Here is a 72,089-nt window from a genome sequence, read left to right as displayed (position 1 = left end):
CGTAGGCGCCGGCCTACAATCTTCTCTTCTTCAAGTACCACGTTTCATCAATTTTCATACTGGATACACTGAAGCACAACCCATAAACTGAAAGGCCACATTTCATCCAATTTTCATACTGGACCCAACAACAACAATGAAGCTCAAACAACCTTCTGAAACACCCAATCAACTGAAGTAACCAGATCAACAATAATAGGATCAAACCCAAAACACAACAATGATAAACAAAGATTTTAAGAGAAGGAAGCACCCTGCTCAACTGCCAGCCTGAGTCCGGACTCACCCTGTTCAACTGCTAGCCTGAGTCCCTGGACTCACCCTGCTCAACTGCTGACCTGAGTCCCTGGACGCACCCTGCTCAACTGCTAGCCTGCGTCCCGGACACACCCTACTCAACTGCTAGCCTGCGTCCCTCGCACTGAGTCTACTGAACTGCCTGCGTCCCGGCGCACCTGAACCCTTCTGCGCCTGCATCCGGCGCACCTGAACCGGTTCGCTCCTGCGTCCCGGACGCACCTGAACCCTTACTGCACTTGCGTCTCTTTAGATATGAAAGATATAAAGACTTCAAGACTAACCCAAACAGTCAGATCTATAGATCTGATCGTGCGCCATAGCGATCATAGTCCATTAGAAGATTCGCCTTCATAGATCTGGACTAGATCTCACCAAAAGATATTCAACAAAGATGGTGATTAATCCAAATGAACTCCTTTGCTTTATATAGGCAAGCTTCTCCCCAAAACATGGAACAATACCACGAGCCGACACCATAGAAACACAAAACCGTCGGCTAGATACCACACAAGAAACCCCCACGTTCTTTTCTCTTCCTTGAAATGTGTGCACTGGGTGGACGCATCCCCTGAACGGCTGGCCTGCGTCCCTGGACGCGGGTTCTGCATGGTATACCTGCGGGGACGCACTTTCTGAACTGGCTTCCTGCGTCCTTCAATAAAAAAGAGAGCTGATCATCAACTTCTGCTGCTGACTTGAAGAATAGTGAACTACCACCTGAATGGGTTGCCATCAAGGACAACACTTTAGCCATAATGCCAACAATCTCCCCCTTTGGACTTGATGGCAAAGCTTACTAAGAACTTGCCATTTGATTTCTTTGAGCTGTCATCTATGTATTATGTTACATCTGATATCTCTTCTGAATGTATATAAGTGAGATGGTCTTCTATGAGGGGGGTTGCCATCAAGTACAACACATGCATCATAATGCCAACAATCTCCCCCTTTGGACTTGATGGCAACAACACCAGATCATTCTCCCCCTTTGACATCAAGGGCAAAGGGGTATGCTCCCCCTAAGAACATGCTCCCTTTGACTATGAACCAGATCTGCTGAAGCCTCTGAATGAGCTCCCCCTTTGTATATGTCATGGTGCTCCAATCTGATAATGGTCTTTCTGAGAACCAACTGAGATGTCTGCTCTGCTGTATGGTCAAGCTCCCCCTGACTGTAAGCAAGGTCTGCAAAAAGATGTTCTACAAGAAGAACATGACTCTATATATATCATAAATGACCTTCCTATCACCAAAAGACTCAATACATACATCCATCACCTATCACAATAAGGATCATCCATCCAACCAAGTGGGAATACATCAGAAAAATGAGAACCAGATACATTACATCTTCATCCCATGCATAGTGGGGGGACATAGGCCGTTACATGACCTGAAGAGATGACTATAATAGATAGACCATTACAACATGAGTCTTGCTACGACCTTCCAAAAGATCATGACAAACAACAGCACTGAATAATCTGCTCCATAGTATCTGTCAACATCACCTCATAACCATCCAGATCTACATGAATCAAGAGCCATCAAATGAGAGCATCAGCATCAATCAACATATGTATGAATAATCATCCCTGTATCCAGCCAACAATCCTCATCCATTTGTGCCAAGAAAGAATTCATGCATCATGCTCATGTCAACATCATCATGAAATAGGTATGAGTAACTCATCATCATCATGTCTCCAACAATGCGACTTTGAGTAATCATCCACGAAATCAGCCAACCTCATCCATATATGTGCCAAGGATAATAAAAACTTCATGCAAGCATCATTAGAGAATCAACCATACATCTGATCATGTGACCAACTCATAATAGCAAGATGAATCATAAGCATTGTCACCAAGGACCATAATGCCAACAATGCATTTAGGACAAATGCTCCCTCTGAACCAGTGCCATCTGCTAAATCTGATCATGCATATCAAGAAGAATCAGCCAATAAATGCTTTGAGACAGGTACGCACTTCATCTTCTGCTGCGCTGCGTCCTGTTGCTGCAGGGACGCACCCAAAAACACTATCGCGCCGCGTACTTTTACTCAGGGACGCACCCAAAATTACTATCGCGCCGCGTCCTTTTGCTTCAGGGACGCACCTGATCCTCCGTCGCTCTGCGTCCCCACGCAGATCTTCAGTTACTGAACTGCGTCCTGGACGCACCTGGACTTGGTCTGGCCTGCGTCCGCACGCAGGTCTCCTGTTACTGCACTGCGTCCTGTACTTTCAGCTTCCTCTGATTCTGGTATGTCTGTACATTGTACTGTGCCATCCTTTTCTGACTGTACTTCCTTTTTCCTCCATATCTTCAAGCGTGATGATGACATTTTCTCTTTTTGATATGGTGCCCAAACTTTGTTCCTGCATTCCTTAGCTATATGTCCAAGTTTGTTACATGCATAACATCTTACATGTTTCATATTCCTCCTGTAACAATCAGTAGCTTTGTGACCAAACATATTGCAAGCAAAGCAATATCCATAAAAGTACCTTGATTGAGATGACTTTTCTGCATAATGGTCTTGAACTCTTCTTCTTCTACATCTAGCTGCAACATGTCCAAGATTATGACATACATAACATTCAACATTATTCATAGGAGGAGTAAAGGATTTTCTTTGAGGAATCTCTTTCCTTGGTTGATGATGAGATTGATCTTTCACTTCTTCGTTGATCACTTTAGATTTCCTTTTAGAGTTTCTTGCCTCACCTTGTGAACTAGATTCACCTTCAACAGATTCATGGAAACCAAGACCAGTCTTTATAGCAGGGGACCTTTGACTACTAAGAATATCATCCAATACTTTAGAGCTATCTTGAAATCGTAAAAGCTTATCCTTTTCTTCTAGTTTACCTTTCAAGATATTTACCTCAACCTGAAGCTGTTCTTCCTTTTCAAGAGATTTCTTTTTCAAAACTTCTTCAGCTTTCCTTCCTTCTTCCATTTGTTCCCTTAGTTTGAGAATTTCTTTTTCTTGTTCTTCATACAGATCCTGCTGCATTTGACGAACTCGAAAGGCACATTCCAGTTGAGATTTTAAGATGGTGACTTCGTTTTCTTGTTTTGCAACAGCTTGGAGTAGATCTGTATTCTGCTTCTTTGATTCTTCAAGATCTCCTTTTAGTGAGAGGATTGTAGCTTCAAGATTTTCATAGTAGCTGGATCTATCTTTGAGTTTCTTGATGGTTGTGCTTCTTTCGTTGACTTCTTTTCTTAATGATGTCACTTCATGCTGCAATTTTTGACATTGGTCTTCCTTGTCCTTGAGTAGCTTTCTTACCTTGTTTCCTTCTTCTAGTTGTGCCCTTAGTTTGGTAGCTTCTTCTTTGAAATCACATTCCTTTTTGTTTAATAGATCTTGTTGATCTCTAATTTTGTCTGTCAGCCTTTTAAATTCTGCCTCTATTTGATATCTTTCTTGTTCACCCATAAGAGCAAATTCAATAGTTTCGCTATCACTTTCATCTCTTTCACAAGGAAATATAGCTGGAACATCAAAGGATAACACATTCATACCTGATAATGATTCTGAATCTGATTCTGAATCTGAAGAGCTTCTTATGCCTAATCCCCAATCAATTCTTCCACTGTCATAGTTCTTTTGAGATGACTTCTTTTTCTTATTAGCTTTCTTCTTAAGCTTCTTTCCCATTGTTCCACGGATCTCCTTCAAGCGATCAAGCTTCTATCAAAGGACCTGCTCTGATACCAATTGTTGGACATAATACTGAGAGGGGGGGGGTGAATCAGTATTATCACATTAATACAACTTTTTCAATTCCATAATCAGTTTCATATATGCTACTTCCACAACTTCTTGAGATTAAGTTAATCGATCTTCAATGAGTGCATTAGGACATTATCAACCATATTATCAGTTAACAGATGCAGTAACATAAAGTAGATCATCACACATAAGGCACACATATGAACACAATGATATAAGGTGGAAACCCAATGCGGGAGAAAACCACCTGCTGCAAGTCATCTCAATATTCTTCTTAATAAGAAAATTCTTTTACAATATTTGTACTGGTGCAGCCTTATACCAGTACGGGAGCTACAACCCCCTTTGCTCTTGTACTAGCCGATCCATTTACTAGTACGCAGGCTACTACCTGCTACAATGCTCCAAAGATTTCCTTTAGCTCTTGTACTAGCTTAGATACTAGTACGTAGGCGCCGGCCTACAATCTTCTCTTCTTCAAGTACCACGTTTCATCAATTTTCATACTGGATACACTGAAGCACAACCCATAAACTGAAAGGCCACATTTCATCCAATTTTCATACTGGACCCAACAACAACAATGAAGCTCAAACAACCTTCTGAAACACCCAATCAACTGAAGTAACCAGATCAACAATAATAGGATCAAACCCAAAACACAACAATGATAAACAAAGATTTTAAGAGAAGGAAGCACCCTGCTCAACTGCCAGCCTGAGTCCGGACTCACCCTGTTCAACTGCTAGCCTGAGTCCCTGGACTCACCCTGCTCAACTGCTGACCTGAGTCCCTGGACGCACCCTGCTCAACTGCTAGCCTGCGTCCCGGATGCACCCTACTCAACTGCTAGCCTGCGTCCCTCGCACTGAGTCTACTGAACTGCCTGCGTCTCGGCGCACCTGAACCCTTCTGCGCCTGCGTCCGGTGCACCTGAACCGGTTCGCTCCTGCGTCCCGGACGCACCTGAACCCTTACTGCACTTGCGTCTCTTTAGATATGAAAGATATAAAGACTTCAAGACTAACCCAAACAGTCAGATCTATAGATCTGATCGTGCGCCATAGCGATCATAGTCCATTAGAAGATTCGCCTTCATAGATCTGGACTAGATCTCACCAAAAGATATTCAACAAAGATGGTGATTAATCCAAATGAACTCCTTTGCTTTATATAGGCAAGCTTCTCCCCAAAACATGGAACAATACCACGAGCCGACACCATAGAAACACAAAACCGGCGGCTAGATACCACACAAGAAACCCCCACGTGCTTTTCTCTTCCTTGAAATGTGTGCACTGGGTGGACGCATCCCCTGAACGGCTGGCCTGCGTCCCTGGACGCGGGTTCTGCATGGTATACCTGCGGGGACGCACTTTCTGAACTGGCTTCCTGCGTCCTTCAATAAAAAAGAGAGCTGATCATCAACTTCTGCTGCTGACTTGAAGAATAGTGAACTACCACCTGAATGGGTTGCCATCAAGGACAACACTTTAGCCATAATGCCAACAATCTCCCCCTTTGGACTTGATGGCAAAGCTTACTAAGAACTTGCCATTTGATTTCTTTGAGCTGTCATCTATGTATTATGTTACATCTGATATCTCTTCTGAATGTATATAAGTGAGATGGTCTTCTATGAGGGGGGTTGCCATCAAGTACAACACATGCATCATAATGCCAACACTATTGTTTGGCCTTTTAGGTAAAGATGTCGAGTTTATATGGTTGGAAAACTGTCAAGAAGCCCTAGATACCTTGAAGAGAAAACTCGTGACTGCCCTAATTTTGAGAGGCCCAAACTGGGCCCTACCTTGCCCTAATTTTGAGAGGCCCAAACTGGGCCCTACCTTTCCACATTCACACAAATGCCTCGAATAAAGCAATAAGAGCAGCCTTGGGACAAATTGATGGAAAGTTGCCTTATGCCATATACTTTGTAAGCAAAAGATTGTCAAAGGCGGAGTTAAACTATACAGTGACCGAGAGGGAGCTCCTAGCTGTCGTGCATTCCTTAAACAAATTTAGACATTATATCACAGACTATCAAACCTTTGTGCACACTGATCATAATCCAATTAGATATTTAATGAACAAACTGGATGTAAATGCTCGCATTATTAGATGGTTTCTTTTACTACAACAGTTTGATTTGACCATTGTTGATAAGCCTAGTAAAGAAAATATTGTTGCTGACTTTTTGTCTAGAGTAAATTTTCCTGCAGGTGAAGAGGGAATGGTGGATGATCAAATGCTAGATGAACACCTGTTTTCTATCTCAATACTCTCTCCATGGTTTGTTGATATAGTAAACTACTTGGTTTCAGCATAGTTCCCACCACACCTGTCCTCAAAAGAGAAGAGCAAGATAGTAAGGAAAGGCACCCCTTTCACCTGGATTGGGGGCAATCTTTTCAAACTTGGCCTAGATCAGAGCTTGAGAAGATGTGTCAGGGAGGAGGAGGTCTTCGACATCCTCCTGACCTGTCATGACGGGCCTTGTGGAGATCATTTTGCAGCAAAAAGAACTGCCTTCAAGATACTGCAAGCAGGCTACTATTGGCCCATTCTTCATCAAGATGTGAGGAGATATACCAGCCAGTGTGATTAGTGTCAAAGGATGGGGAAACCTACTCCAAAGGATGAAATTCCCATGCAACCTCAAGTGACCTTTGAGCCATTTGAGAAGTGGGGAATGGACTTTCTGGGGCCTATCAGCCCTCCTTCAAAGCAGAAGCAATACATCATTGTGTGCACCGATTACCTGACAAAGCGGGCAGAGGCAAAAGCAATCAAAGTAGCGATAGAGGAAAAAGTAGCTAAATTTTTTAGAGAGAACATATTCTACAAGTTTGGGTATCCAAGAGAGTTCGTCACAGATCAAGGCAGCTAGTTCACTTCCAATTTGATTGAATACCTACTCGCACATCATAGAGTCAAGCATAGGACTTCCACCCCTTATCATCCACAAGACAATGGGTGGGTGGAGGTAACTAACCAAGCATTGGAAGGGATCCTGACAAAGGTATTGAGCAGTAGCAGGAAAGACTAGGTGGACAGATTAGTTGAGGCCACTTGGGCCTACAATACAACATGGAAGACCACTACAAGGTTCACATCCTATGAGCTAGTCTATGGGAAGAAGGCTTTGTTGTCAATAGAATTTGAATTCAATACCCTGAGGATGGCAGCTCTGCTGGACCTAGACCTCAGCCATGCACAGAAAGAAAGATTAATCTAGCTCAATGAATTGGATGAACACAGAATGCAGGCCCTTCTCCACACAGAGGTAGTTCAGCTTCAGAGAAAGATATGGCATGACAAAAACATCAAGGAGAAGCAATTCCAAGAGGGAGATTGGGCACTACTCTATGATTCAAGATACAAAGATTTCAACGGCAAGCTAAGGACAAGATGGTTGGGACCCTACACTATGGATAAATGCAATGACAATGGTTCAGTTCTGATTAGAACCATTGATGATGAAGCCATCCCCATGCTTGTCAATGGACACCAATTGAAAGTCTACAAGAAACCCCTCTCCAAGAGAGATTTCATTGAAGATTTGAATAAGACAGTGATGGTAGTGGAGCATGTCTTAGCCTCCACTTCACCCACTCATTGAAGAAAAAAGAAAAAACAATAAAAAAATAAGGACTCAAGTGAAAACCTCCATGAGGCGCTTGAGTCCCATCATTAGGTTGAAAACCTCTTCTGAGGCAGCCCAGTGATGTCAAAAAAGAGAAGAGATAAAATAAGATCCCTAGGTGAAAACCTCCCTTGGAGGCACCCAGGGCAGGAAATTAGGGTGAAAACCTCCCTGAGGCGCCCTGGTTGTTTTCAAAAAAAAAAAATTGAATTTCCAATTGCGTTGCAGGTTTGTAGGAGGACTAAAGGAAGTAGCAGAAGGTGCCAAGGGAGCATTGAAACCAATACCAGCTCCTATACTACCTTCCCACACCTTTCTCCATCATTCTTGGCATTCTTTTCACCTCATTGTGCTTCTTTTTCAAAAACTATGTTTTCTACAGGAAGCTTTGTGTTTTCTACAAGAGGCTCCTGTTGGAATTACAGAGAGCCAGAAATGGATATAAAAGGAAGTTTGAGGGACAAGGAAGCTTCATAAAAAGATCTATAAATCCTCCTGTATTCTTCAAACCTCCTTTCCATCATTTCCAAGCCTGCATCACATCCCAAGCATCATTCTTCTTCCTGCCCAAGAAAAACACAGAAAAAATATCTTTTTAGGAAAAAGGAAAAAAACAAAAAATAAGAAAGGAAACAGCACCATCCACCTCACCTGAAGCCTACCTATTACCTCTCCATCTCTATCTACATCTCTGGCATCATCCTCACAACTCCAAGAACAAAAAGAAGCTGAAGTTTCAAAGGGAGAAGCAGCTACAGCAGCTCCTATAGGAATTCTTGTAGCAGCTGATCCCATTAAAATCTAGCATCAGCAGTAAGAGGGTGCAAATATGAAGGTTGAAGAAGACACTTGAAGATCAGATCTAGCCAGAGAGGAACCTGCACAAAGCACAGCCACACATCAGCAAGCAGATAGCATGCAGCAAAAGAAACAAAGGCATGAAGCAGAGAGAGAAAGCCACAGCACCTCACAACAATTGCATTCAGATCTCAGGTAAGTAAGTAACCCGCTCCTCTGTTTGCATTTCTGTAATTAGAAGGCATGCAACAGCAACGAGATGGTTGAGGTTGAACAAGGGAAAGGTGGTCAGTTAACTTGGCCACCTTCATCTAGTTGACTCCACTCATTCGAAGATGTCACCCACACGTGTGCACAGTCAACTCCAGAAATATGTCAAGGACAGGTAGTGGAGGAAGTGTGAACTTCGATGCAATCATGATGGATGATTACGAGGAGAGGGCCATGATGACAAGGTAGGTGGAGACCAACGGTCCGAATATGGCCAATGTACACTTGACCAGCTCACCCTCCATCATTGGAAATATCCATAAATAGCAATAAGTACTCCTCCTCGAGCACTCTCACCACCTTTTCCTTCATTCTCTCCTCGAAACTCCACTCCTGCAATCTCCTCGTGCCCCCACAGCCTCGTAACCATCATTCTCCATTGATCGCTCCCATATTCCTTCTCTCGGTGTTTTCTACAGGAGCACTTACAGGTTCTACAGAAGAACCTACAGGAATTCTACAGGAGGGACAACAGTCTTCAACAGAAGGGCTAGTGAGTTGTTTTGAAGGGAGAAAACACAGTTTTTAGCACAATTCTTGGGTTGAAGAGGTAGGTTCTATGCATACCCCATTAAATATCAAAATATGCAAGCAGTGGTTTACTTTTGAGGAGGAAATAAAACCTTTAGGTGGAGGAAATACATAAAAGAATTTCTGCTTATTTCTTAAAAAAGAAAAGTCTCTCTGTTTCTCTGTTTTTCTTCAAAAAAAATTGTCTCCATCTCCACATTTGGTTTCACAAAGAAGAATAAACAAAATGATAGGAGGTTTTATGAGGAAGGAGCCCACCAACTCCTCCAGGCTCCATGCACATCCCCAAGTAGTGGACATATTCACAAGAGCAAATTGGATGAACTTTTTTGAGAAATTTTGAGGGTTTGATGAGGAAATTGCTCAAGAATTTTCCCACTCTTTGGTCCCTCACACTAGAACACATGCCACTATCACCTTTAGAGGCCTTTCCATGGAGATAACCCCTGAATTTATCAGTAGGGTCACTACCCTTCCTCTTGGGTTGCCTTGGAGTAAGGATGAAAAACCAATTGGCCAGGCTGCCAAGAAAAACTTCTTCCAAAACAATGAAACCCCTGTAGAAGATAAAAATGGCATAAGAAGGGCTAGCATACCATATCCTTGGGATGAGGTTAGCTACCAAATAATCAAGTATATATCCTGTGAGGGGAGGTGCAGCATTGTCTATGGTTACCACTTTAGAATCCTTCATGAATTAAGGTATGGCATGGACACTCCAGCCCCTCATAAGCTCAACATCCCCTACTTCCTCCTACAATCCCTCATTGACTCTAGTACTAAAGTAAAAGTTGGAAATCTAGAGTAGCTAGTTCACCATGGGTTAATCAAAATTTTAGTGGAAGAAGCCCTCCATACATTTACACTCCCTATAGCATGGGAAATCTTTCGAAACATGACAGCTGAAGATGACATAAAGACCCTGACCTATGATATTAGTCCTACTGGCAGTGAGGAGGAAGAGCAGCAAGGGGGAGAAGGTGAAGCAACTAGTGATTTAGAAGAACAAGAAGGGAAGAAGGAAGAAACCAAGATAGAGGAGGAGAAAGTTGAAGAAACAAAGCAGGGAGAAACAGAGCAAACAGAGACAGAGAAAGAGACAGAAGGAGGAGAAAAAGGGGCAGAAAAGACAGAAGTGTCCCCTGAGACTCTAGAAAGAGAGGCAGTAGCTGCTCTCACTACCCTTAGCACACCAATTAAGCCAAAATAGAAGAGGAAGAGGCAGACCTTAATGTATTTCAGGGCTAGGAAGAGCACAAGAATCAAAACAGGGAAACCCCAACCTTCTTCAAAAGTGCCAATTATTATTGAAGATTCACCCTCTGCCCAAGGAAAAGAATCCCCTTCCAAGGCACCTATCACATATGAAAGGGGGACTCCTAGATCCCCCACATGGAAAGAAAAGGTAGAACTACAGGACCCAAAAACAGTCCTACAGGAGGCACAGACAATTCTACAGGAGACCCTGTCAAAACTACAGGAGACCCAAAAGCTTGAGAAAAGGGTAGAAGGATAGCCACAGGGAAATGAGGAAGAAACAGAGCTACAAGAAACTGATCCCCAGCCCATTCTTGGCTCCTACTACAATCTTCCTGAGGGGGGAAGAATAATTCCACAAAAAATTGCAATTCCACTATTATTTGAATTAGAGAAAGAAAGAATAAGGACCCATAGGTGGATGCAAATAGCCAAATCCAAAGGAGTTGAGAATATTGGCCACACAGAGAACAAAATTAGAGAAATGGGTAGAGAGTTAAGTGATGTCAGACACAGAGAAGCAATCATAAGAAGCCACCTTGAAACTGAAAATGAATTGCTAAGAAGATAGCTGGAAGATAAAGAGACCCAGCTGGCATGCATGGCTAGCTGGTCCATGGAGGCATTGCAATGTAGGACACCAGAAAAATCCTATGGCCTGTATCTCAAGGACCAATGGTTGCAATTTCAGATAAAGACTCTGGCACAAAGAGGCACAATGCCTTTCCAAGATTATAGGCAGTTTATGGACCTGTGTGACCAAAGCACATCAAAAGATAAGGTAAAGATGGTAGAGTTCTACCTGCATAACATGGCCCTCACAGACATGAATGTGTGGGACCCCAATGCTAGGCTAGGGGACCTGCAACTAATGGCCATGGCCTCATGGATGAACCATGACAAGTTAAGGGCAGTAGAAATAAGAAGGTTGATGATAAAGGAGTAGAATGAGCCATTAATGATCAGAGCTGAGCCATCAAACCCCATGGCACTCATCAGCACACATAACTTGCTTTCCAATAATCCTCAGGTTGCTCCTATATATATAAGTGATCAAGCACATGCCATTGCACATTTTGAGGATATGGAAAGGTTACTTGGGGATGACTGTGTGCATGCATGTATGAGGAGATGGAACACCTTACCACATAGTCTGCAGATCAGGGAATATCATTCCCCAATGAGGATGAAGGAGGCATTAAGGAGAGTGCCAATTTACAAGTGCTCCATGCAGAGGCTGAAGGTCAATTGGATTGGCCTCAAATTGAGTCCCCCACTATTGATAGGCATGCTGGAAGGCAAAAGAGAAGAAGAAGAGAAGGTGCAGCGGGAAGAGATAGACAGGAAGGAAGGATTCTATGACAGGGAAGAGGAGACCACATCAGAAGCATGGGATGCTAGGGAGGCCACCAGGGCCATAAAAGATGAGGAGATGGATTAAGTTGCTCAGAGGATGAACAACACTTTCAGTAGGGGGTGATGATGAGCCTCATAAATGGGTAATTATATGGGATCATTTTACCTCCTAACCTAGTAAATCAACATTCTCTTATCTTATTGTATGATTTTCTAATTATATTTATGCTTATAGAGTGAGTTGAGTTAGTTATGATGCCATGTGGTCTAATATGTGTTTAATGCAAATTATTGATGAATTTTGTGGTCAAAGTCAAGGATCCAGTGGACAAATGGCAGCAATAACTCGAAGTGGACAAAGGAGAAGACTTATAGGAGGGAATCCCCCTCATTTATTACTCCTCACTTCGAATTCCCCTTCATTCAGCTTGGAGTACAAGAAGCCAAGTCATGCACTAGAAGGCAACCGAACAAGTGAAGGATGACTGACGATTATCTCGAGTTTTTGGAGCCAAGCCTCCCTGATTTTAAGGAAGATGTTGATATCTTCATTTGTGTAAGTAGAGAGGCCTAGGGCCTCACTAGGGTCGGATTTTTATTGGATTTTTGTTGTAGTTTTGCTTATGTAAACTCTGCTCAACTTCGAGCTTATTATCTTGACAGTTCATGTAATCTTGTTACTGTTTTGAGAATAAAGATGGAATCCGTTTTGAGTTAGCATTGTGTTACCTCAGAGGGCTGAAGCTCTTGGGTTAGGGCCCAATCCAAGTAGCCTAGATCCTCTTTACTTATATTTGTATGTTTCATTTTAGTTTGTATCTTAGGTTGCTGTTAGATGCATTTCTTTTATGGTTAAGAATAGGTTGCTTTTGATGATTCAATAGGTTGCTTCCATTTGTGTTTTCTATAGCAGGTTAAGCAGTGATAAAGAAAATATCCAAAAGGCTAGCAACAGTGCCTTGGCCTCTCTTCCTCCCTTTGGGACAATGATTTGAGGCAAAGACCCTCTTGCTGCCCCAAAAACACAGATTTTCCTCATTCATAGGACTTCTAGTGTTTGCAGCTTTTTAGTTGGTTAATAGTCTAGTTTTTCTTTGCTTCAAAACTTCTTCATCATGCTCACTTATTTATTTACAATAGTCCTCTTTCATGCTTTCCTTTCCTGTAGCAGTTATCAACATTTCCTTTCATAGATCATAGTTTATTTTGATGCAAAAACTCTGTTTTTCTAGATGCAATTATTTCACTGTTTGCTTAATCTCATTGGTTGACTGTCAGTTGTTTATGCAGCAGATATCTTCTAGCAATAGGCTAGCCTATCAGCCATCCCATCCTCCATCTGATCCATGCCCTACAGGTCGCCCAAGTCTCCCCTCAATTTTGCCTTAGTTTCCTGCATTTTCCATAGAATTTCTTCCTCTCTCCTTGAGCAAATCCAATCATCTTTCTCTCTCCTAATGATTCTTGGTAGACCCTAGGTGCCCTAAAACTTCATTCCAACCTTCATCCACCTTTTCCACCCACTCTCACACCTTCAAAACAGTGAAAACTGCTCTCAACCTCCTCCTGTAGGCCTCCTGTAGAACATTGTTTTTCCTCCTGTAGATTTCCTGTGTCCTCCTGTAGATTTTCCTGTAGGATTTCTTTTGAAGGCCGAGTTTGGGAAAAGCCTCCAGAAGGCCACCTGAGACCTCCTAGGATCCATCCACACCATCCTACATCCGCTCAAGTCCCAAAACCGCCTTCCATCACTACCTATTCGCTGCCACATTCACAAACAAATAAATTACATGCATGACAAATTCACATAAAAATACACAAGAATCCAAAAAGATGTTTCTTGCTCATTTACTTCTATAAATAGCTTAGCTAGATGTTGTTTACTCCCTTGAGTAGGTAATGGCATTCTTTTCATGGTTTTCATAGTGCTTTCTGCAAAAGTAGGATTAGTTGGTTAATTAGGATTTCCTTGGTTTGCTTTACATTTCAGTCTTCCTTTCTGCAAGTAGAATAGCATCTGTAGAGTAATCTCTCTTTTTCCTTTCATCACATATAGAGCTTCTTCTGGAATCCATAGAAGTTGGCTTGAGCTCCTAGTGATCTTGCACCAGCTGACCAAGTGGCAACCTACAGTAAGAACTAGTACTTGTGCATACAGCATCATCACTTCCAAGTTTGTTACGAACTACCGGGTTGATAAGAGTAAAGTAGGCAGCCCAGAAGTTGCAGCATTATTGCTACAATACTGGTGCTCACCACTAGGTAAATATGACTTGTTGAAACATCTTTTCCTTTATCACTATTTCATGCATACACTTTATCATATCCTAGCATTTACCAAATGAAAGATAAGAGGTAAGCCATGGGATCAATCCTTCCATCAAGTTCACAGGGATACTACACAAGAACTACCACATTAGTGCAATTTATTCTTCAATTGAAGATTTTTGTATAAGAAGTGGAATTTTTTTTTCCTTTTCTTTCAACATATGTTTATAAAGAGCTTTATAAATGGCCTTCATGCAACAAATAAGTTCCCAACACAATTTCATAGAACAATGGTCATTGTCCTTCAAGGTTGAATTTAACAACTCAAACACCTGATCAAACATGTCACTCTCTCATTTATGCTCCAAAGAATATGTGTGAGCCACATTCTTTACATGCATATAAAGCACTGAAAGATGACCTTTCACATATTGACTAGATTTGAATGAGAATCATTATGTACTCTTGTTATTGTTATAAATCTCTAGGCTCCATGGTCAAACAAAGAAAACTTATTCTCATGACAATGGTTTACTCATGGACTACATTCGGTGATGATTAAGACATTTTAAAGAGTGTGTCTAAGAAATGCACATGAATGACCATGAAAACATTTTTAAAAAGAAAGGGGGACCCAAAAATTTTAAATGTATGGGGTAAAATTTGGTGAGGTTGTTGTAAGGGCTACAACACATGGTCTTGCATAATCAAACTATGGTCAACCATAGTGAAACAATGGTCAATCATGGTAAAAAAAATTTGATTCCATGGTTAACCATGATCAACATGTTCAACCATGTTCAAGATGGCTAGCCACAATAAATCATGGTCAACCATAGTCTACCATGGTTAAGATGTCCAACTAGAGAAAACCATGGGTAGCCATGGTCCAAAATTTTTAACCATGCTTAACATGGTCTAGCATGGTCAACCACATTCAATCATAAAAAACATCTTCAACCATGGACAACCATAGTCAATGATACTATATCATAGACAACTTGAGTTTAATGTGGACATTATGGTCTACATCGTCAACATTTTTAACATGATTAATCATGGTCACCCATATTGAAGATGGGCATGATAGACAATCATGGATGACCACATTCTTTTAGATATAAATGCTAACAACCCTACCTCCACGCTCAATCAACCATATGTTTTCCATAGTGAAGCATGGTCTAACAATCTCAACCCCGATCAAACATGGTGAACATGTTTTAGCATAGCAAGCCTTGCTCAATTTCATCGAACATGGTCACCCGTATTCAACCATGGTCAACCATGTTCAACCACAATCACCTTAAGTCAACCAAAGATAGCCATAGTCAACCATATCCATCCATATTCATCCTTCATTGTAATGGTTGACTATGGAAAACCATGGTCAACCATTGTCAACATGGCTACCTAAAGTTTACCATGGAAACCTTGCTCAACCACATTCATTGATAAGGAACACGGTCAAGAATGGTTAACTATGCTTAAACATGGTTGAACATGTTAATGAACAATAAATGTCGTCATAATGTGATTCATAAGAAACAACATCACAATGTGATGAACATCAAATGCCATTGCAATTAGACAAGAAAATGATATCGCAATTTGACAAAACAAAACCATTGAAACCCATGGTTAATTTTGTTTATAAACTATGCCAATGATGATGTTCTCCTGGTTCATTGAGGTTAAAAATGGTCAACCATGGTCTTATGTGGTTGAGTAAAGTCAATCATAAAAATCAAGGCTAACCATGGTCAACATGGTCAAGACGACCAATCATGTTTGATGAAGGTAAAATGTGACCAAAGAATAGTCAACAATGGTATGCATGGTCAACATAGTTTACAATGGTTAATCATGGTTAAGAAGGACAACCATGGTCAACATGGGAATCATGGTCAACCATGGTCGATCATAGTCATATATAAGTGAATGTTGACAACCTGGTCTACAATGTTTAGCCATAGTCAATCATATGTTGATTGTAGTAAACCATGGTCGAATCAACTCAATCATGATCAAACATAGTCAATCACACTCAACCATGGTCAAAGCATGGGGGATTCACCTTGTTGACCAATATCTTACCACATCCATTTATAAAGGGGATTTTTGAATTGTAAAAACTAGAGTCAATATATTATAGGTATTAGGGGAGGGATGTGGAGTAGAGGGAAATTATAGGTATTTGAGGGTATGCAAAGGGATATTTAGTGAAAATAGAGGATATATATTAAAAATAGGGGTTACTTTTATTAGAAATTTGTATTAGGACATTCAATAAAAATATTTTGAGAGGTTTTTATCAATATCTAATGATACTATGGTATTCTCTAATTTCCCATGAACATAAGCACTATAGTATAGGTTGACTAGGTGGAGATCTTGTGAGTAAAAAATGGTCATGAAGTTTGACCATATTCAATGCTATTCAAGTATGGTTAACCATGTTCATCCATGCAGAACTATATTCAACCATAGTTAGCAATGAAAAACTTGGTCAACCATGATCATATCTATAACATTCATGGTCGACATGGACAACATAGATTACCATTTTCATGGCCAACCATAACTTTACCATAGTCAACCATGTTTAAACATGGTAGAGCAAGCTTAATTATGCTAAAACATGGTCACAAATTTTAGATTGTTACATTAATGGTCAACCATGGTCAATCATGGTCAACCTTGTCAACCCTCTTCAACCATTAATGTAGAAATAATGTGAACAATAATGTAACATTAACACTAATGTAATATCAACCATGCCCAACCATGGTTGAGAAACACTAATGTAACAATGCTCATCATTAATGTAACATAAATACATTGTTATATTAATGGCCAACCAAGGTCAACCTTGATCAACCATGGTCAACCTTCCTCAACAATGGTCAACCTTATCAATGAAGGTCAACTATGGTTGACCTTCTCAAACCTCTTCAACCAGAGTTAACTGTCATTGACCATCAACAACCCTTGGCAACCATGGTTAACTATTGTCAACCATGGTGAACCCTCATCAATAATTTTTAACCATAGTTAGACAATGTGAACCATAGTCTATTAATATGTGCCATGGATGTTGGTTATTAACTAGTACAACCACATCAATAACGTAGTTGATATACGTGGACATGCATCATTTTCCACCTTTCATACGCCAATGGATGCCCTTATGAGTGGAAAATGATACATCAACATATATCCACTTTATTGATGTGGTTGTGCTAGTGTAAAATAGATTAAAAAATGTTAAGAAATATATAATCATAAGTTAGTTGTCAACTAGTAATAATGAAAACTATCATTCTGTTGATGCCTCGAAAATCGCTGCAACAACATTGGGGGACAACCACTCGGTCCGGACCTTAGTACAACTCCTTTTCCATTTGGAATGGTGGCTCCGACTGGGGATAATGGGACCAGTTTCCCAGCAATGAATAAACGGGATGAATGGATAATTTATTGACTAATCTAATGATGGAAGAATAACTAAATCTATCAGCAAAATAAAAGAACTATGACTTATCCCGGGAACTATTGTACTTTGAAGTGTAGCGCTTGATGATCTATGTCTATGGACAGGCATATAGATGACTCCATCTAATAGACATGGACATTAATTCATTCAAGGATTACTTTGCTTAAATAGTTAAACAAAGCGATTAAAGCAATATTACTACACTTATCATTTATATCATCGACACATATATGATTAAAAGAAAAGCATACCATAAACATCCAATAGTGGAAGGAATACAGAACTGTTGTTAAAACACATACATATATTCGATAATAGCAAAGGAAATCAAATAACAATTCATATGAAAAGAATGGATTCAGACATAGATAATAGTACCATATGAGCTGATAAACACTCCCAATATCAATCGCTATATGTGATTCTTCCTTCAACGCAGAAATGCTTTTAAACACAGACAATAGTGCACATTTGCATAAAAGCTGCCTTGTTGAAATTAGAATAACTGGTCCAGTTTTATAAAAGAATATGGCTGAAGCACAATAGTGCAACTTCAGTCTTTCGGTCAAGTACAAAACTTTACGACCCTTTCCAAAACAATGAAAGGGTCTATAAATACTTAATTAATCTAACTATTTAAGAAACTGAAATCCTACTTAATTGGTATCAATTGATTTTGATCCTATTTTCTTCAGCAATCTGGCAGTCAGCGGCATGAATCATCAAGTAGGTTGTTTGCCTTTAAATCTGAGCTGACTTATCGCAAGCATCGGCTCCACTTCGAGTGGTTTGTTGAGGCGAGAGCTGAGCTGGGCGGCATAGGTGGCATCCTGAATATCGGGGATAATATACCCGATTGCATCCGTAAGGCACTTGAGGTCGGCTCTCTGTGTGTGTGGTTTTACCAAGAAGAACCAATAGGTGTCCCAGGTTAAACTATTAATCCCAGCAATTAATCTCCCTTTTTCCTCTAGATCTGGATAACATGATTGCTCCAATGTTTTCATCGTTGTCAATTTTCCTGGTGTGCATTGGGAAATCATGTTTGATAAGTAGAGAGTGTTATTGACTAATTCAACTAAATTGCTTGAAGTTGATTTGCATCTTGAAACTGCCCTCTCTGCTTTCATTAACTGGGACTGCCATTCTGTAAAGAGTATATCTTTATGTGACTCTAAGATTCTTGGTAAATTCACCACTTGTCCTTGATCAGTATCTTGCCAGTCGAGAAATGCAGCTATCGTTTCTTCAGCTTGATCCAATTCAGTCCTAGCCTTGTCAACTTTATTACTTATGGATGCCGTTAATTCGCATAGTGGCTCTGCCTGGGCGATTTGTTGACATAGAAGCTTAATTTGGGCTATCAATGCAGTATTTATCTGTAGTGCTTCTACTCTAAATTCAGCTACTTGTGGAACTCCCTTTTGTCTTTTCAATCTGTGCTGATAGTTGAGCGATTTTCTCATCTTTTGATTTCAGCATTTTCTCATTCGCTGCCTTCAATTGCGCCAAGGCCTCTGACAATTCTTTCTGCTTTTGGATTGCGCTATGGTCAATCCTTTGTTTTTCTGCCTGCAATTGTTGAGTTAGTTGACTGTTTAATTGTTGTTGTGTCAACAATTGCTGCTCTGCCTGCTCCGCTTTCTGCTTTGCTTCAGTCAACTGTGCCTGTAACAAGAACATTTCCTGATCCTTTGTTTTCAGTAAAAGACACACCTCCGATGCCTTATCTATTGTTGCTACCTAATAGGCTCCAGCATATTGTGACAGTTTTGTCAGGTCATCAGAGGGGTCAAATTCCTCCTTCCAAACCACATTGCCCGTGACCGTCTGTTCTGGGAAAAGGGAAGGTTGATCGGTCCTTCTTCTCTTCCTCTGTCGTTTTACTACAGGCTTATGTCTTGGGCTGTAGAAGACATCCAAGGGAGGAATCTCTTCTACCTGCAAAATGATTTGATCGGAGGGATCCTTTGGTATTACTTCTACTTCTTTTGAAATTGGTGGGCCGCTGGTTCCACTTTGAACCTGTTGTGAAGTGGTTTCCTGTGTATCTGCTGTTTTTGAAGTTTCAGTGTTCTTGGAACACTCCAGACCACTAATAATAGAATCAAATTGCCGCCATTCCTGGAGCAATTTAGGATTGATATGAGTATCCACATTTATTTCAATGTTGGTCTGTTTTTTCTCTTCAGTCTGGGTCTCCTCCCGCACTTTCTCCTGCTCTTTCTTCTGCTCTTTCTCCTGCTCTTTCTTCTGATTTTCCTCCTGTGGCTTCTCTTGTTCTTTTATTGTAACCGGAGGTTCCTTTGACTGTTGCCGTTCAGGCTCGCTTGACGATGTTGTTGGGGTTGTTGCTAATAGATCTAGAGGCAGAGCTTGCAACCTCTGTTCTCTAAGTCTGTTAAACTCAATCAACCCTTCATCTTGATATTTCATTCTGGCAAATGCTTTAACCTGCATTATTGACTCAGCTGAAGAGAACAGGTCGTCAAACATATCTTCTTTATGATCAAATTTTGACAATTTGGCCTGTTCTAGTGCATTATAGGCAACTTTGCTTGGATCAAATTGCCTATTAGGGAGAGTTGCTAGAGTTAATGATTTAATCTTTGTAGCTTCCTTTTCTGCATGTTTGAGATCATGCAAGGTATAGACACCGCATCTCAAAGGAAAAGAGGGCCAGCCCTGCTTCTTATTTTTCTTGCGAGTCTGTGTAACACTCTCAGCAATGATCTGGTAAGCGATTTCCCTTGCCAGCAGTTTATCAGGTATGTATAAAGGGAGGACATGAGGTTCGGCTTGGCTACCGAAAACTCTTATATAAGTGAACTTCTCCTCCCCAAACCATCTCCCTACTGCTGTTAAATCAATCCCAGCTTGGTAGGAAATCTTGGGAACAGGTTTATCAAAAATAGAATAATAAATAGGCAACATAAAGCCATTGCAGACTTGGTACAAATGGTGCTTATAAGAGGATTTCCATAATTTCTGATGGTATATGTGAATAGGCATGGGGTCTTGTGGCGTCCACCTCCAGCCGAGCACGGGAAATTCAGAATTAAAACACAAGGTATCTAAAATATAGGCACTGTAATAGAATGGGGGAATTAACCTTTCAGTAATGCGGGTCTTATTCCTAAACTCAAGAACAGCTATGGCTAGTTTATCTGAGAGAATAGTGGCCCAATCCATTATTATACTGTTGCATGCCGCTTCCATTAAGGGAACCATTTCTATAGTGAAATTAGAAGAGTCGTGCAATCCCCACAATCTACACATCATTATTCTAGCGTAGCAATAAGGAGAAGCCAGGGAATCAACCGAGTACTTACCGGAAGATTCATGTTTGTGCTTTGCCGGATTTTGTCTCCAATCCCGGATGGGTTCGGATTCAACTTCGTTCTCCTTTCGGAATTTCTCCAGGAACGCCTTATTGTATTTCTTCTCTAGCTCAGGCAAATGATACATTTGCCTTAAATCATCAGCCTTGAATGACCCGAAAATTCTCCTGTCTCTGGTGCTGAAGGTTTTATCCATGATTGGGATTTCCTCAATTGCCCACCGCATTACATCTGTATATGGGAGAATTTGTTCCCTAGCTGCTATCCGATGAAGGAAGGAGTCAGCTAAGTCCTTTAGAGTACCATCAGATTTCCGAGTTGAATCTGCAGTAGCTTGTACTGTTGTCACTTCAGGTTCTTCGGCTTCAATCAAGTTGTAGGTACTTTGCCAAGTAGTTTTGCCGAGACCAGAACATGTAGTATCCGAAATCAATCCTTTCTTTTTGTTTGAGGGATCAGCGACAGCTTGTCCTGTGGCTGGCGCAACAGAAGCGACTGTGGTTTTCTTATATTTCATCCCCATTTTTCTTGAGTTTTCTTCTTTGGATGAATTCTGCACAGAAGTGAAAATAAACGTAACACAGAGAATTGGCAATGAAAACTCCAATATGGTGAGATATATTGATCAATGCGTGGTGAGAGATTAACTTTTAAAATGGCCGCGGATACAATCCATGGGAAGATTTTAGGACTTACAATTACATTAAATGGCCGTTTAAAACCTGCCAATCCTTAAATGCCCATTATATCATTAATCGGCCGAATGATTCGTTTAAGCGTGTTATAGATGTTTTGGCGGTTGAGCGCAGGTGAATCATTGTTCGACAGATCAAGCTTTTAATATGAATTGATCGTAATATCCCTTCATTTTAACGGCTTTTTTGAAATCTGCGCTTTATCGCAATCGGCCATCGGGGAAAGCTTAACCTCTTATATTGACACCTTTTGAAACCCCGATCACCGATAGCGATATCGCATCGCATCGGGAGTATTGACATTATATGAGACATGGATAGTATATCGTCGATTGCCGATAGCGATATCGCATCGCATCGGGGTGAATGGCCTGGGGGCGCTTTAAGAATGTGCATGGAACATTGCCGATAGCCGATAGCGATATCGCATCGGTGGAAACCAATGTGCCATTTACTTATGTTCCTTATGTCATTGCGATATGCGATCTTGTGATCGCTTTATCGCAATGATAAAAGATTGATTTATTTGCATAAATATGATCAAAATGGGTTTTTCAAAAGGTTTTTTATAATGTTTTCATTTGATTTTCGGACCTTTTTAAATAATACAATATTGATACCAATCAAAATCTAAAGGGACCCATTTCATATGATAGTTTTGTGAATAAAATTGATATGAAATGGGGGGTTGTTGTAGAGCACAACAATTGGCGATTCGCTGGAAGAAACAGTTATCTCTGAAAAGTATAGAAATACTTAAACTTTTTCAAAATAGAGTTCTAATCAAAGGGGAAAATTCTAATATAACTAGGTATATATACGCATTCCGAGCAAAATGAAACTATTTTTGCTAATTTCCTCTGTTTTTAAGAAAATAGATACATTCTAAGTTTTAAATAGGCCTCTATTGGTTTATAATGATAAAACAGAAAACCTTTCCAAATCAGCTTTTATAGTGAACTCGTCTGTCATAGGTAGAGCCTCTGCTGCCAGCAAACGTTCATAGTTTCGACAGGGATACCTTTTAACCATGTTATTGTCCATTGTCCCATCCAATTAAGAGTGTGATTAACAGAATGAATTCAAAACATGTTTTCATATTTTGTATTTCTTTTCCTTTTTCTGTTATTGATAAGATAAAAAGCCATTGTCCTGGTTTGATAGCCAGATATTGACAATGCCATTCACTGGTAGTAATCTAACCGAACAAGCTGGCTCGTGATGAGACCCCTTGTCTTATAATTCTTAAGCCATTACCCTGTTATGGTATGCAGTATTGGTAATGTCGGTTAAACTATTTCCCTATGATCATGGTAAGCAGGCTTGTAATAAGACCTCTTATCTTTTATATCAAATTTTTAGAATTACACTCTGAGTAATCATAAACATTGGTGAATGGGATGGACAATTTTCTCCTTAAGAGTAGATGGATGACAGGGTAAGAGTTGAAGATGCTGAAGTTGGATTAGCTTCTATCTTGATATTGATAACCTTTTGTGACCAATTTGAAAACAGAAAATGATTTACAATACTTCTAAACTTTGAGAGGAGTTCACAAAACTTGAAGTGTGGTTTCAGAATACAATGATACCTAGTTTCCTAGAAATTATCCCTTTTGGTTAAGACTTCTATTATTTTAAAAGCAAATATCATACTACTTCTGTGGATCAAGTTTTCAAACACAGCAAAGGTCAATGGAAGATACCTTACAACTTTATTTTCTAAAGATCCTACAAACTACAAAACTCTATTAAACTAAAAAGGAGAAGGGGTTACCTCCTCAATTAAAGAATTTCTTCAAGATAAAGCCATTAACAGGGAGAGAATCTCTCAAACCTAATAAATCTTGCAATATGAAGGTCGAATGGCCTATCTTCTCACAGATCTGAAATGGTCCAAGCCACATCTTCTGGAACTTGGTGTGTTTTCCCTTGTCCTCATGGGCTTTGTCCCATTTCAGAACTAAATCACCGACTTGAAATTGTTTTGAACCGGATGAGACTGAATCAAAAGCTGCCTTGATGATTTGCTGATGTTTGGCATGAATAACCCTGGCTTTTTCTCTTTCCTCTTCTAGTTTTAGAATTTGATCATGTCTAAGCTGAATAGAAGAAGGACTTTCCTCAATGAACTGAACTAGGGCTAGAGAAGGAAGAACAAGATTTGTGGGTAGTACTGCTTCTTTTCCATACACAAGGTTGAACGGAGAAGATCCTATAGAAGCTTTCTGTGTTATCCTATCATCCCATAATGCAAACATTAAGGATTTGTGCCAGTTTTTATGATTCTGTTCGATAGTTCGCTTAATGATTTTGATCAGATTTTTATTGGTAGACTCTGCTAAACCATTACCCTGGGGATAGTAATTACCAGAATATTTCAATTTAAATCCTCTTTTAATAGCGAAATCAAACATAGCATTGCCTGAGAAGTAAGATGCATTATCAAAAACAAGAGCATTTGGGACACCAAACCTAGTAATGATGAATTGATCTATGAATTCAATGATTGCTTCAGAATTTGCTGTCTTCAAAGGAATTGCCTCAACCCACTTAGTAAAATAATCGGTAGCAGTAAGGATATACCTATGCTGTTTGGAAGAAGGTGGAGTAATTTCCCCAATGATGTCCAATCCCCATTGCTCAAATGGTTGTTCAATGTTGACTGGTTGCAGAGGGAAAGCTGGTTTTCATTGTCTTCCACTAGAAGTTTGACAATTGCAGCATTTCCTTACATACTCGTGGGCATCTCTAAACAGAGTGGGCCAATAGAATCCAGCATGAATAATTTTGTGAGCTGTTGTGTCAGCTCCAAAATGTCCTCCTGCTGGTCCATCATGTAACTCCTGCAAAACCTTTTGTGCTTCAGGTTTCTCAAGGCATCTTAATAAGATTGAATCATAATTCTGCCTAAAAAGCACATCATCAATAATCGTAAAATTTTTCGCTTTTAACCTAATGGCCCTTTTGTTTTTGTAAGACAGGTTAGGAGGTGCATAACCATTTTTCAAATAAAAGATTAAATCTGTATACTGTGATTCGGAATCAGTAATACTTATCTGGTTGATTTCTTTGATTTGATCTGTATCTCCTGGTTCTGGAATATTGGATGCTCCTGCCAATAACCTGCGAAAACCTTGGCCCCTAACAATCTTTGCTGGCTTAATTTCTAAGTCATATTCTTGAAGCGCTGTGACCCAGTTTGCCCTTTTTTCACCCAGTTCTCTTTGGATTAATAGTTGCCTAACTGCAGGGAAAGGAACTATAACTTTTGTGTGGGTTTTCAAAAGGAAGGGTCTATAATGTTTGACCACTTTAAATACAGCAAAGGCTTGTTTTTCTACTTCAGAGTAATTCAATTCAGCACCCTGAAGATTTGAACTAAAAAATGAAATGGGTGCTTCCAAATTGTGATCGTTGAGCTGCGTGAGTACTACTGCATAAGAAGAGGTGGATGCGATAGTGTATAATGTAAAATGATTAGAAAAATTGGGAGTATTTAAGGCTGGGGCATTGATTATTGATTGCTTGATTAAATCAAACGCTTCTTTTTCTGCTGATCCCCACTTAAAGACTGAATTTTTCTTGATCATAGTTTGAAGTGGAAAAATAATTTGAGAAAAATCTGGAACAAATCTTTTAACAAAATTGATTTGGCCTAAAAATGACTGCATGGATTTCTTATTATGTGGGAAAGGGATTTCAGAGATTTCTTTGATCCGATCAGGATCAATATAAATGCCATCTTTAGACACAATAAAGCCTAAGAGCTTTCCTTGGTCAAGAGCAAAGAAAGATTTTTTAGGGTTAAGAGAAATACCATATCTTTTGCAGCGTTGAAAGATTTGATTTAGATCATGCAAATGATTGGACCTCTCTTTAGAGAATACAGTAATATCATCTAGATAGATGACTACTGTTTTATTAATCAACCCTTTAAAAGCTATATCCATCGCTCTTTGGAATGTCGCTCCTGCATTAATAAGTCCGAAAGGCATTTTCTGATATGCATATGTTCCCCATTTTGTTCTGAATGTGGTTTTAAGCTGGTCATCAGGATGGACCAAAACTTGGTTATATCCAGAGAAACCGTCTAGAAAGGACATTAATTCATAGCCTGCTACTGATTGGAGTATTTGCTCCATGGTAGGTAATGGGAAATTGTCTTTTAAGCTCGCTTTGTTCAAATTTCTGAAATCAATACAAATCCGAATGTCGCCATTTTTCTTTCTGACTGGCACCATATTGGAGACCCAGTTTGAGTGTCGGACTGGAAAAATAATCTTGGCTTTCAAGAGTTTGTTAAGTTCAGTTTTTATCTGAACCTCTAGGCTCGGATGTATTTTTCTTAACTTCTGCTGAATTGGTTTCTGATCGGGCAGCACTGGAATGGTATGCTGGATAATGGATGTATCATCTGTCTTCAAATCATCATATTTCCAAGCAAAAATCTGTTTATTTTTCCTTAACAGTTTAATGAATGCCTCTTTCTCTTCCAAGGAAAGTCCTAATCCTAAATTAATGTTTTGAGGAGTTTGTTCAGTGCCAAGATTTATCAATTCAAAGCTTAGGGTAGAACTTTGGAGCTTTGTATTAGTCACAGGTTTAAACCTGTCTTTAATATCATAAAGATCCTCCAGCTTTACCACAGGCTTAGGGATCGAATTTTCCTGAGGTGTTTGTCTCATTTGAAGGTCATGCTCATTTTCCTCGATAATTTGATTATCATAGGACTTTTCAGAAGTTAAGAATTGTAAAATATCCTCATCATGGTTAAATACTCTCCAATTAGTGACATTGTTAGGAATTGATGGCCTAAAAAGCAATTCTACTGAAAATCTATCTGGGCTGTAGTCTTAAGAAGGTAGGAGCTTGGAAGCTACATTGGCTAGCAGATCGGCTGCCGAGTTTTGAGACCTAGGGATGGAGGAAATATTTAATGCCGAAAAGTGTGAGGTGAGTTCTTGTACTAGCGATTGATAATGTTTAAGATGATTTGAAAGACAATGAATTGTATTTCTCACCTGTTTGATAATAATTTCAGAATCGCCGAATACTTTTAAATATTGCACTTTAAGGCCGATTGCTTTATACAGTCCTTGGACTAAGGCTTCATACAAGGCTGTATTGTTAGTGCATTCAAATTCTAGCCTACAGGACAGCATTGTTTTTTCTCCTTGTAGATTAACCAAAATACATCCTGCTCCTGAGCCCTCACTAGATTTGGACCCATCGAAATATAACGACCAAAATAAAGAAGTTTTAACAATTTTATTTACAGTTTTCTCAGTATCATTGAAACATCTAGACCTATCTGTTTGTGAAAAATTCTCAATCTGAGATGTAAAATGGTTCACTGAGAAAGGGGATGGCTGGGCAGTAAAGTTTCCAAAGAATGACTCAGATGAATAATTCCCCAAAATGTTGTTATTAAATGCTACAGGTTGGTTTTCTTGCTCAAATTCAGTAACTGTATGGGTCATATGTTTTTCTCGATCAATCCTTATTTGATTTGGCTTACCCTTATAGGGAAGCCACATATGTGACCAATCAGTAGAAATATACCCATGTAGTTTTTCAGACCACTCCCTACTCAAGATTAAACCGTAAAATTCAGGTATATCGGCTATTAGGATATCAATCCTTTGTACTACTCTAGGATCAGCAGATAACCTGATAGTTACGGAATTAATCTCTCCCACAACCTGTACTTTGGTCCTGTCCAACTGTACAATATGAATAGCAGACTTCTGGGGTTTAATGTTCAATTTGGAACAAACTGAAGCTGGCATTATGTTAGAAGATGCCCCTAAGTCAATCAAACAGTTGTGCAGGTTTCTGTTGTAGATATCATAGGTTAGAAGGAAAGGTGGAGTATGAGAGTTTGATCTATCTCCAATCAGAACCGCATCGGTAGCTTCAACCATACCAGGAGGAGGTTGCCCTGAATCATTAGCAGCTTTAGCACTGGGAAGAGGTGAAGAAGGAACAACATTCAATTCTTTGAGAAGCAATTTCTGCTGATGTTTTAATTTACTAAGTTCAAACATAGTAATGTTTGCTTTAGTTTTCTTCATGTCATCAACAATATTGTAATCCATTGAATCGGATACCACTAACGTTTTAGATGTTGAAGGAGTATTAGAAGTTGAAGGTTGGTCTTGGGGAACTGCTGCAGGTGATTTCTTTGCAGGTATTTTTTCCTTTGTTGTAGCAGCACCTGCACTCCTTTTCTTTGACGTTGCCTGAACAGGTTCGGAAGTACTTTTACTCCTAGTAGTGACCGGGAACGCTTCTTCTTCATTATCGGTATCGGAGTTGGGGAGTATAAAATCCCACATTCCATGACATTCAACTACTTCTTCTTCAGCATCAGTTGGTGAGATTGTTTCCTCTTCCTCTTCTTCTTGCTTTGAATCTGCATTAGATATGACATTCGGTGGCTTTGATTCAGTTTTCTTATAAGTCCTAAAGGGTCTTTTGGTTGAGGTTTTGGCTACCTATTTTTTTATTTCAACCATTTCATTTGACAAAGTTTTTAGGACTTTTTGCAAACCCTCCATGTCATATGGGTCTTTTGGGGTTTTCTTCCTTGAGTCGTCTTTAAAAGAGACTTTTTTGGCTTTTCTGTCTTCCAGAGCAGCTTTCTTTTCTAAAGCATTGATACGTTTTTCCACAGCAAGTGCTTCTTTCATGTTTTCAGCTAAGGTAGGTTTCCCAGCCCTATCTACAAAAATGGCTATATTGGCAGGTAGGGCTGTTATATACCATTCGCTTCGGATTTGCTCGCTTGGTTTGGAGGCCGTTGGGATTTTATTCAAAAGTTTATTGAATCGGGCGTTAAATTCCTTAATCGGTTCCCTATGCTCTATCCTAAGATTGGAGAGATCATTTATTAGTGTAGCCAAAGACCTATCATCTCCATACTTGGTAAGGAACTGCTCTTGGCAAGTGTTCCAACTGGTAATGGAACCAAAGGGTAAAGAAAAATACCAGGATCCTGCTGATCCTTGCAAGGTATAAGGGAAAAGTCTAACAACAACATCTTGTTTTGTCACTCCTTTCAAGTTGACTGCCAACATGAAATTATTAATATGTTCCTCAGCCTGGGTCCCATCATCTGGGTTAAACTTGGGTAGCCATTTTTCAGGAGCATCTGGTAATGCATGCAATGGTGCAGGCATGTTGACTGCACCAGGCCTGGTCCATGGATCTGCCATTGTAATAGCAGTAGTGGTTGATACTACTGTTGGAATTCCAAATGTCTGGGAAGGAAATAATGTTGAGGAGTGAGCAGGTTGGGATGTTAAAGCTCCTAATCCCTGATGAACAACAATATGTAATGGGGGAGTGGATGGTTGACTTTGCAGAGGGGAAGATGAAATGGAGGATGTGGATGAAAGCTCTTCACTGTCAGATCCTTCAGTATATTTCTTCGCCTTTTTCCTTTTGGGTAAAGGGAACTCAGTGGGTTCAATACTGAGCTTTTCGCTCTGAAGTCTGGTGAGAGGGTGAGGTAAGTTGAACTGCGAAGTCGCACTACTTTGTGATACCTCAGATTTCTGTGGTGAAATCGAGAAGCTCTGAAGTTTGTGGATAAGAGACTGGACTTCAGGGGATTCAAGACTTAATTGTTCTGGAGTATGATGGGTTTGAGCAATGGTAGTTGATTCCTCTTCTTCTTGTTTGGATACTGGAGAACCAGCATGCAATTGGGAAGTTCGAGGGGATACGGAGGGAGAATTACTCTTAGAATGGCCTGCAGATTTGGGTTTGCTTGCCATTCACAGTTGATGGCCCTCCTTCTAGCGCCAAAAATGTTGATGCCTCGAAAATCGCTGCAACAACATTGGGGGATAACCACCCGGTCCAGACCTTAGTACAGCTCCTTTTCCGTTTGGAATGGTGGCTCCGACTGGGGATAATGGGACCAGTTTCCCAGCAATGAATAAACGGGATGAATGGATAATTTATTGACTAATCTAATGATGGGCGAATAACTAAATCTATCAGCAAAATAAAAGAACTATGACTTATCCTAGGAACTATTGTACTTTGAAGTGTAGCGCTTGATGATCTATGTCTATGGACAGGCATATAGATGACTCCATCTAATAGACATGGACATTAATTCATTCAAGGATTACTTTGCTTAAATAGTTAAACAAAGCGATTAAAGCAATATTACTACACTTATCATTTATATCATCGACACATATATGATTAAAAAAAAAGCATACCATAAACATCCAATAGTGGAAGGAATACAGAACTGCTGTTAAAACACATACATATATTCGATAATAGCAAAGGAAATCAAATAACAATTCATATGAAAAGAATGGATTCAGACATAGATAATAGTACCATATGAGCTGATAAACACTCCCAATATCAATCGCTGTCTGTGATTCTTCCTTCAACGCAGAAATGCTTTTAAACACAAACAATAGTGCACATTTGCATAAAAGCTGCCTTGTTGAAATTAGAATAACTGGTCCAGTTTTATAAAAGAATATGGCTGAAGCACAATAGTGCAACTTCAGTCTTTCAGTCAAGTACAAAACTTTACGACCCTTTCCAAAACAATGAAAGGGTCTATAAATACTTAATTAATCTAACTATTTAAGAAACTGAAATCCTACTTAATTGGTATCAATTGATTTTGATCCTATTTTCTTCAGCAATCTGGCAGTCGGCGGCATGAATCATTAAGTAGGTTGTTTGCCTTTAAATCTGAGCTGACTTATCGCAAGCATCGGATCCACTTCGGGTGGTTTGTTGAGGCGAGAGTTGAGCTGGGCGGCATAGGTGGCATCCTGAATATCGGGGATAATATACCCGATTGCATCCGTAAGGCACTTGAGGGCGGCTCTCTATGTGTGTGGTTTTACCAAGAAGAACCAATAGGTGTCCCAGTTTAAACTGTTAATTCCAGCAATTAATCTCCATTTTTCCTCTAGATCTGGATAACATGATTGCTCCAATGTTTTCATCGTTGTCAATTTTCCTGGTGTGCATTGGGAAATCATGTTTGATAAGTAGAGAGTGTTATTGACTAATTCAACTAAATTGCTTGAAGTTGATTTGCATCTTGAAACTGCCCTCTCTGCTTTCATTAACTGGGACTGCCATTCTGTAAAGAGTATATCTTTATGTGACTCTAAGATTCTTGGTAAATTCGCCGCTTGTCCTTGATCAGTATCTTGCCAGTCGAGAAATGCAGCTATCGTTTCTTCAGCTTGATCCAATTCAGTCCTAGCCTTGTCAACTTTATTACTTATGGATGCCGTTAATTCGCATAGTGGCTCTGCCTGGGCGATTTGTTGACATAGAAGCTTAATTTGGGCTATCAATGCAGTATTTATCTGTAGTGCTTCTACTATGAATTCAACTACTTGTGGAATGCCCTTTGTCTTTTCAATCTGTGCTGATAGTTGAGCGATTTGCTCATCATTTGATTTCAGCATTTTCTCATTCGCTGCCTTCAATTGCGCCAAGGCCTCTGACAATTCTTTCTACTTTTGGATTGCACTGTGGTCAATCCTTTGTTTTTCTGCCTGTAATTGTTGAGTTAGTTGACTATTTAATTGCTGTTGTGTCAACAATCGCTGCTCTGCCTGCTCCGCTTTCTGCTTTGCTTCAGTCAGCTGTGCCTGTAACAAGAAAATTTCCTGATCCTTTGTTTTCAGTAAAAGACTCACCTCTGATGCCTTATCTATTGTTGCTGCCGAATAGGCTCCAGCATATTGTGACAGTTTTGTCAGGTCATTGGAGGGGTCAAATTCCTCCTTCCAAACCACATTGCCCGTGACCGTCTGTTCTGGGAAAAGGGAAGGTTGATCAGTCCTTCTTCTCTTCCTCTGTCGTTTTACTACAGCTTTATGTCTTGGGCTGTAGAAGACATCCAAGGGAGGAATCTCTTCTACCTGCAAAATGATTTGATCGGAGGGATCCTTTGGTATTACTTCTACTTCTTTTGAAATGGGTGGGCCGCTGGTTCCACTTTGAACCTGTTGTGAAGTGGTTTCCTGTGTGTCTCCGTTTTTGAAGTTTCAGTTTTCTTGGAACACTCCAGACCACTGATAATAGAATCAAATTGCCGCCATTCTTGGAGCAATTTAGGATCGATATGAGTATCCACATTTATTTCAATGTTGGTCTGTTTTTTCTCTTCAGTCTGGGTCTCCTCCCGCACTTTCTCCTGCTCTTTCTTCTGCTCTTTCTCCTGCTCTTTCTTCTGATTTTCCTCCTGTGGGTTCTCTTGTTCTTTTATTGTAACCGGAGGTTCCTTTGATCGTTGCCGTTCAGGCTCGCTTGACGATGTTGTTTGGGTTGTTGCTAATAGATCTAGAGGCAGAGTTTGCAACTTCTGTTCTCTAAGTCTGTTAAACTCAATCAACCCTTCATCTTGATATTTCATTCTGGCAAATGCTTTAACCTGCATTATTGACTCAGCTGAAGAGAACAGGTCGTCAAACATATCTTCTTTATGATCAAATTTTGACAATTTGGCCTGTTCTAGTGCATTATAGGCAACTTTGCTTGGATCAAATTGCCTATTAGGGAGAGTTGCTAGAGTTAATGATTTAATCTTTGTAGCTTCCTTTTCTGCATGTTTGAGATCATGCAAGGTATAGACACCGCATCTCAAAGGAAAAGAGGGCCAGCCCTGCTTCTTATTTTTCTTGAGAGTCTGTGTAACACTCTCAGCAATAATCTGGTAAGCGATTTCCCTTGCCAGCAGTTTATCAGGTATGTATAAAGGGAGGACATGAGGTTCGGCTTGGCTACCGAAAACTCTTATATAAGTGAACTTCTCCTCCCCAAACCATCTCCCTACTGCTGTTAAATCAATCCCAGCTTGGTAGGAAATCTTGGGAACAGGTTTATCAAAAATAGAATAATAAATAGGCAACATAAAGCCATTGCAGACTTGGTACAAATGGTGCTTATAAGAGGATTTCCATAATTTCTGATGGTATATGTGAATAGGCATGGGGTCTTGTGGCGTCCACCTCCAGCCGAGCACGGGAAATTCAGAATTAAAACACAAGGTATCTAAAATATTGGCACTGTAATAGAATGGGGGAATTAACCTTTCAGTAATGCGGGTCTTATTCCTAAACTCAAGAACAACTGTGGCTAGTTTATCTGAGAGAATAGTGGCCCCATCAATTATTATACTGTTGCATGCCGCTTCCATTAAGGGAACCATTTCTATAGTGAAATTAGAAGAGTCGTGCAATCCCCACAATCTACACATCATTATTCCAGCGTAGCAATAAGGAGAAGCCAGGGAATCAACCGAGTACTTACCGGAAGATTCATGTTTGTGCTTTGCCGGATTTTGTCTCCAATCCCAGATGGGTTTGGATTCAACTTCGTTCTCCTTTCGGAATTTCTCCAGGAACGCCTTATTGTATTTCTTCTCTGGCTCAGGCAAATGATACATTTGCCTTAAATCATCAGCCTTGAATGACCCGAAAATTCTCCCGTCTCTGGTGCTGAAAGTTCTATCCATGATTGGGATTTCCTCAATTGCCCACCGCACTACATCTGTATATGGGAGAATTTGTTCCCTAGCTGCTATCCGATGAAGGAAGGAGTCAGCTAAGTCCTTTAGAGTACCATCAGATTTCCGAGTTGAATCTGCAGTAGCTTGTACTATTGTCACTTCAGGGTCTTTAGCTTCAATCAAGTTGTAGGCACTTTGCCAAGTAGTTTTGCCGAGACCAGAACATGTAGTATCCAAAATCAATCCTTTCTTTTTGTTTGAGGGATCAGCGACAGCTTGTCCTGTGGCTGGCGCAATGGAAGCGACTGTGGTTTTCTTAGATTTCTTTCCCATTTTGCTTGAGTTTTCTTCTTTGGATGAATTCTGCACAGAAGTGAAAATAAACGTAACACAGAGAATTGGCAATGAAAACTCCAATATGGTGAGATATATTGATCAATGCGTGGTGAGAGATTAACTTTTAAAATGGCCGCGGATACAATCCATGGGAAGATTTTAGGACTTACAATTACATTAAATGGCCTTTAAAACCTGCCAATCCTTAAATGCCCATTATATCATTAATCGGCCGAATGATTCGTTTAAGCGTGTTATAGATATTTTGGCGGTTGAGCGCAGGTGAATCATTGTTCGACGGATCAAGATTTTAATATGAATTGATCGTAATATCCCTTCATTTTAACTGCTTTTTTGAAATCTGCGCTTTATCGCAATCGGCCATCGGGGAAAGCTTAACCTCTTATTTTGACACCTTTTGAAACCCCGATTGCCGATAGCGATATCGCATCGCATCGGGAGTATTGACATTATATGAGACATGGATAGTATATCGCTGATTGCCGATAGCGATATCGCATCGCATCGGGGTGAATGGCCCAGGGGCGCTTTAAGAATGTGCATGGAACATTGCTGATAGCCGATAGCGATATCGCATCGGCGGAAACCAATGTGCCATTTACTTATGTTCCTTATGTCATTGCGATATGCGATCTTGTGATCGCTTTATCGCAATGATAAAAGATTGATTTATTTACATAAATATGATCAAAATGGGTTTTTCAAAAGTTTTTTTATAATGTTTTCATTTGATTTTCGGACCTTTTTAAATAATACAATATTGATATCAATCAAAATCTAAAGGGACCCATTTCATATGATAGTTTTGTGAATAAAAATGATATGAAATGGGGGGTTGTTGTAGAGCACAACACATTCATATATATATATATATATATATATATATATATATATATATATATTCGAAAAGTAAAAAAAAAATATCATAAATTAGTTGTCAACTAGTAATAAGGAAAACTATCAATTAAAGAGCACACTGATCATTGTTTTGAAATTAAAAAAATTAATTTTAAGTTTTAGTTCAACATAAATTATATATATATATATATATATATATATATATATATATATATATTTCACTATTTTAAAATATCTAATTAAAATATATTTATAGTTTAATATTTATGTAGATTAAAGAAATATTATTAAAATACAATTTGAAAATCATAATACAATAAACAAAAGCAATGTGAAAGTTTTGTTAAGACTTCAAATTTAAATAAAATATAATATGATTGTGAAAAATTCTAATTATTACGTGTGTTTATTTTGAATAGGGCTTTCGGAATTTTAATTTAATTAGCAATAATTACTAGTTGTATAGTAGGAATTAAACCTCCATAAAATGTTCACATAAATTTATCTCAAATAATTTTGCACTTTTCACTTTTTAATTTAATTAAAAAATTTGTCATATCCACAATGCCAAATCCCATTTTCATTTTGCTTTATTTATGTTATTGAACTCTTTTTTGTTTATTGTGAGTGTCAGGCCAAGTAGTAACTCCATAAGGCAAAAATGATTTTTGTGTTCTATTCCATCAGGTAGTTCTTCATTATATACATGAGGGAGAGATTGTTCAGTTCGTCTCTCGATGACTGTTCATATTTCCTATTTATTTATTTACATAAATTCACTCAATCACAAGGATTAGGTGTCAAAATTCCCCCCCTTAATCTGAAGGGATGTTGGTGAGTCCAAGCATCATTCTGAATCGTTCAAGTTTTTCTCTTCCAAGTTCTTTGGTGAAGATGTCTGCAATTTTCTCATTTGTGGAACAATGACGGAGATGGATTTTTTTCGCCTCAACATGATGTCGAATCAGATGATATTTAGTATTGATGTGATTTGTTCGATCATGGAACTTTGGGTTCTTGGCCAACTTTATTGCAGAGGTATTGTCAATCATGAGTGGAGTTGATTGTACTTGTTTTACCTGCAAATCTTCAAGAATTTTCCTAAGCCACACAATTTCTTTTGTTGCTTCAGCTGCTGCCACGTATTTTGCTTCTGTTGTGGAATCTGCTGGAACTAATTGTTTGCGTGATCTCCAGGAGACAGCTCCTGATCCAAGACTCATAGCATATCCTGAAGTTGATACCCCGGTTTCTTTGTCTCTATCGAAGTCTGAATCAGAGTATCCAATCAAGCTGAAGTCATCCACTTGTGTATACTTGATTCCAAAGTCTTGAGTTCCCTTCAAGTACCTTAGAACTTTTTTTGCAGCAGACCAATGTCCCTCACAAGGCTTTTGCATAAACCTGGAGAGGATTCCAACAGCAAACAAAATGTCTGGTCTGGTAGTAGTTAGGTAGTTGAGACTTCCTACAAGCTGTCTATACTTTGTTGCATCCTCAAATTCTTTTCCTTCAATAGATGTGAGCTTTAAGTTTCGTTCCATTGGAGTAGTAAGAGGATTGCACTCTGTCATGCCAAACCTGTTCAACAAATCTCCAATGTATTTCTTTTGAGAAAGAAATATGGACTTTGGATCTTGGGTTACTTCAATGCCAAGATAGTAATGAACATAGCCCAAATCAGTCAATTCAAAACTTTTCCCCAATTCCTTGCTTATGGATGCAATGTAGCTTTCATTGTTCCCTGTCATCAAAAGATCATCTATATATACCACAAGATATACAATTGTTTTGCCAACTTTCTTGACAAATAAAGTTTGCATGATAAAGATCAAAATGTTTGAAATTGAGTTTTAGAAGATGCTCAGTTAGTTTTTCATACCAGGCTCGTGGTGCTTATTTGAGGCCATACAAGTACTTCACAAATTTTCATACTTTATGTTCATGTCCTTTCATAGCAAATCCTTCAGGCTGGGACATAAAAACATTCTCTTTTAGATCTCCATTCAAGAAAGCAGTTTTTACATCCATTTTATGGACTTTCCAACCGTTCTGAGCTGCTAGTGCAAAGTGTCCGGATGGTAGCCCATTTTGCTGTGGGGGCAAAAGTCTCCTCATAATCGACCCCTTCCTTCTGTGAAAAACCTTTTGCCACAAGCCTAGCTTTGTGCTTGTCAAGTGAGCCATCAGTTTTATACTTGTTCTTGTAGACCCACTTGCAACCAATTGGTTTGGTTCCTAATGGAGGATCAATCAACTTCCAAGTGTCGTTCTTTATGAGGGCATCATATTCTTTTTGCATCGCTTCTTTCCATTCATCATGAGAAGCAACTTCTTTGAAGGAAGTTGGTTCAAAATCTGTAGATAAGTTCAATTCACAATCATAAGAAACATCCATATCAACAGGTGAATTAGAGTCATCTACATCACGTCCATTTTGCCGGTTTGAATTTCTGGTTCCTGTCTTTCCAACTTCATCAGGATGTACACTTTCAAGTGTCTTTGTCAGCCACTTTGGGGGACCTTTCCCAGATGGTCCAGGCTACTCCGTTGATTGAGTTGGGACTGAATCAAGATTGAGTCTCCGAATTCTATCAATTACATCACTTAAAGCATCATCCGGTGTTGGAGTTTCATGTGGGGGAGAGTGTTCTTCAGAAGAAGATTCGACATGTTGATCTAGTATAGGAATCCCCCGTTCAAGATGTGGAATCTGATTATCAAATTCTTGAAATGATTTTTCTTTTGTGAATCTATCCAAGCGATCAAGAGCAAGAGGATCATCAATAAATGTCATGATATATTTATTTCCATTTGCAGAAGGAACAGGAATTAGACCACATAAATCTGAATGAATGAGTTCAAGTTTTCTATGTGCTCTTGAATGTGAATCATGAAAAGACTATTTGCTATGCTTTCCTAGAATGCAAGCATCACATTGCTTAAGTTTCCTAGGAATTGTAGGCAAAGCAGCAACACCATTTTTCTTCAATAAGCGGAGACTGTCATAGTTCAAATGTCCAAATCTAGCATGCCATAATAAACTTGATGGAAGTGTACCTTCTTCATGATGAGAATTGTATGAGAAATGTTGTGCATGAGCAGAGGTTCCTTGCAGCGTGAGAAGCCTTTCTTCTTCTATTCCCCTCATGACAAGTGAGTGGTCAGATGCTTTTCTTACCTCAAGCTTGCCATCAAACATATGAATGGAGTGACCTCACTGGCGGATGTGGACCAGGGACAGCAAGCTTCTCTTGAGGTGTGGGAGATATAGGACATGATGTAGAAGAAAGTCTGGAAGACCAGGCAATTTAAGCCTGATTGTGCCAAGTCCTGATGGCTTGATTTTTGATTGGTCTGCAAAGTATACTGTTCCATCAACATTGTCAGTAAAATCTTCAAAAAATTCTTTTCTATGAGTCATGTGGCAGGTTGCTCCTGAATCAAGCAACCAATCATTTTTCCAAGAAGCAAGTGAAGCATTAAACAAATCTTCATTTACTCCAATGTTACATTGTGCCACAACATAGTGAGTGGATTCAGGTGCTTTACCTTTTCTGTATCATCAGTTTTACCTTTCTGTTGGTTTCTTTTCTGCTCAATTTTGTCCCATGGTAGCTTGCATGTAGAGGCATCACGTGATCCATTTCTTTTGCAGCGTATGCAGTGCAAATTTTCCTTTTCTCTTTGAGAATGTTTGCCCCCCCTGCCTTTGAAATATCTTCCTCTTCCTCTTCGACCACCTCTTCCTCTTGTAGAATCTTGAGCAGGATGCTTTTCTTTATGAGCAAGGCACACAGCCTCTTCAGAAGATTCAGGGGCTGCCTTCTTTCCAAAAGCTTTCTCTCTTTCAGCAAACTTTTTCACAAGAGAGTCAAAGGTTATATCTTTGAGATTTCCATTTGCTTGCAATGACTCAAGATAATTGGAGTAAGTAGGATAAAGTGCCTTGAGAAAAGCAATAAGAGGAATATCCAATTCAACTTTAGTGGATTTGATATCATGCATTATAGACTTTACTTCAGATGCAAGAGCAAGAGGATCATTATTTTGCAGTTCAAGAGTGAAGAGTTTAATCATGAGTTGAACAACTTCAAGTGCAGAATGTGAGTCATAGAGTTCTTTCAGCTTTTGTAAGGCTTCAAAGGCAGTTGAATATGACGAAATATGGCGACTCACCTCTTCATTTACAGATGTTGCGATTAATGCATAAGCTTTGTTGTTCTTGTTTTCCCAAATGACGAGCTCTTTATCTAAGGTAGGTTGTACTGGTTCATTGTCTCTGTCTCTGACACACACTCCTTTCCACAACTCATTGAAAATGAGGGTGTGTTTTATCATCCGGGACCATTCAGGATAGTTCTCCTTGCCAGTGAGAACTATTCCCACCATGGATATGATTGAATGCATTCTGTAACAAAAAACTTCTGCTGCAAAATTTTACTCTTAATGGGAAACAATATACATCTGATATGATGGGACAGCAAAGTCAACTTGTATACCACGCTTGGCCAAAAAATTTCAGTGTTCAATACCAATATTACCAACGTTTTATGTCAAGAAAACTTCAGCATTCAATAAGACTATCGTTAATATAATGCCATGAACTTCTATGCATACAATGACAATAGCTTTAATTTACCACAATACCAGCCTCTTAGAACTAAAAGCCTGCCCAAAGGATGCTATAAAGAATGACACCAATTTGCATTTGCAGTTTCGATCATGCTTAAAAAATTTAAGAAAAAAGAATGCTTCTTTCCTCAAAGAGTAGAAGATTGCACGGCTAATAATCTGAGTTGCCTCACTATATCGCTCCACACACCTAGAAATGCAACTGCTTTCACTTCCGCTCAAACTTGTACGCACCGTCTCGAGAAATTCCTCGGCTCAGAATTGGGAGACCACATCATGCACAGATGAAAATGGCGTTCAGAATTTGTATGCGGTGGTGCACGGCTCCACCGGGATGTTGGTTGATTATGGTTCACAACTCATCCCTCTTGCTGGGATTTCCAACCGCGTTTTCTATTTCACCCACCCCGACACTATATGGAAGCCAAGTTAGCTCGTAAACACAAATCGCAGTGATTGGATCCTTAGCAGTGCGGCCATTCGATCCTCTTTCTTTTTGGTTCTAGTTCGTTATTAGTTCTCAAATATATTTGTTTGCAACAAAAAAATGCCACCTCATGCAGCCATATAGAGGGCAGTTACAAGAAACACAATAACGAACTAGTCAAATATAATGGCCATCTTGAACAGAAGTGCAAGATTAGCAAAATTTAAAATTGGGGGAAGTGTAAGTGTTAAGGTCCAGAAACAGGAAAATGGCGGGCGTGTCTTACCAGCGCTACCCCACTATGGAAATCCGAGAATTGGAAGAGGATTCCATGAAATTCAATCTGAAGGGTACTGATCTGAGCATTGGAATAGTTGGATAGTTGACGTCCCACGTTATGGCAGAAAATGTTATGTTGATAGTCCAGAGAGCGCAGGTAATGCAGTGTTTAGACCTGGCAGCGACTGTGAAGGGGGCAGGACTGTATATATGGAATATGGCAGACAGAGGGCGCAGGCAGGGTCAGGCAGCAGCGTTCAAGTGACAGCGTGGAGCAGGCTACCAACATTTATGAACAGGCAGCATTTTTGAATGGAGAGTAGAGAAGCAAAGGATCAGAATAGGGAGTTACAAAGGGCATAAAAGCTAAAAAAAGGAGCTGGCTATGATACCATGTCAGGCCAGGCAGTAACTCCATAAGGCAAAAATGATTCGTGTGTTCTATTCCATCAGGTAGGTTTTCATTATATACATGAGGGAGAGACTGTTCAGTTCGTCTCCCGATGACTGTTCATATTTCCTATTTATCTATTTACATAAATTCACCCAATCACAAGGATTAGGTGTCAACAGTGAGGCTATTATATTTGGCTGATTATATGTTTTTTTAATAAGATATAAATGTTTTGATCTATATTATTTAATATGTATAAAAATTTAACACCAATATAATTTATATGATTACACTTTTTTTTAAACTACGATGAATCCGTAACTCTTTGGACTACTTTAGGGGAGGTCCAGGGATCAACTTTCGTCCTTGCCTTATAATACCAAGAGTATATCCAGCAACCTAAAAATTTAACACCAATATAATTTATATGATTACACTATTTTTTTTTTTAACTATGGTGAACCCGTAACTCTTTGGACTAATTTAAGGGAGGTTCAGGGATCAACCTTTGTTGTTGCCTTATAACACCAAGAGTATATCCAGCAACTTACAAGCCAGATATACCAGATCTTATAATTTAGCAAGAGCCTAGACTCTCTACTCCTTGAATTGAAATTTGAACTTCAATCTAGTTAGTTTCACCAAACTAAATTTACCATCAAACCAAACCATGTATCACTGTATTATATAATGAGAGTAGTTTTACTAAAAATAAAAATTTTAGTAAAACAAAAAATAAGGATTCGCTGATTTCAATGCTGGGAATGATAGCACTAAAAGAGTATGGGGTTGATGTTAATAGTGTAGCATTGAGCCCAAACAGAAATAGTAGTGTTAATAAGATAACGAAGATGTGGGCAGACGTGATCAGTCAGCTAAATTTTCCATGTAGAAACAAATAATCAATCAATTGGTACCCAGTGCTCTGTTCTCGTCTTTAAACAAAAGACAATGATAGGTAGCACGAAGGTGCTAAACATGTTAACCCTGGGCATGCGATACGAAGGTTATGGAAAATTGTTGGGTTAAAAAATATCTTTTTACTGGATTAAAAATTTAAGTATATATAATTAAAAGGTAATATTAGTTAAAAATTATTAATTATAATAGTAAATTACATTTTTTTTTTGAATATTTGTTTAGCTTTTATATTTATAATTTTTCAAATTAAAATCTTATAATATTATAAATATTCATAATATTTGAATTTTTAAAAAATACTTTGTATTTAATGTAAATTGGAACCAAATAAAAATATAACAGAAAATAAAATAAAAATAAAATTTTCTTTCTTCATTATAATCAAGATTGGAATTTTTTTTTACTTGTTGATTTGTTTTTTTTAATATTTTACAATTTAATATTTCTAATTAAAAAACAATTTAATATTAATAAAAAATTAATTTTATAAATTATTATATAATAATGAAGTTATGAATTTCCAATATGATTTCCTCATCCTTTCTTAGTTTTCTCCTCGAATGACTGCCAATCATACATATAAAAAATTTAAATTCAAAAATTAATTTATGAAATGGACTCGTATCCATAAATCAACTCAATAATATTATGTCATTAGACATGTCAATAACGACTTTCTACAGGGTTAGTTTGTCTTTATATTATTATTTGTAAAAATTTAGATCCAATGGTTTATGAGTGGTGCCATCTCTGCACTCCATTGTTTGGGAATTTGTGGGAATTTTGTATTGGAACAAGGTAAAGTGTAGGTTGTCAAGAAGGGGTGGAGTAGAAAATTAAAAACCAAATAATAAAAATTATATATATATATATATATATATATATATAATATATATTTTATTTTATATTAAATTAACTATGAAATAAAATAAAATATTTTAAAATATTAATAATTTATTAAATGATTAATTTAATAAATATTTTATTGATAAAAAATTCTAAAACTGACTTAATTTAATTATTTTAATTAAATAGAAATGAAATATTTTACAATTTATAAAATATTTAATTTAATATATATTATCTTAAAATATAAGAAACATATTTTATTTCTGTAATCCAACAAATGATATATATTATCATAAAATATGGGAAAAATATTTTATTTTTGAAATGAAACAAATTAGTTATTACACTTACTAGGGGAAAAATTATTATCTAAGTGACCGAGACTAACCATAAAATTTTGATATTATTATAAAACATATAAAATATAATTGAAAAGTCATGAAATGATATTAAAAATAATCGGTTTATTATAAAATAAACTAGCATTTGCACCTAAAGTTGCAAAGGAAACGTCGTAAGGCATAGTGTGTGGAAGAATATTGAAATGCGAATGGGCTTTTTTGAAAGCAAGGGTCGATGATAATGAATTTGAATTGAGGAAGCCATGCCAAAAACCCTATTGGGGGATTAAAGTGGCTATGAAATGGAATAAAAGTAGTCATAAATATCCATTGAACTTGTTTAGATACCTTCGTATCTAGATAAAGATTGCCTAGTTGAAGGTGAAGTTAAACAAATGAATTCACCCGAACAACAACGGGGTATCCATATCGATTTGATAGAGTTATTTAAGAAATTATTATTCAAACGGAATATTTAATTAATATCAAGATATATTTAAAACGTGTGTTATATTCATTAAAATAAAGCGATTTTGTTAAAAAAATATGTTAAAACCCATTGATAATGAATTGGTTGTGAAGACATAAACTATCAAAATGGTATTTGATCTTGAAACATCCTTTTTCAAGTTTCAATTGGAAAATACAACTAGTAAATTGTAACAAAAGAGGTTAGAGAAGAAATATAATATTCTGAAGAACATTGTGGTTGTCATTCCATATTTGAAGTTGCATTGAAAATTGTTGGAGGCATCGAACACCTGAAGAAGCAATAATGAACCTGCAAAATGTATATTTTGTTAGAATTTGTAATATGTAAAATAAGTGTGGAAATTTATTAGTAATACCTTGCATGTGAGTTGTGTTAAAATGAAATTGGAATGAATGGAAATGAAGTTACCTTTGCCATGGGGATTTATATATTGTTAGTTGAAGATGCATGGTGAATGATGGCATACTGAACACCATTGGAGATTTATGCGTCGTATTTTTCGAATTTTTTCACGTTGATGAATGTGGTTTATGCGTTTCAGGGAAGATTTTATTTGTAGTAATAATTGTATAGCTGGATAGAGGCGATATAATGGTACTGCTGGATTTAGTACTGGAAGAAACCTATTTTGTATATGTTGCAGTGTAAGTATTGATGCCTCAATTTCGTCCCAATAGTTATATAGTTGTGCTATTTCTGAGTCCATATGTCCTGTTGCAAAAGAAAGAAAATGTTAGAATCAAATGTATAGATAATATAAAGAAGTTGTAATATTTGCATAATGATTAATAATGATTAAATTTGATTGTTGTTGAAAGATATGAATGGTGTGTTATGAAATAAAATGAGCTTAATAATTAGAAGAAGCCTTTTGGTGATGTTAAAGTATGGATTGGAGCAGATTATCAGGAGGTGGCATTGAACGAAGAATTTCTTCCGCGTGTTTTCTGCGAGTAATGTTTTTGTTGTCCTTCATTTTATTGTAACGATCGAAACTGAATGCGGGCCCACAGTGTTCCTATGCCTATTATATTCCATGGCAACATCGTACACAGAGACATCTCTAAAATTATGCAGTTGAAAACAAATGTTGTTCCTAGAGGTTTGGTCCTTTTGGAAAAGCTCTTAGATACAAATTATATACCAATCAAACGTGAAGATCAACCTAAAGAGTAGGATACAAAATTTTAAGGAGAGGTATGTTAATATTTTCAAACAACATTCTAATGTATTTGCCTAGAAATATGAAGACCTTAAACCATATCACATTGTTATGAACTGAATCCCTGCCAGAATATATTCCTTATGACGCAGAGAAGCTACAGGGGGTTGATAAGGAGGTGAAAACAAATGCTTGGGCTCATGAAGGAGCTCTATATTGTCCTCCAGCCCACACTGTTCCTATGCCTATTATATTCCATGGAAACATCGTGCACAGAGACATCTCTTGCTCATTACTTTGGGATTAGGTAGAACAAATATATTAGAATATTTAATGGATATATAACCATTTAGCCTTGGGTTTGGGATACGTTGGTTGTTGGTATCTGGACCTACAAGTTCAGTGATCTACAAAGAGAGACTGCTGCAGCGGCAATGGGGGAGGTAAAATGTCTGCCTTCTACATTTAGATTCATATTGCTTTCATGGCTGCCTGGTTTTGGTTGAATATTTTTATTTTTCTATATTTGTATCATATTTTTCTTTGATGCCAATATTTACAGGAGAAGAAAGAGGAAAATGGTGCTACTGCTGAAAAGAAAGTTGATGAGAAGCAGTCTAAGGATGAAGCTAAGCCCGAACATGTTGTTTTGAAGGTTGACATGCATTGTTGTATTTTTGGATTGAAATTGTGTATTATTTTTTGAAATATTAATACTCCACTCGTCATCAAGAATCAGAATGTGCAATATTTTTTGAATAGTCCCCTCTCATCATAGATTAGAAAACATAAAGATGGGTAGTAAGTGTTAGGTAGATCTGCCTAAATCAAACACACATTTCATGCACTTTGGTCTTTTTGGTCTTTCATTTATGTAGTCCTGCTATGTTATAGAATCTGATTTCAAGTATTCTAGACCTTCTGATATTTAGAATACAATTTGAGTTCATGATATCTAGATTTGGTTATAAACCTTTGCTATACTCTCAGCAATTCAGGTATATGTGGATTTGGTTATAGAACTTTGCTATCCTCTGATCAATTAAGGTATATGTGATGTATATATAAACATGCAGGAGTGGAACAACTTGAGGTCGATATGCAGCTCAACAAGGTGACTGTGAAGGGAAATGTGGATCCTCTAAAATTACGTGAAAGAGTGCAGAGGAAGTTTGGAAGGAAAACTGAGCTCATATCTCCATTGGTACTGCCAAACAAAACATAGGAGAAGGAGAAGGTTAAAACAAAAGATATAGCTTTTAGACAATGATTTTGAAGCTCTTCCAACTTTGGAACCAAATCAATGCAGATTTCCTTTGGACCTCATGTGGAAGAGCAGTATTAGTAGTTGAATATATAGAGCTCGAATGTAAGGACACAATTACTTATCATAAAATTATGCAGTTGAAGGAGCTTTGTATTGTCCTCCAGATGTTAATCTTTTCAAACAACATTCTAATGTATTTGCCTAGAAATATGAAGACCTTAAACCATATCACATTGTTATGAACTGAATCCATGCTAGGATATATTCCTACAAATATGGCATGGTATTAGGAAAACAAATGAAAGGTTACGAGCAAGCTTACCTTCCATTGAAGAGTATAACATGGGAAAGTGTTGCACCAATCCTTGCAAAACCAAATCCAGTGGAGAAAGCAAACAATGCGCGAAGATATAGTTTGTTGTATTTATCATAAGCCTCAATGTTCAATTCAAACTCTGGTGTGATATGAAGACCTTAAACCATATCACATTGTTATGAACTAAATCCCTACCATGATATATTCCTTATGACGCAGAGAGAGTAAAATGGTGCTGCTGCTGAAAAGAAATTTGATGAGAAGCAATATAAGGCTGAAGCTAAGCCTGAACCTGTTGTTTTCAAGGTTGACATGCAATGTTGTATTTTTGGATTGAAATTGTGTAATATTTTTTGAAACATTAATACTCCACTCATCATCAAGAATCAGAATGTGCCATATTTTTTGAATGGTCCCCTCTCATCATAGATTAGAAAACATAAATATGGGTAGTAAGTGTTAGGTAGATCTTCCTAAATCAAACACACATTTCATGCACTTTGGTCTTTCTGGTCTTTCATTTATGTAGTTCTTCTATGTAATAGAATCTGATTTCAGGTATTCTAGACCTTTTGATCTTTAGAATACAATTTGAGTTCATGATATCTAGATTTGGTTATAAACCTTTGCTATACTGTCAGGAATTTAGGTATATGTGGATTTGGTTATAGAACTTTGCTATCCTTTGATCAATTGGCTACAAGCAATCTAACAGAAGAAGTTTGAAGAGAAAGAAACTAAACTTCTGGCTACAAACAATCTCACAGAAGAAGTTTGAAGAGAAAGAAACTGGAAACAACAACTAATATTACAATGCATGAGTGGGAAGTGGGCACTATAAATAACCATTAGAATATTTAATGGATATATAACCATTTAGCCTTGGGTTTGGGATATGTTGGTTGTTGGTCTTTAGACCTACAAGTTCAGTGATCTTCAAAGAGAGACTGCTGCAGCGGCAATGGGGGAGTGTTGTTGGGAAAAGTATCTATTCAGAATGCCCCTATCCCACTCTAAGGTGTGATAGTGCCTTAGCAACAAACAAGGAAAACTACTTGAGTATTCTTCTTTATGAAATGTAAACGAAGAGGAAGGATGTAACTAACCTATGTCTTTCGCTAGTTTGTTGATCCAATCGCTCTTCTCTTTGTTTGCTTCCCGCTACCTGCTCCCTTACTGGCCCAGCTTCACTAAGTTCCTGCAAGATCACAGAAGAGAGAAACTACACGAAGATATAGATTTACATTCATAAAAAGCTCAGGATCAGATTAAGCTAAACATGCAAATATAACAAAACATCACTGATATACAAGCATGTAGAAGAAATTCAAATAGTTTTATTGATATGATAAGAAAGTCCAAGAGGAGATACAACCAAGTGAGTCCCGATTCAGCATCTACCTCCCAGCAAAGGAATCCCTTCCTCACCTCCAACAAAGCATAAGTCACCCAATGCACTAATCTCAATCTCAAACCAACAGCAATTCTCTGCAAAGTACAAAATTCCAGCCTCTGGATCTCTGGGATGAGGGATCCATATATAGATGTAAGCAGAGAGGATGAGTCAGCTTATGTTTTGACTTGTGGCTTCTCTCTGTCAGTTCTTGCTTCCGCTTGCAGACTGAGAGCCTCTTACTCATCACTGGTCGAATTCAATGAGGCAAGTGTCATTGGAGAAGATTCTGGAAGCTTCCATTGTCTTTCCACCTCGTTGAATGACTCTGCCACTTGTCATTTCCCGCTCAACGCACCTGGGTAGTGCATTCAAGTGCGTTGCAACGCACCTAGCCAGTGCATTTGGGTGCTTTGCAACGCAGGCAGCTAGTGGAGCTTCTGAATTGATCCTGATTTGACTAGTTTTGAGCAGTTTCTGGTGGAGAACTTCTGGGAGGAGCTGTCATTGGTTGACCTTGTTTCTTTAGGAGCTGGAACAACATCTTTAGGGACTTTGGATCCCTTGGATTATGGACATTTCATGCTTATAGCTGTAAGGCACAAAAATGTCTATAACAGTTGCCCCCTAAAGTATGAGGCCGTTTATCGGGTGAAATGCTTTATTAGGAGGATCCGAAGTTTTTTCAATGCTGGGAGGAGACCTGTAATAAGATACAATACAATACATTATTTTTCATACTGTTTTCATGATCTAGCTGAGGCGGGCATTCCCATGCTCAGCTTTATAAATTCATTTTTATGTACATAGGACAGACAATCGTCTGATGGTAGACTGATGATTCTGATGAAATCATCATCCTTTTGGTAGGATGATTATCTGTTCTGCAATGTTGTACATGTCAATGTCTTTATTTTTCCTGAATATATATCGCAGCCCGGATGGATGAAACTAGATCCGGGGTCTTCAATCTCGTCCGATCTTCACTCTAAGTACAAGTCGATCCATGTGAGAAATGTTTTGAAGTCGAACATGGAAAGACATCGCTTGATTACCAGTCAATGATGTAAACTGTTAACAAGCGCGAGAGGAATCACCGATAATGATAATGACCCTCAAGGTACTGCAGTACAATTCACGTGGTGTGAATAAAGGACTTGGCGTCGAACACCATGCAAAATATTTCGGTCGAAGGTCATTGATGTATACCTGTCGCCGGAAGTGAGAAACTTGCCATTGAGGCATGCAAGCTTCAAAGTACTGAATGGGGTGTTCCTAGATCAACTTCTTGGATAATGAGCTGATGTCGACAAGAAGCGATCTGTCAAAGGAGGGCCTTGATGAATCCCACATCAATGACACGGAACGGAGCAAATGATTTTGATGGAGGTGAAAACGATCTGATGATATATGGTTGAGGGTGGCGGTGATGAAAGAATGAAGTATAATGTATGGTAGTGGATGGGACACGGGTGACTTCTCTTGAACATGTCGGCGACACTTATATGATGGATTGGTAGCATTTACCCCAAAAGTGGATGGTATGGCGAGACCATGGTGATGTGACCGGTGAATGAACCCAACCCGACTCAAGCACGGAGTGGAAGTGTCATGTTCAAGAGCGACATGCTACCAATAAAGTTTCTTTGAGTTTTCTTCCCAATTTTTCCCCAGTCATTTTTGACCAGTACCTCTTTATTTTTGTCAAGCTTGAGGAGTATAACATATGCTTGTTCTATAATTTGCCCTTCGGGCAAACCCATCGCTATGTTTTAACGAGCCTAGCGATAGTGAAACTCGTTCTCGTCTAAAGACAAGTTTGTCGCTATTAATCCTTTTAACGAGTCTAACAACAAAGATAACTCGGTCCTTTTCCTTTTTAGGGAGTCTGAAAAGGTACGTAAAGTTAACTTCGGAATTCCTTTTTTGTCATCTAATCCCTTAAGTCCGAAAAAGTATAAAACAATACAGAAGGGATGAATTTTCGATAATTTTAACGAGCCGAATAAAACAAGCGCTCAATCTTTTTGTGCAATAATCCCTCAGGTCCAAAAAGATTAAAATCTAGAGGAGGGATAGCGCTTCCGGTCGCTTTAACGAGTTGGAAGGCCAAAACTCGGCAATCTTTTCATATTTTACGAGTCAGATGAAAAGAGCTTAAAGAAGACTCGTCTTCTGAGGAATGAGTGATAAAATGGGTAGCAGCTGATTCCAGGTAAGGGTTGGAATTTTCCAATCACGGCAGTGTCACAAGGATGGCTAGTGAAATCACACTTCACAGTTGTTCCTCAAAATGGGTAAACAATCAAATGGAGGTGAATGATCGGCCAATGGAAAAGTGGAGGTGACGGTGCAAACACGACCAAGGCTTTAATGGCTGATAATGCTACATTCACGGTGGTTATTTACCGGAGGATAGTTCATTTTTTAACGAGCTTAAACGCGGATTGAAACACTTGCTCGGTCTTATGTTTATTTTTTAACGAGCTTGAACTATGTGCTAAAACTGCTCGATAAGTTTGCATGCCCCCAGCATAATAACTCAAATCGAGGTGCATGCCCCCCAAGCTTCATTGCATTCAACTCGGTGGTTGGAATGAAGGTTTACCTTTGAGACTTGGAAAGGTTATTTGTTTCATTTTTTAATGAGGTTGACACAGTAAAAGAACTATCCTCATAATCCACTGCATTTACAGTATTTGATAGAAAATCAAAAACTGAAGGATGATAAAGGTCATCTTGAGTATCTTCTCCACAATTCGGGAGAAGGGAACGATGGTGGGAATCATTACATGGTGCCCCGTCAATTACCATTGATTGGACAATTCCTTCGTCAGTGACATGCACTTGCGACCAAGGATCTGAAGGGGTACCATATTCTTTAGACCTATCTATCCAAACGCTTGATGTGCGTTGATTTGGGTTTGCCCCCCAGGCCGAGAAAATTGATTGCTACAATATTTCTATTAGGGCGATGATCCATGCTGACAAAATGTTTAGGAATCTTCCGAATCCATTAGATATAGAAGATTTCATATTGCAGGTTTCCATTGTGGCCACTTCCGCCAGCTTACTCGGAGGCGGCAGGGAAAAAGTACCCATTAAGGCAGGGTCTTTTAGGAGGCCTATTCCAATATTTTGAAGCGAATGATTGCTTCCATGGATCATTGGAATGCTTCCAGTAACTTGTGAACTGTTGGGGAGAAATGTTTGTTGGTCGACGATTGTAATTCCTCCTTGGAAGGGAAATGCAATCTTCCTAAAATAGGTCGACACAACAGCAGCCATAGCATATATCCATGGTCTTCCCAGTAGGATGTTGTAATCGAGGTTTCCGTCGATTACTTCAACATCAATTTCTACTGTTTTGCCCCCCAGTTCAACTTGCAAGTTACTTAAAATCCCGTATGGAGTGTATGATCGTCCATCAAATGCTTTTAATGTCGTTGACGATCTCGACAAGGGTGGTGAGCCTAAATTTTTCCAGCAACTCATCGACATAATACATGTAGATGCCCCCTCATCAATAATTGTTCGATGAACAGTTTTGTTGAGGGCTTTCACTTGAATAAGGAAAGCTAGTTGAGCTGGTAACTGAGGGTCATATCCTTTATGATTAAAGGCCACAAGATTGGAATCCAATGGGTCAATCCCACCTATTGTTGATAATAAAGCTCGCTCTTGGGAGGGGCAATTTTGTGGTACCTCAAGTGTCGACATAGCGGACGGCAATTGGGCCAGGTTCTCTACTATATAATTCTGTGCTACTTTGGCATGAGGATTAAATGTCGATTTGTGTACTAGTCCCTTTGGCGACTTTATCATTGGTTCAGGAATGATGGGTGACATAACTTCGGTCGAAGTTGTTGTCGAACTACTAGGTTGCTCATTAGCCTTGTTATTTGACAGCTGTGGATTCCCGTAATCTTTATTCCTTGCCAAAGCATCATTTTGCTGCTTTGAGATAGACAACATAAGCACTTGGGATCGGGAAGCATTTTGATTAGCAACCAGTTTGGTTCCCGGGCTTGGAAACGGATCAGTCAATAGTGCTGAGGTCTTTGAACTCTTAAAGAGTTTCTTAACTTCAGCTTTATGTGGACAATCTCTCGTCCGATGATCCTCATCGCATATATGACACCCCGCAGGGGGTTTCCTTTGCCCAGAAGGTTTTTCAGGAGATGACTCATCCTGCTTCCTTTTTCTCCCTTTCTTTTTCTTCTTGCCCCCTGGTTGCTTCAGTTGTTTGCCCTTGTCAGTCGACACGGCATTTACTCCCGAGGCAAGAAGTTCCTCATTTGCATTTTGACTAGAAATCTTACGGGCCTTTTTAGATGTAGCCTTTGTCGATTTCGTGTCTGTCGCGCCAATCACGCCATCGATGGCATGAGAGTCATTGTTTGATTTAGGAGGAGGAGGAACTGAGAATTCCAGTCTAGGCGCGTCAGGTATTTTATCGTAGAGCGTGCCAGACTGAGTGTAAATCAAGTCCAAATATTGCGCACGAGCGATAACTTGCTCTTCTGTGACGACTCCCCCTTTTGCCACATCTTCTGTGATGGAAGGTAGTAATGACTTGATAAACCATTCAGCTAAAAGCTGATCAGGAACATACGTTTTTACCATTCTATGACGATGTCGCCACTCATGTATATGATCAGATATGTGAGTGGTCGTCGTTTGTTTGAAGTTGGTAAGGAGTTCCGTTCCTGTTTCATACCTTATCGGTAATTGAAAATGGGTTAAAAAGGTTGTGGCTAGGGTACTGAAGTTGTCGAATGAAGCTCTAGGCAATTCGATATACCATTTTGCTGCCGGACCAGTTAACGTCCTCTGAAAGAGGCGAAGCCTAATCGAATCATCGTTTAGGGTGTTTGATGAACACCACAGATGAAAGGTCATCACATGATTCGACGGATATTCACCCGGATTTCCATTAAATTTAGGAATATCTGATGGAATTTTATGCGGAATCGCTGGCCACCAAGCGGCATAAGCAATTGGATCATTCGTCAGCCGGTTTAGATCTGGTAATTCTAGAGTTGCTACAAAGGGAAACTGTTGATTCAGGTTAGGCGAAGCATACCCAGGATAAGATGGAATCGCCTGAGCAGTGGGTCTTTGCATACCAGCATAATGTATTTGATGCTGGCAACTTTGACAAGGTTGATGGGCATAACCATTATAGTATGGTTGTTGATAACCGCTTTGGAAATGCAGTTGCCCATTACTTACAAAGACTTGTTGCTCAGGTCCTTGATATGATTGCTGGAATTGTGGTTGTTGAGATTGAACCAGCCCTGGTTATTGGACCATTTGCTGTTGTCCAATACTGGATGATTGACCAAGATGAGGAGTCATAGTACTTGTTTGAGCCTGAGTCACTCCAGATAAGGAGTCACTAACCTGAGGTCGTGATTGAGTCGTTGAGACAAGAGGCTGTTGTATTGCAACCTGAGAAACTTGGGGTTGACATACAACAGGTAGCGCTTGTACTTGCGATGCAGTCACCATAGCAAGTATAGTGGGAATATCCGACACAGGGTGGACTGGTTGCATTGAATATACAACCCTTGGTTGTTGAGGCAGTATTGGTACCCAACCACTGAATGTAATTCCAGTTTGACCTGAACTTTGTTGTAAACTCTCATATGGTTGTTCTCTGGGAGGGAACAATGAAAAGGCATACTGCCCTCCATATGGTGGCAATCCAGTACTTAAAGGGTAGATTGGCCTTTGAAGACACATTGGATCAATTTGTTGAGTTTCAACATAAGAAATACCAGATGATAATCCGGATGAAGAAATAGGAACTAACCATGTCGTCGAAGCAGTCCCTGATTGGACTCCGGCTTGTTGTTGATAACTTGCCGGGACAGATGGTATACCGGCAAACATCGTTGGAGTAGCAGCAAGAGACTCAGCCACTGCTGTGTCAGATGACACAGTCCTGGATGTCGATGGCTGTTCAGACATATTTAGTCTATCCAAAAGATTTCCTAGCGATTCTACAAGAACTTGCGATGAAGGGAGACTAACCTATAAGACCAACGAGGGAACAGTGATGTTATTCCGATTAAAATAAATTTTAGACGCTTTGACACAACTTGTTTTTTCAGTTTTAAAGAGTCGAGAAAAAACAAAAGATGACTCTAGTCTCCTTCGATTTTTAATGAGCCTGAAGTGACAAGTGCTCAGATGGACCTTTTCCGTTAAGGAGTCTGAAAAGGAACGAAAGGGACTGCTCTGGAGTTCTAGGTAGAGGGTGTGCCAAACCAATCGCAAAACCGCAGAATACTTTTTAAGGTACGGGCGGTCAATCTTCCCGAATGCTGTGTTCAGTGCATTGCGATCAGTAGGGCGGCCGACACGGCTTCCTATGGATAAAGGTTTTATGCCTATAGGGGTCTCCCAATATATACTCGACGGTACGTGGGAGCACAATCCGTACTGGCACTTATCGTCTCTCAGGAGGAATCACCCAACCATCAGTGAGGCCGACAGTCACCAGGTTTTAAGACGCCGGAACACGCCTCTAGCCTAGACCTCTATGTTGTGCGTTAAGTTACAAAGCGTTGTTAAGTTCATTCAATTTATTTTAGGTTGATATTTCTTAGAAGTTTGCCTTTTTGGATCACCACGAGATGTAGATGAAATTCCTAAATGCAATCTAAAGATGATAAGCAAGCATTTATCTCTTTTCAACAATGAAAATCCTAGCTACAAGGGGAAAAGAAAGACACAATCTTTTCTCAAAGAGCAAAGAGCACACTGTAAATGCACTTTTCCTAAATCAAACCATACAAACTATCATTATGCAAATGCACAAATGCATGTATTTGTTTTCACTTTCTTAATATTGATGCCTAAAAAGAAAGCTGTTGTACAAATTTGAATTCGATTTCAAGTGAAAACACAAACAAGTTTCTTTTTGAAATCAAAAAGATGATTACGACACTTTATGATTTTGAAGTAAACACTTGTTTCGACACTAGAAATTCACAAATTCAAACCAAAAGACAAAAGTAAAAGCGCAATCAACTGTCAACAGCAAACAAACTTTCTCCTAAGATCAAAACGACACTTACGACGGGTCTAGATCTAAGGGCGACAATATGACTAGTTTACTTTTGTAATGGGAAACTGCAAATGATGTAACAAATACACAAAAAATAAATACAGTTTCTTTTATACAACTGAGGTGGAATTGAGGCAAAGAAAAGGGGTTTTCAGATAGGTACACACACTGATAACAGGCTGCAAAAATCAAAGATAAAACTGAACAAAATGAAGCAAAGAACCACAGCTGCACAGGGCAAAGGCTGATCAGCGCACCTGTTGCACAGAGAAACTGAATTGCAGCGCAGGTAGCCCTCTCGAGACCTTCATTGAAATGCAGAACCTCTTCACAGAGCCTGCGCTGAAGCAGAAACGAGAATTTTCTCTGGGTTCTGGGTCACGGTTTGCAGTTTAATCTATGGTTTTTGGCCGGATAAAAGCTATCAGTAAGGTACAATTAGAGGGATGATTTAAAGGAGGACTAAGAGCTATCACAAAGGGCAGTTAGAGCATTTGTGGATCAGCTGTTCAGATCATAAACAGGCCCAGTGAATGGACTAGAGTGGCAGATCTCTACTTTGCATTTGTAAATGGCAAATGCAGTTTGATTCGCCACTCCTAAGTTTATGAGAAGAACAACAATAGAAAAACAAATAAACTAACTAGATACGGTCCCCAGTGGAGTCGCCATTCTGTTGTTGGGAAAAGTATCTATTCAGAATGCCCCTATCCCACTCTAAGGTGTGACAGTGCCTTACCAACAAATAAGGAAAACTACTTGAGTATTCTTCTTTATGAAATGTAAACGAAGAGGAAGGATGTAACTAACCTATGTCTTTCGCTAGTTTGTTGATCCAATCGCTCTTCTCTTTGTTTGCTTCCCGCTGCCTGCTCCCTTACTGGCCCAGCTTCACTAAGTTCCTGCAAGATCACAGAAGAGAGAAACTACACGAAGATATAGATTTACATTCATAAAAAGCTCAGGATCAGATTAAGCTAAACATGCAAATATAACAAAACATCACTGATATACAAGCATGTAGAAGAAATTCAAATAGTTTTATTGATATGATAAGAAAGTCCAAGAGGAGATACAACCAAGTGAGTCCCGATCCAGCATCTACCTCCCAGCAAAGGAATCCCTTCCTCACCTCCAACAAATCATAAGTCACCCAATGCACTAATCTCAATCTCAAACCAACAACAATTCTCTGCAAAGTACAAAATTCCAGCCTCTGGATCTCTGGGATGAGGGATCCATATATAGATGTAAGTAGAGAGGATGAGTCAGCTTATGTTTTGACTTGTGGCTTCTCTCTGTCAGTTCTTGCTTCCACTTGGAGACTGAGAGCCTCTTACTCATCACTGGTCGAATTCAGTGAGGCAAGTGTCATTGGAGAAGATTCTGGAAGCTTCCATTGTCTTTCCACCTCGTTGAATGACTCTGCCACTTGTCATTTCCCACTCAACGCACCTGGGTAGTGCATTCAAGTGCGTTGCAACACACCTAGCCAGTGCATTTGGGTGCTTTGCAACGCAGGCAGCTAGTGGAGCTTCTGAATTGATCCTGATTTGACTAGTTTTGAGCAGTTTCTGGTGGAGAACTTCTGGGAGGAGCTGTCATTGGTTGACCTTGTTTCTTTAGGAGCTGGAACAACATCTTTAGGGACTTTGGATCCCTTGGATTATGGACATTTCATGCTTATAGCTATAAGGCACAAAAATGTCTATAACAGGGAGGTAAAATGTCTGCCTTCTGCATTTAGATTCATATTGCTTTCATGGTTTCATGGTTTTGGTTGAATATTTTTATTTTTCTATATTTGTATCATCTTTTGCTTTGATGCCAACGTTTATAGGAGAAGAAAGAGGAAAATGGTGCTGTTGCTAAAAAGAAAGTTGATGAGAAGCAGTCTGAGGCTGAAGCTAAGCCTGAACCTGTTGTTTTGAAGGTTGACATGCACTGTTGTATTTTTGGATTGAAATTGTGTAATATTTTTTGAAACATTAATACTCCACTCATCATCAAGAATCAGAATGTGCAATATTTTTTGAATAGTCCCCTCTCATCATAGATTAGAAAACATAAAGATGGGTAGTAAGTGTTAGGTAGATCTGCCTAAATCAAACACACATTTCATGCACTTTGGTCTTTCTGGTCTTTCATTTATGTAGTTCTGCTATGTTATAGAATCTGATTTCAGGTATTCTAGACCTTCTGATCTTTAGAATACAATTTGAGTTCATGATATCTAGATTTGGTTATAAACATTTGCTATACTCTTAGCAATTCAGGTATATGTGTATTTGGTTATAGAACTTTGCTATCCTCTGATCAATTAAGGCATATGTGATGTATATATAAACATGCAGGAGTGGAACAACTTGAGTTTGATACGCAGATCAACAAGGTGACTGTGAAGGGAAATGTGGATCCTCTAAAATTACGTGAAAGAGTGCAGAGGAAGTCTGGAAGGAAAACTGAGCTCATATCTCCATTGGTACTGACCAACAAAACATAGGAGAAGGAGAAGATTAAAACAGAAGATATAGCTTTTAGACAATGATTTTGAAGCTCTTCCAACTTTGGAACCAAATGAACGCAAATTTCTTTTGGACCTCATGTGGAAGAGTAATATTAGTAGTTGAAGATATGGAGCTTGAATGTAAGGACACAATTACTTGTCATAAAATTATGCAGTTGAAGGAGCTCTGTATTGTCCTCCAGATGTTAATCTTTTCAAACAACATTCTAATATATTTGCCTAGAAATATGAAGACCTTAAACCATATCACATTGTTATGAAATGAATCCCTACCAAGATATATTCCTAGAAATATGGCATGTTATTAGGAAAACAAATAAAAGATTACGAGCAATCTTACCTTCCATTGAAGAGTATAACATGGAAAGTGTTGTACCAATCCTTGCAAAACCAAATCCAGTGGAGAAATCAAACAATGTGCGAAGATACAGTTTGTTGTATTTATCATAAGCCTCAATGTTCAATTCAAACTCTGGTGTGATATGAAGACCTTAAACCATATCACATTGTTATCTGAAACTCTATTGTCAGCTAGTATGGTAATATTGACTAACTCTGCCTATGTCACAAATCATATAAAAATGGATTTCAGTTAGCTCTGTGGTCCTTGGAGAATAATAATATATACAACTTTCATCCATCATGGCCTCTCAATGGTCCAATTACTTATCTAATTGCAAACCTCTCTTGACGCATTCTATATGATGCCACTTTTATTACAGGGATGCATAAATTAGATTTTAGAATGGGAATTGTGCTTCAGCGTTATTTTCATTCAAGCGGCATTTGTGCCAGTTATGTCTTTTTGACAATTATGGTTATTCTAAATCGTAATGATGTGTCAAGTAGTATGTGCTAGCATTTTTATTTTTATGATGAAAGTTTCATATTCTGTCAGTTTAAACAAGCATAATCTGATTTTCATGCTACACTGTAATTTTTTTTATAGGCATTGAATTTTTTTTCTGCAGAGTATCTAGAAGTCTGAATGCCCTAAAGAATTGGAGCCAGCAGACAGGAGGGTTCCAGTACATGTCAATCTGATCAGGAGGGATGAAGACTGTCCTGTATGTTTTCATTCCATTGCCCAATTCATGGCGTGCTAGTTTTTCTAATGTTATGGTGTTCATGCATGTGCTGTTATACTAATTGTGAAATGGGGGAATTTAGTTGTTTCATACATTGTTTTTATGACATTTAAACTCGATAAAGATCAAATCATTGTCCTAGATATATTGTCTGTGTGTCAAACGTTAGTGGCATTGCAGCTGTTGAATTTTTTTTCTGTAATCATTATCGCTTATTTTATTCTTTTTCAAATTTATTAGTAATATAGTAGCTAATGTGGTCAGACTCATGATCAGTAAAATATATGTAAGCTTAATTTGCTAAATTAAATGTATGCAGGTCCGAGATCCAACATATGTGCCTTTTCAAGGTTTAGGCAGAACACTCGGTAGCTCCAGCTCATCAGCTCCTAAGCTTAGTGCCCCTTCAATAGTACAACCAACTACTGGTCGGTGTTCAGAAGGTCTCACAGTGGATGATTCTAAGCCATCTACATCTATTCAACTTCGCTTATCTGATGGGACACGCATGGTGGCTCGCTTCAATCACCATCACACAATTGCTGATATACGGGCATTCATTGATGCTGCAAGGCCTGGAAGTGCTACAACATATCAACTGCAAGCAATGGGTTTCCCTCCAAATCCATTGAATGATCTGACGCAGACCATAGAAGAAGCAGGACTAATCAATTCTGTTGTAATACAGAAATTTTAGTTTGTTAGTCTCATTAAGGAAAACTTGAAGATTTTGACATAATGGCACATCATGATTAATATCTTGGTTATTAAATCCTTGTAAAGATTGGTGCTAAATTGTATGCGAATATGCAAATTGGTTTTGTTCATTTCCTGCATTGTCAACAAGTTGTTTCTCCCATCTGTGGAGCTGTAATCAATTTAAGACTACTTTATTTCCGTCCCTAATGGTTACTCCATTATGCTATAGAATCCTTGAGAATAATCTTTTTGAGTTGTACTCAAATATTTAGGTTGTAGACTTGAAATAAAATGGTTTCTTTTCCTGTTCATGATATCTAGATTTGGTTATAAACCTTTGCTATACTCTCAGCAATTCAGGTATATGTGGATTTGGTTATAGAACTTTGCTATCCTCTGATCAATTGGCTACAAACAATCTAACAGAAGAAGTTTGAAGAGAAAGAAACTAAACTTCTAGCTACAAACAATCTCACAGAAGAAGTTTGAAGAGAAAGAAGCTGGCAACAACCACTAATATTACAATGCATGAGTTGGAAGGGGGCACTATAAATAGAGTACAATAGTCATTTGAAATTTAGGGTTATAAGTCTAGAGAATTTGCCTATGATCCCTGAAATTAATAATTTTGAAGAACTTAGAGATTAAATTGTGTGATATTTGTTGGTTTGGATGCATAGTCGAGCCATATGGCTCAAAGGTACAAACAAAAGGAAACACAGGCAATGAGCTGTTAAAATGTCAAGGTACTAATGTTCATTTGTTCAAGCTTTGATGGTAAAAAGTTTATATTGAAAGGTTCCATTTTGCTAGAGGAATGTAAATGCTATGCTGCCAATATTGATGCGGAATGTAAATGTTATGCTCATTACTCTGGCATTAAGCAGAATGAATATATTAGAATATTTAATGGATATATAACCATTTAGCCTTGGGTTTGGGATACGTTGGTTGTTGGTCTTTGGACTTACAAGTTCAGTGGTCTGTAAAGAGAGACTGCTGCAGCGGCAATGGGGGAGGTAAAATGTCTTCCTTTTACATTTAGATTCATATTGCTTTCATGGCTCCCTCGTTTTGGTTGAATATATTTATTTTTCTATATTTGTATCATCTTTTGCTTTGATGCCAATGTTTACAGGAGAAAAAAGAGGAAAATGGTGGTGCTGTTGAAAAGAAAGTTGACGAGAAGCAGTTTGAGGCTGAAGCTAAGCCTGAACTTGTTGTTTTGAAGGTTGACATGCACTGTGCAGGTTGTGCCCGTGGGGTCAGGAAGGCCATCAAGAGTTTTAAAGGTATAACAAATGATATGAAGACCTTAAACCATATCGCATTTTTATGAACTGAATCCCTGCTAGGATATATTCCTTATGACGTAGACAAGCTACAGGTGGTTGATAAGGAGGTGATAACAGAGAATTGTGGGTTATTCTAAGAATTTCAAGATGCAAATTGTTGCCATTAGGAGCCTAAACTGCTACTGGAGCATTCCTTATGATGCAGAGAAGCTACAGGTGGTTGATAAGGAGGTGAAAACAAATGCTTGGGCTCATGAAGGAGCTCTGTATTGTCCTCCAGCCCACACTGTTACTATGCCTATTATATTCCATGGCAACAGTGTACACAGAGACATCTCTTGCTCATTACTCTGGCATTAAGCAGAATGAATATATTAGAATATTTAATGGATATATAACCATTTAGCCTTGGGTTTGGGATACGTTGGTTGTTGGTCTCTGGACTTACAAGTTCAATGATCTACAAAGAGAGACTGCTGCAGTGGCAATGGGGGAGGTAATTGCTTTCATGGCTGCCTAGTTTTGGTTGAATATTTTTATTTTTCTATATTTGTATCATCTTTTGCTTTGATGCCAATGTTTACAGGAGAAGAAAGAGGAAAATGGTGTTTCTGCTGAAAAGAAAGTTGATGAGAAGCAGTTTGAGGTTGAAGCTAAGCCTGAGCCTATTGTTTTGAAGGTTGACATGCACTGTGCAGGTTGTGCCTGTGGGGTCAAGAAGGCCATCAAGAGTTTTAAAGGTGTAATAAATGATATGAAGACCTTAAACTATATCACATTGTTATGAACTGAATCCCTGCTAGGATATATTCCTTATGATGCAGAGAAGCTACAGGTGGTTGATAAGGAGGTGATAACAGAGAATTGTGGGTTATTCTAAGAATTTCAAGATGCAAATTGTTGCCATTAAGAGCCTAAACTGCTACTGGAGCATGTAACCTGAGAAACAAAAATAACAACTCTGCATTAGTTTGGAAAAGAAACACACCTGTTTAGTTTTTTTTGTTGTTTCTAGCTTGTATCAACAGGTAACTTGTAGGGCTTTGTCACACCTGAGTTGCAGGTTCTCACGAACAGCAAACATAAAGCAAAATATAGTAAAGGCAGGAAACATAAAGCAAAATATGAGATAAGAAATGAGAACAGTGACCCAGAATATATATAAAACCTAATAACTACCACCATAACCATTTGTGATGCAGAGGGTGCCATATTCAGATGGAGGGCAAAACGATCCTGCAGAAAAAATGGCCTACACGGCCCTCGTGCAACCAAGAAGAAGGCCCCTCTGTAGCAACTCTGCCCTCCTCTGCAAGTCCCCCGCCCTCCTCTGCAGTAACTCTGCCTGCGCCCTCCTCTGCAGCAACTCCGCCTGTGTCATCCTCAACACCCCCGCCCTCCTCTGCATCAAAAGTGGCTATCCGCACGCAGGACGGGTTCATTAGGGTGATTAGGGTAAACTGTTTGGTAGGTAATAGAAACAAATTTTTAACTAATAGGTTAACGTTAACGATTTTTAAGGCTTTTTTAATGTTTTATAAGAATTTTTTATTAAATTACACAGTTGATTACTCTTGAATCATCTAACAATAGATCTGAGGGCTAAGATTAGGACAGAAAGGCATTTTTTGGAGTTCATTTCAGAGGGAAACGCCTTACGGCATAAATAGGAAAAATATTTATTATTTTGAATAATCAAAATAAAAAAATGTGGTTATATAATTAAAGTATTTATTTAGGAGTTGGATATATTAGTTTAGCTTCCCATATTGTTTATAGGTGTATTTATTTTGAAACAGGTTTCTAAAATTCTAATTTAATTATCAATAATTATTAGGTGAATGGTAGGGATTTAATCTCTAGGAAAGATTGTAAAATATTCTTACTAGTAGTCACATATCAAAGGTTGAGATCTATGTACAAAGTAGTTATGCCTTTTTTTCCATTTTAATTAATTTGACTAATTGAAAAAAATGACATTTGAACAAGTGTCATATGAAAATGAGTTATGGTTTTTTGGGAATGTGGTATTGATAAGCCATGGTAATGGCCTATGATGTTGTCACAAAGCCTATTAACACATTAATGATCTGCATAATAAATTGAGAAATATCTATGGTTAATTATCTTGTTATATGTTTTTTTAAATATATATGCTTAACTCGTATTATTTCTTTTTATAATTAATAATAATGTAATAATTTAAAATAAAGTTATATAATAGTTAGTTTTTATAGTTTTTTTTAATCTTAGCAACATGAGGAGTACATGTTAATAGAATTGGGGAAAATTGTGATGGAGAATGTGAGACATGTGAGGGTTTGTAGTTTTTGCAGAGTTTTGGAAGTCGCCGATGTTGTTGGACATGTCTCGACCACCTGTGATGGAAGAAGACACAAGGTTTTTGTGTCCAAATGCTTTTTGACCCTGGACAAAGGTTGCAGGTGGACTTAGCCATTTGGGAATGGTATGCCATTCTTCCATAGACACTATATCGAACTCATGATCGGGTTTAGGTTCCATTCAGTGTCCTTCTCTGCGGTTTGGGCATCATTCTTGCCTAAATTGAAGACGTTGTTGCCATGTCGGTGTTACAAAAATTCTTCTATGATTAAATATGGGTCATTGGAGGCCATTAGATATGGAGTCACTAGGGCTTTGTTCCTATAGGGTAACACTAGTGTTTTTGTTCCAGGGCTAGGGAAGTGGCCAACATTCTGTGGGTTTTGTTTTAGTGCCTCCGCGAGGGATGCTTAGTCCTCTATTTGTGGGATGGAGAAAGAAAGGGATAAGGATGAGATCAAATTGTTTATTGAAATGCCTAAAATAAATACCCCCCAGGGGTAAGTGAAGATCACAAAGTGTTTGGTGAATGCCTCGTGCCAGGTGATGGAGACATGGATCTTCAAAAATTTACAATCTTTTTAGGTCTATGTGAGGAGAGTCTCTTTCCTTCTAGGTCAAGGTAGCAGATGATGTGCTTGCATTGGCTGACAACATTCAATTGTGGAATGGAATTCCTGTGGGGGAGATGCAACTCCTTTATGGAGGGAGACAACTAAATATGACAAAAGGTCTTAGAGATTATGATATCAAGAGGGATGCCACCATCTCTATATTGGAGGCTTGAAAGGCGGCTCCAAGAGAAATGGGGTTTCCTCAAAAAAAAATAAAAAAAAAAATAGGTTTTTAAAGGATACCGTGAATCTCGGATCCAGTTCCCAAACACCTAAGGATCTCTCTAGACAAGATTTTGTGGTGGAACACTATCTGAAGTCTCCATCATTGGAGATATATGATGCCATCTTTAAGCTAAGGTTGGAAAACTATAAACAACAAGAAATTATATGCAGATTCAATGGATTTTGGTCATCCTCATCTACTCTCTGGGAGTGGCTTCACTTAAAATTGTCTAAGAACATAAAGTTATTTTTTTACTGGAAATATTTTTTTGTGGTTTTACTCAAAAATATTGAAGATCGTCCAAAGGTTTTTTACAAGAACCCTTGGTTTTTTGGCATAGTTGGTCTTTCGATCTACCTATGGTTCCCGAAGTTTAACCCTCTTATTGTGAAATCTATGTATGTTCATGTGTGAGTTATACTTTCAAATTTACCCCTTCAATGAATCTAGAAAGAGATCCTAGATGATATTGAAGATTCTATAGGTTGATTCATCAAAGAGGATAGTGACAGATTGGAAAATGGGTTCATCACCTTCATTCAAATATTTTTCGAAGTAAACCTAAACAAATTTTTACCATATAAAATCATCCTCAAGTGTGATGATAAGGGTTATATCCAACCAATAGATTATGAGAATGCAAAGTTCAGATGTAGAAGGTGTCAGCAACCTGGGCACCTTAAAAATGCATGTCCTTCTCCTAAAGAGGCATTTTGTCCCAAGATGCAGAAGAAAGCTAGCCATGGGTGGAGAGATTTGAAGCCATCAGCTAGTTCAAAGTGCACTGCTGGCTAGGGAAAAAAAAAAGAAGAAGAAGAAAGAAAAAGAAAGTAAAAAGTTCTTAGAATAAGAACTCAGCCCCAGACATTTCATCCTCTCCACATCCAGTTCTGTCCCGAGTTGTAATGAATCATCCCTCCGCAGAGGAGAAAGTCATGATGAAGGATATTAAATTGAAATAACAATAATTGTGTCGGTTATACGTGTCAGAAGCGTTCCAATGAATCTGACCATTGAGATAGTGAGAAAGACACAATGTCTCTGGCTAAATCAGTGGTTATGGATTTGTATCAAAAGAATGAGGAAATGGGTAGATTTTTAGTTGTTACAGATAACATTGAAGGATGGATTGGTGTACGTAAGAGAAAGAGGAAAAAAAAAAAAAAAATTGCACCACCCTAGTATCTGATATCAGGAAGTAAAAGATTGTAATCTCGTTGTTTCTAGTCTATTGATGTTATGTGTTTTTTTGGAAGTAATATAATTTAATTTACAAAAAAAAAAAAAGCTAGCAAGTTGAGATGTATAATGAAGTAAGTGTTTTGATGTTTATTATGGATTTATATGGCTGCACCAATTATTCTATGTTTTGAATTTTTTAGTCCAAATTCAGTGAAACAAATTTTATTTAGATCATATCTTTTGTTGTTCAAAATATGTTTTTGAATGCAAAAATGATTTCAAGCCTTAAAAAATTGCTAAGGCACTTAGATAATGAAAATTTGATAAATCAAACTTAAAATTTGAGAAATTCTTGTGAAATTTCAAACAAATTTGATTAAAAATATATATCATAAAAAATCTCCAAAATCAATTAAATTATAACATAATATTATACTTCTCACAAACTACCTAAAAATGTGTGCAAAGAAGAAAATGATAACCTGATATTCCTCTTCCTCTTCCCAAATGATCTTGGGATGAAAACCTTCATAATTTACAATTCAAAACAAAATCTCCACTTAAAACTATTCCTTTCATTACTCTTCAAATTGTTATGAACACGTTGTTTTTGAAAGTCAGTCACAACGCTCATTGCGACTTAAAATGCAATTTCATTTTTAACTCTAAATTTATAGAAAATAAAAAATATATTTTCATTTCAAAACTCATCAAGCTTGGAAGTAATGGGTCTAAGAACTGGTTTCTGAACAATAATACTTGACTATATTTTTTACTTATTTTATTTGTGATTTTTTTATGTTAAGGAGTTTGTTCTTATTTGTTAGGAGTTGTTTAGATCTAGATATTTTCTAAATTGGTGGGTGGTCCAGATATTCTCTTAACCAAGTGATTGTGTCCAAATTAGCTTTACCTATCTTAAAACAACACTACATATATTTATTGTAACATTACTTATTAATTGCTTATTAATTAATAGTGTGATTAATTTTTAAATTGGTATCAAAGGTAGTATGGGTCTGGACCTTGCCCCTTCTGCGCTGAGGAAAATAAAGAGTTTGGTGATTTTTTTATTTGTCCATTCATTCTGTTGGAGACTATGTGTGTGTGTTTTTATTTTGTTGGTGTGTAGCTTGACGGTGGTGTGAAAAGGTTAACGGACTAATGTGGAGTCCAGCTGGTGAACTGCGCAATGGTGAGTGGAGAGAGTATGCTAAGATGATTGCATGTTGTGGAGGACTGCATGATGGTGTTGTGGAGGACTGCATGTTGGTTCATTGATGTCCCTTGAAGTCTTTCTGAGGGCTGGAGGGTGCAATGGGATGTGGCGAGCGTGGAGATCCGTGGTTGTGAGCCTGTAGGAACCTATAATTCGTTGCTAGCATTGATAAATAGTGTTTGTTTTTTACCGAACTCCCCCGAAGGAGCTTTGCTGGTATTTGCAGGCATGCAGTTATTAGATTTATTGGATCTATCTTGGATACGTCGGATCAGTGCGAGTGAGAAGCAAAGTTGTCTTTATTGTGTGTTGTGAGGCGTTTGAAGAAGCATTGGAGTTCATCCAATGTGTGGAGCAATGACGGCCATCAAAAGGGCATTGGTAAAGAGAAGGTCATATATGTGGAGAGGAAAATCATTGTGTTGCAAGAAGTTTGCATTGCCAAAATGTATGAAGACATGGCCATGCTTTCAATCCCGCCATTAACCTCTGCGTGCCAAAGACCGAGATTCATCGTTGCAGAACCAAGTCCGCAAAACTTGAGGAAAAATAGATTATGCATGCAAGTATCTGTTTCGTCTTCTAATTTTAGGAACCCGAGGATAATAAGGGAGGCTGATTTCTGGGTGAGGCTAAATTTTTTAGTGAAAGGTCGTTGTTTATGGATCGAACTCCAGAGGTTCGGTTTGCTACTTGTGAGATCTGCCATGTGTGGAAAGCCAAGTTATGTTAGGGTATGATCTCCTTGTGAAGTCTAAATCATAGACAAAACAAAAGGGAGAAATGAATCATTGACCGAATAGAGGACCAATGGTCAAGAATAATAACAATGGATGAGTCGAGGAGCGCTTGGCCGAGTTGAGGACCATTGAAGCCTCTTCGATGCATGTGCGTTGAAGCCTGTTTCCGATTGGGATGAATTTTTATTCTTTTGCCGCTGAAATCTATGTAGAACCAGCGTGTAATGCAGTGAGTGGCCAGTGTATGTGGTGTTTTCAGTGTTCGAAACATTTTGGCTTGTGTTATAGATAGATAGCATTCTCCTATGTATTATTGGTGTTGCGCCCATTGATGCCAAGGTTCTGTTGGATGTTGTAAGTTACACTTTATTGTTGCGTGTATTAGCATGCAGTGTCATGGTATTTTTTTGTTGTTATTGAAGTGACATTGATCTCACCAACTATGGTCACAGTTTTGAGTGTGTGTTGGAACTGGTCATTCCAATAATATACAAATTTGCAAGATATGATGAAGACATGACACTAAAGATGACATTAGAAGAGTTGCATCAAATATTAAAGGACCATAGATAGTTAAGTTAAAGTTTGTGTGAGTTAGTGGAATAGACTCATTATGATGGTGTATTATGTGTCACATACATTTATTAGTAATCAAGTCTTGGATGTTTTGTAGTGGTCTTTGTAAAGTATGTACCAGGTAACTCCAAGAGTTGGAGTGTGTAATATAACCATAATGAAGCATGTGTACCCCCATGAAGTTCGTGGTAATCTTAAAGCCACTTTTTGATTGCAAGTTTGTGGTCAGCGAGAAACCACTTTGGAAGTGTAGGTTTGTGGTAAGCTAGAAACCACTTGGGTTTGTGGTAAGATGGAAACCACTTTGCAGTGTTAGTTTGTGGTAAGCTAGAAACCACGTGTGAGAGTGAAGTGGACAGGGATTCCTATAGGCATGGTTTAAGGTGAGTGGAGAAAACCCTGGGCATGGTTTAGGGTGAGCCAAAAAAACCCTAGGCATGGTTGAGGGTAAGTCGATAAAACCCAGAGCATGGTTATGGGTAATCCGATAAAACCTATGATAATAATGATGGATGGGAGATTTACAGGTATAGGTACATGTATGCATTTTGAATGGTTGACAGAACCATGTATGCGAAGGGCATCCTAATAGACTAGCGGTTGCAATGGTTGGGCACCCATGCATTCTGGTAGATGGTTTTTTTTATCATGTTTGTAAACATCATACCACAACTAAACTTTGCATATTGAGATTGAGACAAGTACTCATTAAGGGGGTGACTTGGAAATATAATTCCTATTTGTCTCACTTGTGAATCTTTCTATGTTAAGGAGTTTGTTCCTATTTCGTAGGAATTGTGTAGATCTAAATATTTCCTAAATTGGTGTGTGGTTATTCTTTCAACCAAGAGATTGTGTGTCCAGGTTCATTTACCTATCTTAAAACAACACTACATGTATTTATTTGTAACATAACTTGATTAATTGATAGTGTGATCAATTTTTAAGTGTGATTAATGCTCCAAAAGATAAACCATCTCCAACACAGAAATGGAAACACTGAAAAATAAAGAATAAAAGACATTGATTTTCTTAATTAAAAAGCCTCCCATGCAAGCTTCGAATTTGAAGTTTCACATAAGGTTTTTGTCTTTTTAGAAGTATTTAACCGTTTAAAAAAAAACTCCCATGCAACCTTTCACAAAAGGTTATTTTTTTTTGCTTTCTAAGACGTTTCTGTTAAAAAAAAATATATTTACAAACTATAAATTTAGAAATTTAGACTTATTTGAAGATTGAAAATGAGGTATGAAAATAATGTGTATTTGAGATTGACCCATTTAAATTAGCGGTCATAATTCATAGTAAACAATATTAGCCGCTGCAACTTGGAATTTTATCATAGAGGGTTATGGATCAAGCATAAAAATCATCAATTGTGGGAAGCCCATATCACATGCATGCGGAGATGCGAGTGAGTTAGTGATGATTGAACGATCTGATGAGAGGCGTTGACATGGAATCATGTTATTGGGTACCGGACCCATAAAAACACCCCAAAAAATATATATATATATCCGTCAATCTGACACTGCCTATCGAAATCGAAGTATATTTCTCACCTGTTTGCGGTCGACCCAATTGCTATTGAGATTATCGATTTTCTTAATATTATTAATATATTTTATTTTATTTGACCATTAAAAATTTGGGGATTTGGTGATCTTGCTCTCCAAATCCATCTATCCTAAAATTTCTTTGTGATTTCTCTAGAAGATCTTTACTTAACTCATAAATCATTGAAGCATTCAATCTAAATAGTACCATTCATGAAATGTGAAGGCATTCTCTCCTTTACATCCAAATAAAAAATAAAGAATAATTTCTTACTAAAACTAATTGAAAAACTTGTAAAATGTTGAACATATGATTTAACACAAATTTAATGAAAAAAATGAAAAGTTAAAAAAGATTAAAAATATAAGACTTTTTAATATTGAATAGTAATAATGCCAACCATTTTCAATAATCAATATTAAAATTTGAAATTTAATAAAGGTTTTACTAAATTATTGAAAACAAACAGAAAATAGAAAAAAATAAAAAATGTTGAACATGTAAATTTTAGCTTTGAATATTTATTAAATATTAGTTTTTTAAAAGTCAAAAGATCTTAGCTCAAATCATTTAGTGTTTTAAAAATCAAAAGATCTTAGCTCAAATGATTTGGTGAAAATTTTGAAAGTTTATATTTTCAAATCAAACTATATATGTGTTTTGGGGACTTATGCATGAAGATGTACTTATTGATGAGGTTTTTCTAATATCTTTGAAAATTTATGTATTCACGCTTCTCTGATCCATAATAAATTAAACAAAGGTTTTTGGTAGAAATGACATAAGAGAAATTTTTGACCAAAGGGTGGGGTAACTTTATTTAATTAGTCAATACTTTGATTATATTTTTTCACTATAATCTTTAATATTTAAATGTACGAAGTTTTAAATGTCACATAAATTAAATATAAACAATATATATGTCATCATATTTCTTATATTTGTTCTTACAATGAGGTAAACTTTAATTTTTTTTATTTTTTTTATAGAAAGGTAAATTTGTAAAAAGATTGTGGAAACATTTCTCATTATTCATTCAAGGTGAACATTGGTGGCTATTTTCATGCATAAATAAATAAATAAGTTTCCTATTTCTTAAATAAAAAATATTTCGATAATTTAGGGATGGTTTTTATAAAAAGAGTACTTCTCACTAACCTATTTTCTTTTCCCTCTTATTATTTAGAGGAAGAAATCTAATATTTATTTAATATTAGTAATATAAAAGTATTATAGGGAAAATTGTTGTTGTTTAAAGTTGTTAACACATATTCACTACTATTTTATAATACTTTATTTTGAAAATAAAAAATAACATGAATAATAATTATTATTATTAATGTTTTATTGATATTTGTTTTTTTTTAATATTTGAAAAAAAAATTATGCTTTACAATTTAATATATATATATATATATATAATAAAAAAAATTGTGTTAATATTTGGAAGTTTTTTTGGTGGATTTTTTGGATCTAATTTCTCTAAAATCCGGCTGAAATTCATTGAAATCACAAGTTTGATGGGTAACCTCTGCACAATAGAAATGCCCTAGGAGTTTTTTAGGATGCTGAATCCATATATGCATTCAAAAAACTAGTTTAAATAACACAAATCAAAATTTCACCACAAATTTAAACACAGAAAAGAAACTCCAAAAAATCACACTAAAAACAACTCCAAGAAAAATTGACAATGATAATTTACAGTCATGAAAAATAAACAAAAAAAACAAACAAATTAAAAAAAAAAATATTATTTGAAATTCTAGGCCCGCTCCCATGGGATGTGATATGAGAGGGTGGTACGGGAGTTAGTCTATGAAGCCTTAATTAATCACTATCAGCTTTGAGGCAATTAGATTATTACAATTTCGTTTTGTTGTGCATGCTGAAGCTGCTGACAAAAAATTAATACGTTTCAGATACTGCGGATTCAGAGTATTTGACTGGGCAAAACACAGTTAGATGGCGATTTTGCCCTGTCAAATTCCACAGTGCACTATAAAGCGTATTTCAACGGGGCAAAACACCGTTCGATGGATATTTTGCCGTGTCAAATTCCAGACTGAACGATATAACTCTTTCTCTTGCTATTATTGTACACATCTTTTTTCCTGGAACATCTTCATCAACGAATTTAATCTAGCAGTTATACATCAATTAATTTCATTTAATATAGCAGTTATACATCAATAATCTAGTTGGATAATTCTGGCATTTGGTCCACTGGCGATCAATATACATCAATAAATTTCATTTCCTGTAACTTTGCATTATTTTGGCATTTGGTCCAGTGGCAGGTGATTGATGGATGGGATATTGGTGGAGACCTTCCCGGAAGTGTTTTTATTGGTGTTCTGTATCAAAGAGTGTAGCATGGGAGTTTTGGATAGGAATTTGAAGTTTTAGTCACAAAAACGTGTTTGAATCTTTTATTTTTTAAATGAATTTAACGTTTTGTGAAAAAATCACACATTGAACCTGTGATTTGACCATAAATATTTCACAAAAAACCCTTAAAAACGAAGAACAATTACCCTGGTCCCTACGGCGTATCGCAAGAGCATTGCAAATCTGAATACGGCTCTTTTTTTCATAATTTTATTTTTATTTTAAGAAATTCCGCGGAAGCAGCGTTGCAGACCTCTATACGCCTCTTTCTTTCATAATTATTATATATTGTTACCGTCTAAAGTAACTTCGCGGAAGATCTCATTCTCCACCAATGTCATCTGGCTGACACACTATTAAATATAAATACTCTGCAGCCGGGTGGATGTTAATCGGAATTCATTGGTGGTTGGTATCGAAGCAGCGTCGCCATAGAAATTTTCTGGCACTCAGGTCAGAGTTTGAGTACTAACACTGTTCTGGAAAATTCATTTCCTCCCTTGATTTGGATCTTATTCAACAATGGATTTGTTCAGGGGAAGCCAATATGTGATGCACTTGTGTATTATAATACTCCTTTGCTGGTTGGGTTGGCTCTGTGGTCTTGCATTTGGACAGGTAAGTGAAGCTTTTACAGGTTCTGCTAATTTTTCAGATATACAGCTCACATGTGTAGCCAATTTAGTGGCTTTCATTACAATTACTTTAAGAGGCAAGTATTATGTGTACAAAAGAGTAAGGGCCAACTACATAAGTGACAAATTGAAGAATCTAAATGGGTTGGAAGTACTGACCACCAATAGGGGAGAACTAGAGGAATGTTCTGTTGTTATGTTATCATACCAGATGCCCAGGCCCATTCGTTCGACGAAGATGTTCATGAACTCTCTCTCCAACCTTTATGATGTGCAATCTATCTTTTTGCAGTGCCTCCCTTTACAATCTGTAGAAATAGGTGTAGAGATGTGCACAGATAAGTGCACAGAAAATCACAAGGGTAGATGCGGATGCATTGTCTTCAATACAGTGGAAGATATCACGATGATGCTTGTTCGTCGGATGCCCGGAACTCTGAAAAAACTGTCTGCTTCTCTGAGCCTACTCCCATCTCTGCGCTGCCTGAAAAATGGCTGCCACGGCTGCAACCGGGGACTGTTGCATGTAGAGAATGATAGATTGAGAGAGGGTGACTCCCTGGTGGAATCCCCTGCTGCGGTCTGTGAAATACTTGATCTTAAATCCATCCATAAAGTGGGTGCTTGCATCTGCATTCCACTGCGTCCAGCCAACGATGATGAGTGGACGAATCAGCTGATAAAACTTTTGAAGCCTGAGGATGAAGAATTCAGAGGTGCCGTTATCAGAAAAGGCAGAACCAACGCTTCTTCTGCCCTCCAAAGTTACAAGGCTGGGAATGGAGAATGCGATGCAGAAGAAAAATACAGGTTTGCTTCCTTGATTCTAGTGCCAAGGTTGATGATGCTATTAATGTTCCCTGTGTTAACTTTTTGGCTTAAAGTCGATGGTTTCTCCAGCAATTTGTTCTCCTGCTTTGCACTGGAACGTTATTATGAAGTATATTCTGACTTCCCCACACATTTATTTCTAAGCAGAACTCGGGTCAAATCCAAT

General features: G+C 38.1%; 1 protein-coding gene and 1 pseudogene across 1 annotated transcript in view; both read left to right on the top strand.

The window, feature by feature from the left end:
• Positions 1-44,380: 44,380 nt before the first annotated feature.
• LOC149263202 (plant UBX domain-containing protein 4-like) lies at positions 44,381-58,442 on the top strand (annotated as a pseudogene).
• Positions 58,443-70,731: 12,289 nt separating this feature from the next.
• Positions 70,732-72,089, top strand: part of LOC149263201 (uncharacterized) — a 2,014-nt gene continuing 656 nt past the window's right edge. The window contains exons 1-2 of the mRNA XM_089387354.1: positions 70,732-71,902; positions 72,071-72,089. The exon at positions 72,071-72,089 is cut by the window's right edge and continues 656 nt beyond it. Coding sequence (XP_089243480.1) covers positions 70,980-71,902; positions 72,071-72,089 — 942 coding nt within the window. The 5' untranslated portion in view covers positions 70,732-70,979. The remainder of the gene's footprint in view (positions 71,903-72,070) is intronic.

This window comes from Pinus tabuliformis, chromosome 6 (assembly GCF_031772625.1).
Source record: "Pinus tabuliformis cultivar Carrire ecotype Pingquan chromosome 6, CPIR1, whole genome shotgun sequence".
Taxonomy (NCBI): domain Eukaryota; kingdom Viridiplantae; phylum Streptophyta; class Pinopsida; order Pinales; family Pinaceae; genus Pinus; species Pinus tabuliformis.
Note: the sequence above shows the minus strand (reverse complement) of the source record. Positions and strands in the feature narration are given on the sequence as shown.